Below are 70707 nucleotides of genomic sequence, written 5' to 3'. Positions count from 1 at the left end.
CAATTCAATTCAAATCACGCTCAAGTTAATTAGAATTTCTATTCTTTTCAAACTAATCCCACTAATTATTCAACCAATTCATTATAAACTTAATCCAATCGCAGGTTTTTGTCCAATCTAATCATACTGGGCAATTGATCGTCGAATTCTCCGAAATTTTCAGTACAAGCACCTAAATATGTTCATCCGGATGTTTTGAATAATGTATGGAATGTACTAGAGGCTCTATCTGCTAATCTTCGTACATATGTTCTCTAAACCCTACTTTCAAGAATTGTTAAATCTGTCTCTCACGGTTTAGGTAAAACTAAATGACCAGATGATCTAAGCTACTCCAGTTATTAACAAATAAGATCATATTAACAAGAATCGAGTATAGCCTCTATCAATTTCAAATATTTACGTATTAACCGCATTATGTTCCCAAAAAATAGTGCTAACCAAACCCACTGACAATTTATGTCCAAACTCATAACTCGTTTCTAACCAGAACAGAATCAACTTCCAAGACAGTAGTTTAAAAGTATCAAAAACATTATTTCAATTATCAAAGAAACGATTGATGACCAATTGGCAATGTTCCATAAAAGAGACATGAAAATGTTTATACATATAGCCTACAGATGTAGCCAGTGTACTATAAACATACCTAAAATTAAACATGAAAAAGGGCACAATAATAGCTATATGACAGCAATCTTGCCAACACATAACTGAAAGGAAAACTTAGCTAAATATAGGAAAATGTAAAGACAATACAAACAGGATCAGAGACACATATCACACTGCAAATTCATATATAGCTCTCAATGAAAAACAAGCATCCCCATTAAGCCAAAAAAAAATATAAAGAAATAGTTTACAAAGCTAAGAAAGTTGAGTCAAAAGTAGGGAAAGATTACTACTTTGCTAGAGCTGAAGGGCTTCATGCCAATAAAGGGAATGAAGGAAAGGAAATTTCAATTCAAAGCCAAAAGAAGCCTTTTCAATAGATCTGGAAAAACAGTGCAATAACAGACAAGTTTTGTTTTGTAAGGGTCAAGTAGCCCCAAGAAACTAGATAGAAAGCAAAATGTGAAAGGGACATTAATGAGAAGTTAAAATTGACCCATCAAAACCCAGTTGCTTTCAGAAATACACACACATTTCCTTGGAAGCAATTCTCAATGTTAACTACTACAATGTCTATCTGCATTTAGCTCCCCTCATCAAACTTGAAATTTAACCAATGAAGAACCCAGAAAAATATAAAGTTCTTAACTTTGGCAGATTCCATTGAAATTATAATTTCTCTCTGGCAGTATCAGCAATTTCATATATTCTTAACGACTAGACTAATATTTTGTCCATTTATGGCTTAAAAAATGAAGCTTCAGTTTGATTGCTCTCTATCATCATCTAAGCACGCAAAGAGACACCACCAATTCTGGGATATAACCGTTGTATACAAACCTCTCTCACAGACTAAACGTGGGAGAGACTAATCACTAACTTTCACATCATCATAGGCAATCAACCAACGCATTTCATGAAGACTACTGGCTGGTTTGAAGAATGTATTGAATTGTGATTGGATTGCATACCTGGAAGAGATTGGCGAGTGCGGCGGCGGCGGCGAGGCGGCCAATGTTGCGAGAAGCGGCAATGGCTACTTGGGCCGCGAGGGCTTCAAGGAAAGGCTCCGGCCAGACCTCACTGACGGCACGTCGTCTCGAAGATGATGGCCCTTCAAACTCCCTTCTTTGTCGTGCGGTGCTGGTACCAGCCGCATTGCGACTATCATTCTGAGATGTAGACGGCGATGATGATGATGATGATGTCGAAGAAGAAGAAGACATCAACGGAAAGAAAGTGATGGAGTGGACTATAAAGGGAGAAGGAAGGGAAGAAAAAAGAGAGGGAGACGAGAGAAACTTGAGGAAAAGGAACAAGGACAAAAAGGTTTAGAGAAAGACACACAGAGAGAGAGGGACCCAAGTTAATATATAAACTTCGACACTCTCTCACTCGACCTCTTCCATTGTTATCATTTTCTTCCTTTTAGTTTTTTGCTCTACTATGGGGAAATAGGTTATTCAGAACTGTAGGGTTTATGAGGAGGGAGCAGGGGGTTTGAATTCCCGCCCTGCAAAGACGGCGGAGGAGGAGAGATGGGGGAGGAAGTGAAATTGGGACCGCAGGACTTAAGAAAACACAGTGGATTTTTCAGGGGTTTTTTAGGACAAAGCTCTCTTTGGTCCTTTTGGACGTCTCATACCCTTTTTTATCCCTCTTTCTCTGTGTAAACGTATTTCTGATGATGTTGCAGATGATTATCAAGAAAATAGGCCTGCGCAGTTGAATCCAAAATGAAAGTGGGAGTAAATACCATCATATTTTGGAATTTATAGACAGATGGGCAATAATTATTGTTTTTGGTTTGGGAAATTTTGGTTAGGTGTGCAGGGTCGATCAGAAAGCAAACAGGAGGAGTGGGAATTTTGTTGAATTGTAAGTATCGGATTTGAAATCATTTTCTAGTGCATCCTTAGTAATATACTAGCGTTTATACACGCGTTATGCATCTGCGAAAAAATCACGATCATATTATAATTGACTTCTATAATTAACATGGTAATACAAACCCAAAGAGCATCTCCCACCATAATGTAAAATTGGTAAGGTATAAGTGATATATGGCTTACCACTTTAGCATATTCCTTAGCATTTTTTTTGCCTTTTGTTTTTAAACTCTCACTATAAGGTATAAATGCTAAGGTATACATAGGGTTTTTGGATGACAACGGCTATTATTTGAATCCTGATTGAAAAAACGACTACTATTTTTTTGTCAACATTTATAACGGCTAGTTAACGAACATTTTTGAAAATTCTATATAAACACATATTCACCACATCAAGAGGTGATGATAATCTTCAGGAGTACTAAATTCGGTGATTAGTGACTTTTTTTAATATTTATGTATTATTTAGTTATTTTACTTTTATGCATCAGTGTGTATAGTACTTTCTCCGAGCTCGGAGGTCATTCCCGAGAAGATTTTGAAGAGGCCGTTAATTATCGTTTATAAATCATAAGTAATTATTATACATTAAAATAATATAACTCGATCATATTCAATATTGGGCTCATATGAAAGAGCTTACTGCGAGGTTCGTGATGGTACAATAGTTATTTGTAAAAAATAAAAATAAGCATGGTATTTATGAAGAAAATTAATATGTAACTAAAATTAAAATGAATATAATTGGAATATTAGAAAAAGTATGAGGATAGATTAGGAAGAAAATGAAAAAAAAATATAACTCATTTACCTTACGGAATGGAATGCCATAGATAGCATTCCACTGTTCACATAAGGCAAAAATATTTTTGGGGAAATTGGGATACCTTATGGTGGGAGGTGGTATTAAGGTATATTGATGGTTTTAACTTATGGTGAGAGATGGTCTAAGAACACAGAGAAAAAGACATTTTCCAACCATAAATGCAAAGGAGAAAAACATTCATAAAAAACCTAAACCTACTCCCCCCATCCCATGGCAGCGATGGGAGGTCTACAACTTATTTGGCCATTAGCTCAGACAACACCCTACGTTGTTGTGCGTGGGGATCAACCTTTTGGATGTGCAGCCATGCCTCCATCTTCTTTGGCAAATGTACTCGAAGGACAACGGTGTGTGGCGTCGGAATGGCTAGTTGCCTTCGTTTTTCTTGGATCTTGGTTCGATTGGAGGATCTTGTTTTGGTTCTTTGATCGTCATAGTCAATGAGTTCGGATCCGAGATGCGCATTTCTTTGACAAGACCATAGCGGGCTCGATTTAAGGCCGAATAGGTTGAATTTGTGGATCGGGATTGCTTCTATGGTGTTGGATCGTGGTTGTTTTCCTTTCCAAAATTTGTTGGTGGTGTTATCCAATCCGGATTGACCGGTCTCTGGCCTCCGTCGACGATGGCATCAATTTGGCATAGGTGGAGGTTGGCTCCCTTTCTGGGTCAAATCTGGAGCCAGATCTAAGTTTAGGACCCGGGTGGACATTGGGCTTGGGTCCCGGCCTCAGTTCAATTTTTCATTTCATACCATTTTAGTTGGTTTTGGCAACTATTTTGGTTCTATTGCTGGTTGACGGAACCAGAACTTTGGTACATGTTCGTTAATGATTGTTTGTCTATATGGTCATGTTTGACATCACCCTTGGTCGGCTTCGATCCTTTAGATGTAAGATTACTCTCAATTTTACACTGGACTGACATGTGTCTGTTCCTGTGTAGGATCCATATGGGTAGTCATACCACCAACTACTCCTTTCACTATTCGGTTGCAATCCGTAGTGTACACTCAGGTCGGCGCTTAGGCATAACGACAATTGCAAATTTTATTTTTCATCGCCTTATATATTTCATATTTTTGTTTGTTATTTCTCTGATGCACTTTTGCATCATATCATTGTAACTGCTATATTCAATAAATAGTTGTCGTGTCGATTAAAAAAACATTAAATAATTCCCACTGACACACACTTAAGTAAAAATAAAATCCAAAAGATATCCAACTTTTTACTGCTCACAAATTGAAGTCAAATATCCCTAAAAAAAGGAAGTGATGCAGGATGAAATAACTGTCTCTTTATTTAATGATATGGGGGCCTATATATAGGCATTACAAAACCACAATCTCATAGAATTAAGAGTCCTAATCTATTACAGAGATGTTAATCTATCTCTTAACATGAAACCTATTAAGGTTAAGACACACATAAGGGTAGAATAGTAATTCTCCTGAAACACTCCCCCTTGTGTCGCATGCCTAGGTTGCATGGCGCACAACATTGCCTCGGTAAAAACCTTGTCAAGCAAAACAAAAAACTCTTGGGTAAAACAAAGCTTGATCAAAGGGGAAAAGAGCACAACGCACCAACTACTTAATGATCTTAACATAGGATGTAGACTCACCTTGAAGTCTACTAAACTCTAAAGTTTCGATAAACGACGCATGCCAATGCACTTCACATGTTTCACAAAAGTAGATTTAGGCAAAGACTTAGTTAACAAATATGCAACAATGGATTCTGACCTCACTTGATTGATCTGGACATTCAAAAACTTCTATGGTTGAACATTGTAAAAGAACTTGGGCGAAATATGCTTGTTGTTGTCTCCCTTGATGAAACCTAATTTTTTATGCTCTATGCAAGCAGCATTATCTTCATAAAATGCACGTAGGTTGATCAGTTGTTGAGACTAATCCACAAGAATCACGAATATGACGAACGAGGAATCGTAGTCAAACACATTCTTTAACTGCTTCACGGAGAGAAATGATCTCCGCGTGATTCGAAAAACTAGCAACAAGAGTTTGCTCTGTGGATCTCTAAGATATCGCCATGTCAGGACCAAAGAGGTACCCTATGTCGGCATAACCAACTAACAAGTTGTTTGGAGTCTTTGCATCGGGGGAAAGAGCAAGTCAGGACTCTACTCTGCTCTTGATACCGTGGTCTGCCGCCACGCCGTGGCTTCCGGCGGCGGCTCTGTCGCGTACAGTGGTGTTGCCTGCGGCGCCGATGTAAGGTGGCACGGCCATGGTGTTTTCTCTGTTGTAAGGATAAAACAATCTAATGTCAAGGGAACCTTTCAAGTACCGAAACAAATGCTTGATTCCATTCTAATGACGTAGTGTAGGCGCGGAGCTAAATCTAGCTAATAAGTTCATTGCGAAAGATATATCCAGTCTAGTGCATTGAGCAAGATACAATAGTGCCCCAATTGCACAAAGGTATGAAACTTCAGAACCAATAACTTTTTCATCATCCTCTTTAGGACGAAATGGATCCTTCTTGATATCTAAACTTCAGACGACCATGAGAGTAGACAATGGACTGCATAGATCCAGATTGAAACGTCGAAGCATCTTCTGCATGTAAATCGACTGTGAACTAAGATACCGTCAGCCCTATGCACAAGCTCAAGGCCGAGACATAGTTCATCATTCTTATAACCTCTCTCTTTCAAGTACTTGTACAACCAATTGTATCACATTCTTCTGGATTGCTTCAACCCGTACAACGAACAACGTAATCTGACTGCATTAGGATTCCGTGGTCTGGAGGCACTTAATGGAGGTAAAGGTAGTCCCTCATGAGCTTTCATGTATATCTATGCGCCAAGATCCTCATAGAGATAAGCTGTGACCACATCCATAAGCTGCATGTTTAGTCTTTCAGACACTACCAGACTAATGAGCTAGCGGAAGGTAATGATGTTCATAACGGGAGAATAAGTCTCTTCATAGTCAATGTCAGGTCGTTGTGAGAATCTTTGCGCCACGAGTCTTGCTTTATAATGCACAATCTCGTTCATCTCATTACGCTTATGAACAAAGATCCATTTATGTCCAACTGGTTTGACATCTCTTGGAGTCAATTCAACATTTCTGAAGACTTCTCTCTTCGCTAATGAGTCAAGTTCTACCTGGATTTCTTCCTTCCACTTCGGCCAATCTGCTCTGCATTCGCATTCAGCTATAGAGCGAGGTTCAACGTCGTCTTCAAATATGATCTCATGTGCGACGGAATAAGCGAAAACGTCATCAATGCATGTAGTGGCTCGGTTTCGGACCGATTGATCACTTGTGTAGTTCACTGAGATTTCGATGTTCTTTGGCATCAAACAAGGTTCCATAGCGTCTCACGGTAACACTTGAGTTGATTCATGGACATAGCTGTAATTAGAGACAACCTCATACGATGGAGATTCATTGTTGATGACGCGTTGTGCCTTGGTCATTTGCTTCTTTCTAGGCTTTGAATCCCTAGAGTTTATCGGTCTCCCCCTTTTCCTTTGAGGAGCCGAGGCCGAAGCTGGTCCATGCCGGTCCATCTCGGCATCGTCGCCACAAAGAGCGCCGGCTGTCGTCCCACTGTCAAGGATGGTGCCAACGTTGCTAAATCAAGGAACTTGTCTTCCACGCCCGTATTTATGGACATCCAACCCTGCCGGTACATTTGCAGCGGGTATGTTTGATCTCGTCACTTTAGCAATATTTACAAAGCCGTCGGGCATCGAATCCGCGACTTTCTAGTGGTCGATAATGCCTTGAACTTCTAACTCACTTTGAGCAGTGCGGGGATCGTATTGAGACATAGTGGGGACACACCACGTCAATTCCTGACGTTCATTTGGAATGATAACATTCCTTTCTCCCCCTAACGATGGGGTGCATGTCTCATTAAAGTGACAAACTGTAAATCTTGCAGTCAAGAGATCTCCGGTGGTTGGTTCTAAATAGCGAACAATCATTGGGGAATTATAGCCAACATAGATACCTAATCGTCTCTGAGGACCCATCTTAGTACGCAATGGAGGCGTAATAGGCAAATAGACGGCGCAAACAAAAATATGTAAGTGTGAAATAATGGGTTCGTAACCAGTTACCATCTATTACGCACTAAACGCTTGGTTAGCCACAGGTCTGAAACGAATAAGTGTCGTTGCATGCAACACTGCATATCCCCACGCAGAGACCAGCAGGTTAGTACCCATAACCATTTCCCGAGCAACAAGCTAAATACGCTTGATGGTAGCCTCTGCTAGACCGTTATGTGAATGAACATGAGGAACGAGATGTTCAACTACGATCCCAATAGACATGCAGTAATCGTCAAAACTTTTGGAGGTGAATTTGGATGTGAATTCTCCAACATTATCCAAACGAATGGATTTGATAGGATAGTCGGGGCGGTGAGCCCTAAGTTTGATGATCTTAGCTAATAACTTAGCAAATGCAGCATTCCTTATAGATAGCAAAGCGACGTGTGACCAACGCGTCGATGCATTAACCAATACCATAAAATATCTAAAAGGTCCACATTCTGGTTGAAAAGATCCACAAATGTCACTTTGGATACGTTGTAAGAATGAAATGTTCTCGGTTGAAGCCTTAGTAAAAGAAGGACTTACTTGAAATTTAGCAAGAGAACAAGCTTTGCAAAACGAGCGATGAGCATCAGAAATTGCCATAGAGGCATTAGAAAGCAAGGGAGGTATCACAAGCTCATGTGAAGGAGGGGATGCCACCACCGACATCATGAATGTCGTAGAGCTGTCGCGAGGGGTAGGCTCGGCCACACCGCGCAGTGCACGGGTAGGGACGGCCTCCCCGTGTGGACCACGGGTGAGATGATCCTTCAATCGCTTCCAGGACTTGAAAAATGGATGACCATATGAATTCTTAAGAATTCTGATCATTATATCACGTCCAAGGTGCCCGAGACGGGCATGCCAAAACATATAAGAGTCTGAATCACAAAAGTTGTGTTCAACTGCATATGTTTTAAAGATTCGAATGGAAGTAAGATACAAACCATTCCCGAGACTCTTTATCTTCTCTAAGATGCGACGCTTACATGCTTTCGCAAAGGTAACACAATGATATTCCTCTTCATTCTCAACTTAAGTATTGAGGTGAAAACCATTGGCACGTATGTCCTTAAAACTTAGCAAGGTGCGGGGAGACTTCGGCGCATAAAGAGCATCAACGACGTTGAGTGTCGTACAATTAGGAAACATAAAAGAAGCGGTGCTCTTCCTTGAATGATGGATTTCAAGCCAATCATTGTAGTCATCGAAGAAGTCGAAAACACTAGATTCGTGAACAACTGCTTGTACCGTAAAACAATGTGGGTGGTTCCACAATTAGCTTGACATTCGATTTCACCGCGGGACATCTACAAAATGAAAATTAATAGAGTCAGTGACAAGGGAACAACTCTATACAATACACCATAGAATATTGTAAGAAAGGGAATCAGAAAAAAGTGTGATCCCATCAAAAGTATAACATGACAATAGTACTACATTCTTCAACTAAAGAGTTGGAAAAAAACATGGTATTGAAGCAATGGAATACCAAACAGTAAACTAGGGTGGTAGAAACCATCCAAAAACGGTGTAAAACACACATAAAGAGTGTCGGTGAGTGAATATAATGGACTTGGAGAAAACCGGAAAATTAACCGGAAAACCATGTCAAAAGGACTCAAAACCGGGTGAAATTTGGACTGGGAAAACTAGTCAACAAGAACTACTGAAAATATGCCGGTTGTAGATGTGTTGAGTCTTTATCTGAGGGTCCTCATCCATATGATTCGATTCAGGTTGTAGAAACTTCTTGTAGGCGGAGTATGCCTTGATCATCTCTTTGCTAGCGATGAAATTGCAATTAAAGTGCTTGAAGAAGCCACATTTGAAGTATGGAGACTTGCCATTACCGGAAGTGGAGGCATGAGGAGGCACATGGCCTCCTTGAGGTTTAGGACGGGGACAGCCTCCTCCGGAGGGTGCGGCGCCGCCAGCATGTTGAGTCCATGTATTGGACTTGGGCCGAGAACGGCCATGTTGCCTCCAACCACGAGAGTTGTTGTTTTGGTACTGGTATGGAACATTCCTTGATTGATTCTTTTGCTTAGAAGCTTTCTCATAGTTAGACTATAGCGTATAAATCTTTTTTAGTGCCAACAAGTCTATTGTTATTGTTGAGGAGGATCTCAGAATGCCTGTATTTCTTTTCCAAGAGCGTCAATAAGTCGTCGAAAGACTGCATCTTCCATTCCTCTACATGAGTGCGGTACGTATGAGCTTGAACCTCATAGTTGATTGGAAACATGTCCAATGTTTTATTGAGAAGATCTAGGTCGGTCTTATGACACCAACGGTGCCAAGATCGGATTGCAGGCATAACGTATCATGTTTGAAGTCATCTACTCTCTTATAGTCCAATAGACGGATATTATCTCATCTAACGATCAATTCAGGGAGAAACTTATCATGAACGTTGTTGTATCCCAAGCGTAGTTTATCCCATGATTTTTTAGGATCTTTTACGTTTAAGTATTGCTTCTTGAGAGTGGCATGGATGCGACATCTCATGAAGAGGAGAGCTTGAGTTTTGGCCATAGATGGGAAACTAGCAGGAGGGTCGGCAAACATGCCTTCAATCCCTCGGCTCTCGAAAGCGAGCTCCATGTCGGAAACCAGCGGTGGTATTCCATGCCTTCTAGATCAAGAAGGCCAAATTCCGGTCAAGACGGTGATGACATCTACAAAAACGAATACGAAATCGATTAGATTCAAGTATAATAGGAATTAGAATGGGTGACGTATATGGTCACAAGAAAAATCGATGCAAACGGCGATACTCACGATCGCACCCAAAACAGTGGTGCACTCAGCTGACCACACGAAAATCGATTAACTTCCCTTTTCAAAACAATCGTGACTACCACAGGACCGTCACATAAAAAACATCGACCAAAAGGGTAATCATATCCCTCTTTTGTTTAATCGGCGTTACAAGAAACGCCGGAAAAAAGACATGAAGAATGCTAATATGGCCCGATATAATATATCTATACGTTTTCAAAAGCAAGAACATTAATGAAAAATTACATTTGAAGGTGTGGAGAAGACGAGAGTAGCTTCTCTTGTGCCAAGACTTTGCTTGTTAAGTTCGCGTTGCTTGCGTGAATATGCTGGAGAATCAATCTTGAATGCTTTGATGTGGGGTCTTGCGGGGCAAAAATTTGATTTTGCGGGGCGAATGTGGGGGAGACCCTGCGGAGCTGCGGGGATGCGTGCAGGGGCTGCAGGGATCAGCGGGGGCTGCATGGGAGGCTACAAGGGTCGGCAGGTAGGAGTTGCAAGGAGCGACAGGGGCTGTCGCCGACGAAGAGCGCCGACGGGAAGAGTGCCGGAGGCCGGAGACAATGGCGGCCGTCGGGGGAAAAACTTTCTAGAGCTCTAAAAATTTAGGGTTTTAGAGCAACGTGCCTGATAACGTGATGCATGATGAAATAATTGTCTCTTTATTGAATGATATGAGAGCCAATATATAGGAATTACAAAACCACAATCCCGTAGGATTCAGAGTCCTTATATATTACAGAGATATTGATTTATCTCTTAACAGAAAACTTGTTAAGGCTGAGACACACATAATGATATAATAATAATTCTGCCAGAACAGAAAGTTGTTTATTTCAATCTCGTTGCCATGTTCTAATATTTTCTCGTTTTGCTTTTATATAGCCACATTAATATGTCAATTACCATCTTATCCTTTAAATATTAGACGATTAATTTTCAGAGTTATATAAGAAAAGATTATTATAGGAATGAAGTGAATGACAGTTACATAAGCAATGTTTGCTTAATTAATATCGATAGCAGAAATAACTACCATATTATAAAGCGACTCATGTAGTCACATTTCACTTGTTAATAATCAACACAGAATGTGGACTGATTATTAGTGCACAACCGTGGTTAATGTCCATCATGTACTAGTTGATCATTCTCTAGCAAGAGACGAGATGTTTATTTTAAAAATTACATCAACATGATCTACAAAAAAAATCCGTAGTACTTTTACCAAATCAATCATCATATGATGTGAGTCCTTACAATTTTACATCTAGATTATGGAGAATTATCCTCCAACATCCATCTATGAAAGAAATTCGTGCCCTTCCTTTTGTTAATGGTAATCACCTTATGATTTGTTCATCCATAACTTTTTAGAAAAATAAAATCTTAACTTTCGAGTTGAGTTATGCATTAAAGGCGTCTATGATTTTTGAAATAACAGTTAAGGTTAAGCTATAAATTGAATATAATACTGAGATTGAAACACTTGAATTGCTCCTTTTTTTTTTAATGAGAGGGGTACACTTGAATTGTTCTTAAAAGATAGAAAGTATTGGAATTCAAAAACTAACCGTTAAATTGAGACTATCCACATTATGCTCCATTTAGTCAGTTATTTAACAGCTACATAAATAACATACCTTCGGAGTTTCATTTAGTTTATTTTGAAATGAGTTCTAATAATTTAAAGAAATTGACGTAATTAGTACGTTTGTAACCGCATAGTGGTTCTTGCTATATTTGGTGAGTGTTCCCAACCTTGGTATGAATAAGGAAAGTTGTCGTTAGGGGAGGGGCTATAAGATTAGAGTTGACTTATGCATTAGAGGCGTCTAAGATTTTTGAATCAACAGTTAAGTGTAAGCTATAAATTGAATATAATATTGAGATTGAAACAGTTGACCTGTTCTTAAATGATACAAAATATTGAAGTTCAGAAACTAACCATTAAATTGAGACTATCAACATTATGCTTCATTTTATCAGTTATCTAGCAACTACATGAAAACCATATAATCTAAGAAATTTTTTAAATGAGTTCCAATAATTTTATAAGTTAACGTAGCCGCAATAACTGGCCTAGTTCATGGGTAGGGCTGGGCATGGTAGCCGATCCAAAAAAACCAACCGAGATACCAGCCGAACCATCGTGATCGGTAGTCGACACTTCGGTAGCTGAACTCGTGGTACGGTATTATCGTACCGATATACTGTAGGTGGTATATTGAACGCATTAGAACCGGTACTCGATAGCTCGATTCCTTTTCTCTTCTCCTCTGGTAAGTTTTCTTTCATTGCTGGTCCTTACTCTTGAATCAAAATCAAATGAAAATGAATCTAATAGAAACTATGAATCATTGAATTGATATGCCTTTTAATTGTTTGAAATCGTATATGTATTGTTATCATGGAATTAGATTGATTGCTTATGAACTTATTTGTCTTAGTCTCTGTATATGATTGATTGTTTGATTTCTTTCTCAAATTCGTTTTTATTTTTTTATTTTTAGCTATGGATTCAAACTTTTCACACAGTGGAAATATGAATGCTAGTAGCTCAGCCCCATCTATCCCATCTGCACCAAATTTTGAAACATTAGCAGCCTTATATGAATCACCACATGTGCCTCCATTTAGTGCACCGTCAGTTGAACTCCAACCACAAAATCCAGAATATGAGCCTATTGTTGGGCAGAAAAAGAAACAACCTGCCAACAAAAGCCCTCTTTGGGATACTTTTACTAGATGTAAGCTCCAAAACTCTGAAACATTAGACCTAAGTTGGTGCACATGTAACTATTGTCATGAGAGAGTGTTGTGTTTAATCAAGAAAAATGGGACTAGTTCAATGTGGAATCATGCTAGGAAATGTATTTTACACCCCAATTATGTGAACATCGATCCCAAACAATCCAAGTTGCATACTGATAATGTGACTGGAGCAAAGAAATATCACAAGTATAACATAAAGAGGTGTGATGATAGGTGCATAGAAATGATTATCAAAGATGAGCTGTCATTTAGGTTTGTGGAGAAGGAAGGTTTTAGAGCATTTTGTCATGAATTAGAACCTGAATGGCCCATGTTGGATAGAAAGCAGGTTGCTAAGGGTGTGTGAGACAAGTTTAATGATGAAAAAACTCTTCTATTGAGTGGTTTAAAGGCCAATGATACTAGGATATCAATCACCACCGACACATGGACGTCAATACAAAACATTAATTACATGGTCTTAACAGCCCACTTTTTGGACAATGATTGGAAATTGCACAAAAGAATCATAAACTTTTGTACAATTACCAGTCACAAAGGAGAGGATATTGGTAGACTAGTGAAGCAGTGTTTGAGGCAGTGGGAGATCACTAAAGTCTTTACCATAACAGTAGACAATGCTAGTGCTAATGACGTTGATGTGGGTTATATAAAAAGAAGGTTGAGGAGTTACAAGACTTTGATGTTTGACGGGGATCATTTGCATTTAAGATGTGCCTGCCATATTATTAACTTGATAGTTAAGGATGGATTGAAGGAGTTAGAGGATGGGGTTGCAGCTATCTGGAATTGTGCTAAATATATTAGGAGTTCGGCGTCTAGGCTTGATAAGTTCAGGGAATTTGCTGTTTTGGAGCAATGCAAGGCTAATGCTAATGTTCCACTAGATGTGATAACTAGATGGAACAACACTTTTCTAATGCTTGAAGCTGCGCTGAAGTATGAAACTGTGTTTGCAAGGATGGCTGATGAAGATGCTGCGTTTAAGGCTTATTTCTAAGAGAAAGAAAAGAATGGAAACACTAAGGTTGGACCTCCAGAGTATAATGACTGGAGAAATGCAGAAGCTTTATGTTTGTTTTTGAAGAAATTTTATGAGTCAACTGTGAAGTTGAGTGCATGGAAATCAGTGACTGCAAACATATTGTTTGTGGAGATGATAACATTGCAAACTGAAATTGACAGAGCATGTCTTTCCAGAGATGAGGTGTTAAAGAGGGTTGCTACTTCAATGAAGGCCAAGTTCAACAAGTATTGGGGAAGCTTTGAGACTATGAAGAAGGTGATCATGATAGCTAATGTTCTTGACCCAAGGTACAAGCTACAATGGGCTACAGCAGCAATGCAAAAGGTCAAAGCAAGTCCTCAGACAATTTATTCAATAGAAGCTGATTTGAAGAAGATATTGTTGAAGATGTATGAAGAATATAAATGGTGTGAGACAAATGACACTACTGAGCCAACTACAACTGAAGTAGCATTAGAAGGAGAGGATTTGGAAGGTCTTGATGAAATCAGCAGGGAGATAGCAATGGAGAGAATGGTTGTGCAGTCTCAATGCATAAGGAATGAGGTTGATCAATATTTAAGTGATAGATATGTCAGTCTTGTCTGCAAGGACTCTGACTGAAATTCTTAAGTGGTGGAAAGGCAATGAGGCAACTTATCCAATTCTATCAAAGCTAGCAAATGATATATTTGCTATTCCATGCTCAATGGTGCCATCTGAGAATGCTTTCAGTTTAGGTTCAAGAGTGGTTGATCCTTTTAGAGCTTCATTGACACCAAAAATGGTGAAGGCTCTTGTTTGCACTAGTGATTGGTCAAGAGCTGATCCCATTGACTTTTACAAAGACCCCACTGAAGAAGAATTGAAGATTTACTATGAGTTGGAGGAACTTGAATGAGGTTGAGACTTGAGACTTGTACTTTTTTTTGTGTTCTTTTGCAGATTATATATGAATGGAAGATTTATGTGTTTTTAACATCTTTTTTTGTTCTTTCCCATAGAACTCGTTTAACCAAGGCTTGGAGGAAGCATATGCAACAATCAACACTGACAACTCCAACAAAACTATTGTTTAGGCAGTGTAGTAGCCCTGCAAGATATGCAGCAACTAACACTGGTTGTTGTTATTAGACTTCATTAGGAAACTCTTATGTTTATTTGTTGCTTGTACTATTATGGATGTTTACTTATGTTTCAAATTATGGACAAGCTGATTTGTAGTTGTACTTTTTATTTAGGACAAGCTGATTTGTAATTGAAATAGATGCTTGTGTTTCAAATTGTGCTTATGTAGATATATGTTGATACGAACTCATAACCAACTGTACCAACCGAATATGTTGGTATACCGAGAAGATGGTATACCGACTTCGGTGGGTGGTAATGGTAGCGAAAATCTCTAAACCAACCATAGTTGGTTGGTAGATGGTAATGCCAAAATATATGTGGTATTATACCGAATCCACCCCTATTCATGGGTGTCCCCAACCTTGGTTTGAATAAGGAAAGTTGTCATGAGGGGAGGGGTTGTAATGTTATTCTAGTTGTATGAGCTCACATCATTTTTGTAATTGAGTCTAGATTACCTTCGGATTAGTGCCCACCATCTAATTAATTATTCATGACAATTATTTGTTCACCATTCATGTTCAATTGCAGTGATACATACTTTGTCGTAACAACTAACGGAAATGAAAACATTAATTACTTGAAACGTGATTGTTGTCTACAATCACGTTTCAACTACAATGAATAATAAGATCCCATCAGATAGATGTGTATGTAGAGAAACGAAGAACGCGCATATAATAGTGATGATTACTGAAATGTTTTAATTAGTATTCTATAAGTCGAACTCCCAAATATCACTTAAGTTAAGAGATACTTTGTTGCTAGATTAAGTGGTACTGCGCCGATAATGTGAAGTTTAAAAGGAAGCTTCGACTAAAATGAATAACAAGATCTCATCGTGTTGATGTGTATGTATAGCAACGAATAACGAGTATATAATATTGATGATAACTGAAATGGTATAACTAATATTCTGTGAGTCGAGCTCTCAAATCTCACTTGCTTAAGAGAGGTATTGCTGCTAGACTAACGTTGTGTTTGGCGCCGAATTTAGCTTAGATTATGGGTTTAAATTCACGAACTTCGATATAATTTTTAGGTAAATTATGAAATTTATAAAATTGAGTTTTTAAAAATTGCTGTTGATTAAATCTGCAAATTCAGATTTTCGAATCTCAACTCGGAGCCAAACTGTCCTAAGTACTTTGAAATTTAAAGTATTAAATTTAATTTTTAATAAATTCATGGACGTAGATTTCTACCACAGAATTGAATCTATGGTCTGGAACAAAAAAAAAATGAATCTATGGTAAAAGTGTTTGAAATGTAACAATTTACAGCTTAGAAGCTGAGAGTTTTAACGTCAAGAGTGCAAAGACATACCATAAGCAGCTTGCATTTAACAGTTTTCGACTTCCGAATATAAATGCTTTGCAGTCCACAGAGTATCTAGCTAAATGAGTAGCTGGGCTGGCAACTGCAATATCATAAAGCGAGTGTAGAAAGCCAGGCGACAAGAGAGAGAGAGAGAGATTGATACATCGAATGCAGGAAGATTTAAAGAAAGGAAGAGGGATTAGATATATGCATGGGACCCCAAAGGAAGAAGAAAGACAACACAGAGAGAGTAGTCTGGATAGTGCTTTTTGACTAGAATGGCATGCTCATGTCTAATCAGCGATTGTCTTTCTCGATGGAATATAACTGAAAGATCTTTTATATCCCCGAAGCCGAAGCTCATGCAGACTGACTTGGATAGATTATAGATAGAAAGGTCTCTGGTCCTAGAGAGCCCTACTGCTACTCTACTAGTCTCTCCTACGTAGGTGTGGCATGCATACATACTCACAGGCTCATCTTCTCTCTTCCTGCTCCAGCTCTGCTCATCTCTCAGAGTCTCAGTCTGTAACTATCATTCACCAGTATCCCACACCACACAGACACCACTCACACCAGGGACAACCCCATCACTCCCTTCTTCCTTCTTCTTCTTCTTCTACACATCACAACTGCATTAATTCACTTCCTTCCTCCCTGTCATGGACCCACCTGGCTCTCAGCTTCTCATCATCATAAATCAAGTTTACGAGCCAACTCTTAAAAAGCAGGAGTTCATAACAAATTAGCACGGGAGGTAGTTCATCACATAAAAGAAACTGCCTCTAAGCGATATACGTACTGCCTAACTCACAGAAAAATGCTTGGCGCATGCCAATGATAGTGTCGGGAAGGTACATCTGAGCTGAAGCTAGAGGCTCTCGGATGTTTAAGTTAATAGTCGAGCTTAAGTTGATGAATTAAGGTTGGTGCAGCTCAGTCGAGCTCAAGAATGCTTAAGTTTAAATAAAGAGAAAATTAGAGTAAATCCAATAAAAGAGCACTTTTTTAATCTAAGCTCATACTTATTTATACACCCAAAATAGTTTATTATTATTAATTCTCATTTTTGTATAAGTCATATATTAAATAATTTTCCTAATTATAGGTTTTTAAATTCATTTTGAATGTGAATTCAAGTGTATCCATAATTATTTCATTGTATTTAATTCATATTGCTAACATCAATGTGTATATATATTCAACATAAAATTCAGTTTTGTAACTTCTTGTTATTCTTCTATCAATTTCATTTTGCAAAAGTTTATACTAATTCTTATCTTTCAAATAATAGAGCCAGTCATATGAAGATTATATGAGAAAATCATATGAAGATATATAAGGTATTAAACGATCTTGATTTAGTGTGTCTTTTATCGTGAGGTACACATCTTGTTTTTGTTGAATTTGTTTTCTTGATCGGTATATTGTCATAGTAATCCATTGTAAGAGGTATTATATAATTTTCTGGACAATAATCATAGGTATATACGTATACTATAACATCTAATAAAGATGTACATTAAACTTCCTTAGATATTTGTCTTCCTCAATAAAAGGTAGATTTCTATAGACAAGAATCATAGATATATATATTAGGAATTATAAGTGAACCTTATAAATAGATATGCTTCTCATTCTTAGGTTGTAATTAAAGAGATACCTATTAACTAGATTAAACACTTAAACTCCTACATACCTTTAATTTAGGTTATAAAGAGATGAATGAAACATAAAAAATTAGTGCAAAAAACTATGATAACAAGTTAACAACCTAACAATTTTCAAGTTTCACAAAATTTACTTTCAAGATAGATTTTTTAAATCACCAAAATATAAGTTTTACATTCATCATCTACCTTAATTTGAATATAATCTATTAGCAATAATGATGAGTTAAAAGGAAACTTGTAAAATCAAATCCAATATATATATATATACATATATAATTAAGGTAAAAAAAATTTAATACCAAAGTTGACTAATTAGAATTAAATAGTGGCAATATGTAATTTTTGTTAAAACGAAAGACAATATAGTATTTTATTTGATAATATTTTAATAAAAATTATAATTAAATAATAGATGTGTTTATTTTAAAAGCATGTACTAAAAATGGGTATAAAATAAAATACCCCTTAAATAAACTCGTGATACTTCTGCATATCATGTTTCTTCAAACATGACCCAGTTTCCATCATTTGTTATGTTGCCCAAAATTGTGGTGGCTACTGCTGTTTTTGACATAAATAACAGTTTAATTAAATTGGGCTTGAGGCCTGCCCAGTTGTGATGATACTACAACACTTGTATAGTTGTGTGGTCATCAGCTATTTCATTTCAATAATCAACTACTAAGTTATTGCTTTGCTGCCTTAATTTGCAAACAGTTTTATTGCACTTCCCCATGATAACAATTTCTAATGACAGTGCACCACAAATCATGATTAGAAACCAACATTCTCAGCAAGTACATTTGAATAAAAATTATCAACGGCGGAAATGGGAACAAGAACCAGTTGTAATCGTGCAGAACCTGAGAATTAAGAGATTCACACTTCATAGATCATCCTCTCCAAGATCTCCCCATCTAACATTGTGCTTTGCAGCAAGATAGTGGGGTCCTACTGGCCCTCTGCTACCATAGGGGTATAGCTCAGGAACAATCTTCTTCTGTTCGAGCTCATTCAACAACGGTGTGAATAGTGACCAAGCAGCATCGAGTTCATCACTCCTTATGAACAACCTTCGTTCCCCTTCAATTGCATCTAACAGTAGCCTCTCGTACGCATCTGGTATTTCTCTTGGATACCTTCACAATGTAAAATACAACAATAGATCATTATAAAGGCATAGAAAGTTCTCGTTTCATCTTAACTTATCAACCAGTCTACGCTTTTTGTCACGACCAAGCTTTAAAATGACTACTGTACCTATCCGAATAAAGCAAGTTTAGCTCACTTCGATCTAGTCTCATTCCCAGACCGGGGACTTTGTTGTTGATCTTCAAATGTATGGCTTCATCAGGTTGTACACGAAGCACAAGCTCATTTGTAGCCTTGTCTAAATCAGTCCCAAAATTTCGCTTGTACAGGTTACCCGGGACATGTCTGAATTGAACTCTGATCTCTGTTCTGAATTGTCAAAGCAACGGAAACAGGTCACTAAATTGTTTAAATCCTTACAATATGAAGGAAGAATAAGAGAGTTGATGCTAATGAAGATGAAACAATTCCACATACCGCTTAGTGTGGAGGGCCTTTCCTGCTTTCATCAGGAAAGGAACCCCATCCCACCTGGCATTATCAATAAAGAGAGCTGCTGCTGCAAATGTAGGGGTGAGACTGTCGTTTCGCACAGTTGGGTCATCTATATAAGCAGGAAATGTTTTGCCGCCCTTGTTGTGGCCCTTATATTGGCCAATAACTACATCTTCAAGCAGCAGTGGTCTCATTGATCTAAGAACCTTTACCTGAGTTCAGACCAACCCCACCAATCAAATATATAATCATCCACTCATGTTGGCATTGAGGACTTTTTTCAGTAAGAAATAGAAAACTTCTTTAGACCTTGAATTCTTGACATGAAGAACATCAAACGAACAACTACAATACCTTTTCATTCCTGATGTCCTCAGCATCTAAGCTAACAGGTGTTTCCATCGCAAACAGCGCTAGTATTTGCAGAAGATGATTTTGCATTATGTCCCGTATGATTCCATACTTATCAAAGTATCTGAAAACATGGAAACAGATGGTCAATTGATTGGAAGTGCTTAAATAGTTTTCAACAGTGTTGAGGAAGAAGCTCACCCTCCTCTTCCCTCTGTGCCAAAGTCTTCAGAAAAAATCAGTTGCACATTCCGAATGTAATTACGTGACCAGACAGGCTCAAAAACAAGATTCGAGAAGCGGAGCACTGACAGATTCTCGACAAGCTCCTTTCCCAAGTAATGGTCAATCCTGAAATTTTCTCAACACGATCAAACTTCTTCCTCAATATTTATAAATTTGACTAATGTAAGAAAAGAGAGCGAAAGTCACCTAAATATCTGGTCTTCAGCAAGGTACTGCTTTAAAGATCTGGTTAGCTCCGCAGAAGATTCAGAGTCACGACCAAACGGCTTCTCAACAATAACCCTAGTCCACCCATTTCCTGAAGAAGCTCTAAGGCTAGCACATCTCACCACGTCCACAAATATGTTTGGAGGTATTGATAAGTAAAACAGCCTATTTGACTTTTTTCCGGCCTGGAAACAAGAAACTTAAATGACTTAAACCATTACATTTTCATTATTTCTCTACGTATAAATATAATTTAGAGTAATAGCAGAAATATTTATCAGCAAGACGGTTTATCATGCACATACTACAACATCATTATATATTTTCAGATTGGTATCTGAGCCTACTTAACAAACCTTGAAGACATCACTAGCCATGAATCCCGTGATAGTTTAGATGAAATTAAAAGTTCAGTATATGTCGAGCTTCACTCTTGTGCATTTCCCAATAACATTCATGAACATGTTAAGGAAATTTGGAAATGATGTTGACCTTAACTCTTAACCCATGAACAACTGTAGAAACAATTAAGATTGCTATGCATATGCGGTATTCTTTGATATAATGCTAACAGCACTTTCCCATGTACTTTAAACACAGTAAAAGTTAGTGCATCTCGATACTTTTAATGTTTTGCTGCTGCAGCCAGGCTTGATATATGTTGTCATGCGGCTTGGGTGACCAATTTAAACAACTTAGCTACTACTATTGAATTTTTTTTTTTGAAAAGCAGAGTACCTAGTCCCGCCAGGTGCCTCGCCTAATATTATCACCAGGATTAATAAAAGACGAGAAAAAAAACTGATGATAATTATCATTTTCTGCATTAAAAAATATAGCCACACGGGAAAAAAAAACTGTCGTGGACACGTTACCTCCTTCTCTTTCAGCTTGATATCCAATTCTGCAAAATTCTCCTCCGAATTATACAGACCAGAGTGGTAGAAGCATCTTTTCAAGAAGTTATCCATTTTGTCCTCACAATTTGCCCTGTCAGTCATTACTGCATGTTAAATTATAGAATCGCGAAGGCTTATGCCACAGATGTTCACTTTAGCTTAGCAGAATGAAAAACCTCTTATCTATTCTGCAAGTCAAGGTTCTGCTAATCATGTTCCTTAGCTCTTCATCAGTCAATTTAGTTCGAGCAAAACCAAACACTATAAAATCCTACATGAAGACACAAACAGAATGTGATGAGCCATTCTGAGCATTAACATTGTAAAGTATGAGTTTGATATTAGAAATCAAGACCCGAACCTCGGGTAGACAATCTTCATAATAAAGAGCGAAAAGCGCTGGGAATATCTTCTTCTTGGCAAGGTCTCCAGAAGCACCAACAACAGTTATGCTCAACTTAGATTCCATGTTGTTCGAATCTAAGACAGGAATGGAACCCTCTTTGCCAGGAGACTCAAAATTTCCATCTGGAAACACCCAAATCCCCATTTAACGTTGATCAGTTATAAGCTAACCAAAGACAACTGACCAAGTGCATGACTAATTTTAGCTTTCACAAAACCAGATTGAGCACCAAATGTCAAAAAAGAGTAGTTTCAAACTTTGAACATCCAAAAACACCTGAAGCTTCCCAAGATTGTTACTTTACAGTCAATTATTGAGAAATCGTAAGGATATGCACTCAGGACTTGATTCTCTTAGTAATCATTGGAAAATGAACAATGTCTGATGATTAAAAATTGCTTCTTTATGAATTAATAACTCAACCATGAAATGCAATCTCTATCCAAACCTCTAAGCAATCAAATAATCAATAAAACTAAACAGTCGAGAACTAAGCAAATATAACAACAGAGTTATATAAACAAGAGAAGAATGAAGAACCAGACCGCCAGCAATAGCATTGAGTGGAAGCTCATTTGAGGATTTGAGCTGAAATTGATTTCTGGGGCGAATCTGAGAGAGAGAGTGAGAGACCCATCTTGGGGAATGACCTTGACCTTCTCTTAACAAAGTGATGAACTTGGTGAAGTGGGTAGTCTTGTTCTTGAATGAAGCGGGTGCTAATGAGGTTGAAGAAGACGAACAAGGACTGAGGTGAGCAGCCATGCAATAGGATCAGTCTGAGATGAAGCTCTCAACTTGAGACTTGAGAGACAAAACTTGTATCTAACAAATATCGGCAACACTGACTTGTGACTTGTACTCTATTTTTGTTAATTGGTTACTTGCTAAATAAAGAAGTAGAATATACTCTATTTCTGCCTCTTGTCAATGCCATCATTTGGCCGGCCTCTACCTTTGTTGAAGAGCCAAAATGCACTATTGGTAGGCACTTCGGTTGCTATTACTCGATGCCAAATTAGTTTGGTTCATAATGACCGGCTCAAATACTATCTAAGAGATTTCACTAAACAATATTATAACTATTAGTAATTCTAATATTTAGTACATCATATATATAAACTATCACATTAGTACCTCAAGTCTAAATTCTAACTCAATTTTAGTTCATTCTGTCAACTAACACTGTTAGTGGCTTTATCTCACACTAATTTTCAAGGACATTTTCGTCATTTCATTTCATAACAAAATAAATTAACATCCTACATGCATTTACCATAACTATTACAAACAAACTAATTAGTTGTTGAGATGTAATCTTATCGGCATCGTATCGGTTGAAGGGTAAAACGATATATCAGGGATATATTGGATTTATCGGATTTGCTTATTTTTAATTAAATTTATAATTTAGTCGGTACTAAATAAACTAAGAAAATAAATATAGTTGAATTTGTTGACAATATAAATATATGAAACGGTACCAAATAATAAAATAGGTGTCTAAAAATGATTAGTTGAGCTTAATATTCATCATAAACTCTTTTGTCATCGAATTCAAACTCAATATTAATATCATCCTTCTAATCTTCATCCTCATATTCCACTAGTTATATGGGCTATATTTCCCCAAACGATGTCATTTAATAAAAATTAATGAAAAATAAATAAAATATTTTTAAAAAAAAAGAGAAGAATTTTTTTTAATTGGGTCAATCCTATTTTGATACGATATATCGGAGTTTGATTGATATTTGACCTGATATATCGTAGTTTGATCGATATTTGACCTGATATATCGTAGTTTGATCGATATTTGACCATTAACCGATAAATTCAACCGATATAGGGATATTGTATCGATATCTAAATATCACCGATATATCCGATAGTTAGAACATTGGTTACAATAAAATGCTCAAAAGCTCTATCGTAAGCATTTAAATATTTCAAAAACAAAAGAAAATGTTAATTTTTTTTGTTATGAAATGATATGTATTAATCAACCTGTATTTTTTATTAATAAAAGTTGATATTAGAGGGAAATTATCATAGTGTTACAATGTGAAATGTAAATAAAAATAAAAATAATTTCTTTCTAGGCTCTTCACTCTATGCTCGTCTAATCAATTCCCGACTCTAGTCTCTCGAAATATGTGTTACCTCATACGCATTTGAACAAGGAATCTCTAGGAGTGAGCTTACGCTCAATAGGGCCAAACCTCTTTAGGTTATTCTTAATTATGTTACACAATCAAGTTATCAACCAATAACAAATAAACAACAACGATGCAATGTATGACTACAAAATGAACTTCTTCCGCTCAATTACTGGGCAATCTGATCATATAGCAAAACATTGAGTCTACACGTCTCATACTGTGAAGATATTATGTGATATGACCTAATGTATATAAACCAATAATATCTCAACACATATGCCTCATTTGCTAGTCATCTTGTTAATCTCATGATCTTCTAAACCCGAAACCCGATAAGATCATTTTATCGACTTTGCGTCAAATGAGCATACTTTTCCTACAGTTGTGCACGTTGGGTTGACCATAGATCTTGGCATGCCCCATGAGAAAATTCAAATACATAAAAGACATTTTTTTTTCTCTCAATCTCATTCTTCACAATCTCCTTTCTCAAATGCATAGTCATCGTATCTCACAATGCATGCCAATTGAACATCAATGCCCATATAAAAATATGACACATGTTCTTATGAAAAATGGTAACATCGATCATATAAATCATATCGATCACACATGCTTTTATATAAAGCGATAACAAACAAGAGTTAATCATACAAGATCAAGCATATCACATAATTCGAATATTTAATTATAATAATTAATTTTAAATATAAGAGATTTCCCGAGAGGCCATGTTTAAAATCCGAGTTAGCTCCAATGCTCGACGAACTGCTGGATCGTAAATCGAGACACTTAAACGAGCATTCTAAAAACCATTGTTGGATCTAGCCCAAACCTCTAGGATGAAAAAAGTATGCCGATAAGAATCTAACCTCTAAGATGAAAAAAGTATGCCGATAAGAATCTAAAACCACTCGCAAATTGCAAGTCGGAATTACAAATTAAAAGTTATAACTCGTCAAAATGAAAATGAGTGACTGAGATGAGAGAGAATCCCCACTCTCTAAAAATGCACAGCCAAAAGAGATGGGCCGGTTCCTATATATAGTTTTCTCAATTGACATGTGTCAGCAAAGTATTGGTCATGTATTGACACTTGTCAACGCTATAAGCAAGCACACAAACCTTATATCACATTGCGACACGTATCCTATGATTCTTGGGACTGAGTTGACACGGAGGACCGCTGAACTTGGTCACTAGGAAACCTCTTGATGAATAGAAAACTGACACGTCGCCATAAGCTGCTATTTCGGACAAACTTCAGAAAATCGCTAAAATTAATTCGTGATTTCGAAAAATTCACCGAAAAATATGGTGAACTCGTAATGATGTCTACTTTTTATTTTAAAAAAAATAAAAATAAAATTTGACATACTTCAAAATTCAGGATATTACAGAAATAAAAGTTGAAATCGGAGGAAAATAAATAACAAAAATGTCCTTGATAATTTGTGTGAGATGAAGCCACTAATGGTGTTACTTGACAAAATAAACTAAAATTGGGCTAACATGAAGACTTGAGGTACCAATGTGATAGTTTCTAAATATAAAGTACTAAAAGTTAGAATGACTGATAGTTATAGTATTGTTTAGTGAAATCTCCCATACTATAATGTGTTCATGGGTTTTGACTCGCATTTCATCGTTAGGTTTCAATTTTATGATCACTTTGATCCTTCATTTTCCCTATGGCTTAGCTGCCCTCGGTTTTCGACACAAGAGCGCTGCTCGATTAGTGAGTTATAGTACACTCATTCACAAATATTTGCCGCTATGTAAATTTAAGTCAAACGCCGTATGAGTATATATTTTTTTGTTTCAACCGTTAAAATTCGTATGAAACCTTAATGGAGTAGGCACTTGCTTGAAAACGCATGAAACTGATTATAACATAAGATACGTTTTTGGGTCAAAAAGCAAAGATCTAGAACTCGATGAACACTAAGCACACAAACTCAAACAGATAAAATTCAGTTGGTTTGGGTTAAGGTTATGAGAATGGACCCTGGTTAGACAAGCCCTGAAGCCCATATGGGCATGGAGAGGAAGAGGGTCTTCCAGGATCATGCAGTAGGGAAAGAATCCAAGAGTTGCTGGCAAAACTCTACAGTTTGAATCCTGGGATTTATTTTATGATGGTGTGAATCCTGGGTTTTGTTCAACACCCTGCCACACGTTTTCACATCTTCACATGGTGAGACGCATTCAATTTAGTATTCTCGTGTAGGAAAATTTGTACTAGCTTAGTACGTAGATCTTAACCTTGTTAGTCAATTATTATTAAACAAGTTGACCTTAAAGTTTATAATTCCTATGTATCCACAAAGTTTATAAGTCCTATCTACATAAGTATATATTTAAGCTGTTCCAAACCCTCTCACATTCTAGTGAATCTAGAACATGAGAATTGTTGAAATTTTGATACAATATATTTTTATATAGTTCTGTAACGACCTAAGAATGTAAGAGTCTAACACATAAAAAAAAAAATCTCTTTTAAGTTCAAAAGACTAATATTTACAATTGATTTTCGCATCAAGTAAAGTCTTTATTCGTCTATGGCTTTTAAAAATTTGAGACATGTGAGTGTATAGATTTGCTCTATGCTCACCCATTTCGATTGTTTCTTCAATTAGTGTCTACTAATATGAAATCTAACATTTTCTTCCCAGGTTAAGCTAAAGTGATAGACTTCATTGATAAATTCAACCATCCTCAATACTAACCCTTATAAATTACTCATCCTACCAATCCTTTTTCTTTTTCAGTTGAAGGTTCACCTTTATTTGAATGTTTCAACTGTAACATGAAACCGGGAAAGCTAACCACCTAAAAAGGAAGAAACCTTTCAAGTGAAAACTCAAAGACAGACCTAACCTTTAGCTTTGGCCTTGAAGAGCTAATTGTGCTAACTAATAAGACAGCTACAAGAACCAGCATAAATCCCTTTCAAGTTTCTTTGAACAACCATGACAGTAATTGCTTTTGTGTTTTTGGAAAGAACATAAATCATCTCAAGTCTTGGTCAGTTGGTCTTTAACAAAGAAAAATAAAAGAGGTAGTTGACTCCATTAGGGGTTCATTTCTAATTATTTCTCTTGCTAGAACGAGTGTAGCCAATAACATATTCATGCGCCAACCTTATATAAACCCCTACCGTGTTCATTGTTCACATCATAAGCCACACACTAAGCCAAGCTAGCTTCACTGAGCTTTCTGAGAATACCTTTCAAGAAAGCTTCTTTTATCTCAACTGCAAAATAGGAAGATGGAGTCTATCATTCATAGCAAAGTCATCAAGTTTTTTCTTTCAATCTCTGTCTTTTGGATCTTGTTCTCCCATTCTTCTCTAAGCTCTTTCCTTGTTCATTTCTCCAATGCCTTGATATCATCACCTTCTGTGAGACTGTTCAGCTACACTTTTGACAAGATTTACATGTTCCTGATTTGCAATGGACTGCTGGTGTTCATTGTGAAGAACTCTGGTCTTATTGGGACCTCTCCACAGGAGTCTAATCTCAACAATGATGAAGATCATGTGAAGATCAATGGCGAAACTCGGGAAGGAGGAGTGGTCGAGTTGACAAAAACAAAGGCAGAAGAGGCCAAGGAAGTTCAAGTTGTCAATGTAGAAATTGAACAAGAGCAAGAAGAGAAGAAGTTCTTGTTTACAGAAGATGAAGAAGAAGAAGAATGCAGAAATGAATTAGTCATTGTAGAAAATCATAATGAAATTGAAGGAGAAGAAGGAGAAGGAGTTGGGTTTCTCAGTACGGAAGAGTTGAACAAGAGATGTGATGAGTTTATAAGAAGGGTCAAAGCAGGAATTAAACTTGAACTCCAACAATCTATGATCATGGTATCATGCCACTGATCAAATTGAAGAGAAGTTTGTTACTAGAAGAGTAGAAGACTAGTTATTCTTTTTTTCCTTCTCTGGTCTGAATTCAAAGACTTACTGCTCTGTAACTTTATTAGTGTAACGAATTTTATAGAAATATTCTTCTTAGACAACAATTTTTACCTTAAATGTGTTGCAGGTAGGAGTAAACTTGGCAACTTTTTACTATAATGTAATTGAATGCCAAAAGTAATTCATTCTCTAGTTTTATTATGCATAAGAACTGGGGAGCACTATCGCACTAACACTATTTGTAAAAGCATCTAGGTCATCTCGGATCGTTATCCTCTTGCCATTTTAGACATTCTAAGATAGAATTCAAATAGTTTGCTCAACTCCAATCGTTTCAGACTAAATTACTGTGTTCCAAACAAGTGCATATGGTGATGGTCTTAATGTCCATTAGTGTTTTTGGACATTCGAATTTTTATTTTTCTGTGTTGTGTAATCAGTGACAAAACTCCTGAAATTAAAGCCTCAACTTATCACTGTGTTTGCTGAGATGCATTTAGAGAAAAAACAAATAAGATATGTTCCAGTTGAGGTACTAAATAAAATCTTTGATTTCACTTTTGTACCTGTACTCCATGTACAATGGATATGTTTGATTCTTCTTCTTGTTTCGTCTCTTTGCATGTTAATCTGTTAATCCATGATCTATCTATTGAAAAAAGACACCAAGAAATTTCTTACTTGACCTCTAGGCTGCACATAATCGGGTACGGGTACGTGGAAGCGAAATGTTTGGAAACGCGGAAGCGTGTTTTTTAAAAAATTTAGGAAGCGGGTACGTTTTGAAAACGTCGAAATAAAATAAAAATATATAAATTATACACAAAATAAATATAATAACAAATTTTTAGTTTAAGTAACTCAAAATCTCAAATAACTTAAATAACTTGGTGTTCAACATTCGAAATAATACAAATATAATGAAAGATCTAGGTATCAATAAGAGAGAAGGAGGGTTGGTGACTCGGTGGGAGGTCAAAAATAAGTAGAAATAAGTTATTTGACTTGACGAAGCTAGGTCTAGCCATTCATTTAAAAAATTAAAAAATTAAAAAAAAACATAAAAAACTTTTATTTTTTTGGAAACTCGCGTTTCCAATTCGTAAACTCGCGTTTCCACCGCATTTTCAAAACACATTTTTTCTGAAAACACGTTTCCGGTCGTTTTCGTCGCGTTTTTGGGCGTTTCCGGACGTTTTCATCGCGTTTCCGAACGTTTTCGTCGCGTTTCCGGAATGGTTCCGCTTCGGAAGCGGGAAACGTGAGTGAAAACATGTTTCCGTGCTTCCTAGCTTGACCCAAATCAATTCCAGGGTCTCTTCCAGGAAAGACAATTATACTGAAGCAATAATAGATTTTTAAGTACTAACAAAGAAGCAGGTCTTATTCACAGAATTCAAATTTGTCTGATCATATCACCAGACAATTCTTTTCTTATAAGAAAACCAGATCTATGTATGTAAATGTTGCATAATGAACTATCTATGTACTTATACAGCATATTCAGAGAGAGAGAAAATGTTTTCTTGTCGATATCTGCAATACTACATTATCCAGATCCCCAGCCGAACGGAATCAAAGCTTAGGATTGGTTCTTGACCGAAGTTGGTGTCATTTGATTACTATGCTTCATGGTGCTGTTTCAGCAAGCACAAAGGGACCACCTCCGACAATTGGAGACATTCAAGAACTTGATTAGTTTTCATTATGAGATGCATAACATTTTGTCTCTATATGTGACAAGGAACAGAGACAAATTTTTGCAAGACCAAATAATTATGCATCAACATTCAACACCAACAAAATCCATTTCAACACGATTTGCCTAAAACCAAAGTTTCATGATACATTTTGCATGCACTGTATGATTATAAATTTATAATAGAACACTCCCAGATACTAGAGTCCCACACTCTAGACATGAATATGTAATCGTGTTGCACCTGCCTCCCCAACCCCAATCAGACGTTTTCATCAGATTAGTTCGTTGATTATTATGAAAATAGACATTGACTTCTACTTATGGACCTACACAACCATGCATTCTCATTTACCACTGCTCTTACCCTTCAGTAGGGATGAAAGAAAGCAAGTCTCGGTTTCTTCATCGAAGACATGGAAGTAACTTCAAGCGATGAGATGAGATAAGAAAGAAAGTTTGAGGCACTGTAGGTGTGAATGTGATTGAGCAGTGTTTACAAGAAGCAGAGCAATTTACGTATGTTCTTGTTTGGCCCTCAATGAAGAAAAACCGAGCTTTTGTAACCGTAAACCCGATTTCAGTACCAGAATGAGAATGACAACGGAATAGATAGAAGTGCCAGCATTTACATACGTGCTTTCCCAGAAGAGTAAAATGCAGGATCATGAAATTGCTACAATTTAGATGAAGAAATGAACAGGTACACTGTAATAAAGAAGAAATTACACTGACCAAGATGAGCTCAATCTTCTGGTTCCATTAGTCATAAGAAAGTTTTCATCACATTGCAGAACAAAACTTCAAAAGGACTTTAAATTCTCAAGGTGTATGTTGTCAGGTAATTTGAACAAATAACACTACATTGATATCAGACTTTATCCAGAGAAAAGAAAACAGCATCGCCCAAATTTACATTTTGGATAAAGTACACTGCTAATTACAATTTACACTACAGAACTGAGAACAGTCTGAAAAATTGCCAACTTCTTTCTACCCGGCCTATTGCCAACATTTACTGATACCCAAAAGTGAATACACAATTTACCCACGAGGAAATATACAATTACCATAAGACATGTATATACACTGTAGAAATGACACCCATCCAGAACATCTGAGCTGGCTTGCCAGGGTTCATATGAGAAATCGTATTCCTGTATCCTTCTTTGCATATACAAGTTAATGGTTAATATATGATGCCTTCCACACCAACATACTTCATCCTCCAGAATCCCAGGGCAGCTTTTATGTTCAATGCTAAATAAAGATGCCTAAATATTACTGATGCTATTAACTGCCAAATGCACATACTCTTCAATTACTGGCATATTCCTAACATGCTCAAGAAGGCTCGAAAGTTCTGTATGAACATAATTAAATCTTTCCTTGGAGACTAAAGACTCTGTCAATAGACTAGCAGCGAGAGTGTTAATAGTCTGGGCACAATCACCAGCATTCAATTGAGCATTTTCATCAGCCAAAGAACGTAAGGAACTTTCTAGCCGCCAACGAAGCAGAAAATATTTTTCAGGGAGTTGAAAGTAGTTTTTAACCACAAGGACATGAAGGGAGTGCCTGCACAAAATACCAGAATGCTCAAACTCCTTACAGGAACAGTGGATTTGTTCATCGTCTGGCATCCAAATGACAAGACACTCTCTGTCCAATTTCTTGTAGTGCCGCACATGATATGATCCATTTGTCATTTCTGTTGTTGCATATTGCAGAGACAGAACAATTTCATGCTGTAAGATGCTGAAAGCATAAGGTGTAAGAATGTTACGCGCATGTTCTTCAATAGGCATGCCGGTCTTTACATTCATATACTTCATCCCTTCTCTGGCCTGGCTCCCAAAGTTGGCAGCAATACTGACCTTTAAGAATAAAAAATAATAAAAATAAAAAACTCAATTACCAACAATCCAAATTTGAAGAACACACATACACATAAAAGTTTAATCAACACACCTGCTCAAAGAATACTTGTAGGCATGTCTGCACATTCAAAATTCTTTTCAAGAATGACTCCAGGGCTAGTGAAAACTCAGCTGTCAGTGTACGAGCAAGAAAGTAGCCTCTAATGTAAGAAAGCGACCAGGATTCTCGAGATGAATACAATAAACCTATATGCTTATCGGACACAAGGCCATACTGAGCAACCAAAATGTTCCATTGATGTTCAAAGTCTTCTACACTTTCCAGATGAGACAACATATCAAATTCAGCTTTAAAATTTCCATACTGTGTTCCTAGAGGCAAAGAGAACCAACTGGAAATTTTGGATAGAATGTGCCATATAGATATAACATGTCTAGTATTGGGCAACTCCCTTGCTATAGCATCTCTAAGCCCTGAGTCTATATCAGTTAGAATAGTCTGTGGAGATCTTCCTCTCATAAATCCAATAAAAGCCTGTTCCAAATAAAAAAAATAAAAAGTCAATACACATAGACTGGAGCAGGTTGATCACAAGATTTTATATTCACTAACCTGCAGAGCCCAAGAAAATGAATGAGAACTTTCATCATGTAGCAGCACGCAACCTAAAAAAATTGCCTTGCCATGATTATCAATGCCAAACAACACTCCAAGGAGCAATCCATAAGTGATAGAACGATAGGTAGTGTCAAAAGCAACTACATCACCAAAAACAGTATATGCACGAACGGAGTCACCATATGACCATGCAATGTTTTCAACCTTTTCATAATCGTCTATGGTATAATCATAGACAAAACCTGGATCTCTCTCTGTCATAGACTTGCAGGTATCAAGAAGTTCTAGCATATCATTTTCTCTTTTCTCATTGAGCAAAGCATCACTATCTTGAACAGCTTTCTTACAAGTCCGGATAAAATTCCTGATATCTTTTTCTATAAAGGGCAACTGTCCAGGTTGAACTCCCTTCTCTAGCTCCAACACTTTCACTATCCGGTTCACAGGAAAGCCAGCTTTGGAAAGTAAGAGAATCCGTTCTTGATCTGCCTCTTGTATTTTACGATAAGCAGGAAGTAGGCGCACTTGGTCATCCTCCAATAACTCGTGATTATGAACATTACTAAACTGTGAAACATACCATTGACTAATGCCATCAACAGTTTCCTTCGTCAAATACAACTTGGCATCACATCCACACCGTACTGATTTTCTCTCCCTGGGATGCTCCACATTGGCCTTTTTTCTTGGTTGATTAAATCCGGACCGATAACAAACAAAATCTCGTCTGTATATCCCTAAATTTTGGCTTTCTGTAGAGCGTGCCTTTCTAATAGAAAATCCATTCTTCCGTGCAAAGTTGCTGTAGTATTTAAAAGCATCATCATCAGTTTTGAAAATTTGACCAACATAAGGGGTGAAGACAGCTTCTGATGAGGATGAAGATGAAATCATCTCATTTTTTACATGTAGTGAGCTTACGGAGGTTGAATCATCACCTTCATACTTAATATAACACTTCCAATCTCCACAAGGGCACTGTTGTCGCCTAATCCAGATGTTATTTGATGGCTTCATTTTTCATGGAACAATAGAAGTGTCCAACCTTACATATTCTTTTGTCACAGAAACAGCAAAAACAGGAAAAGGAAAAGGTTAATGAAACTTCAACTCACAGATACATTGCAGTTTAAACTTTTATATGCAAGATATACCAATTAGTATTTACTAACTCGACATAGAACTATTTACTCCAGTTTGGTAGCTTAAGATTAAAGTTGATTATCACGAGAACTAAACGACAACAAACACACGGTTACTATTTACTTCCATTTAATTTAATTCCTTCTAAGGCTCTCAAAAAAGTAGATGTATGAACCTATAAGAAAACAAACATGATGAATGTATGATATACACTTATACAGCAGTCCTGCTGCTTTGTCAAGCAACCAAAAAAAAACTTCAGTTCAAATATGTAACAGTTTTATAACTTCAGTGGGTTGCTATTTTTCAATTTCACAGCCCATTGAAGGGACAATATGTTCAAATGACTAACCGAAAAAGAAACTGATTGTGCATACATTTCGTTTTGACAGGTGAGGTTTCTACATTTAGCTCAAAAATATGTATATTCAAGCAAACTAGCCAAGTATTATTTCCTTGAACAGAAAATTCATAAACTGGTAGAAGTGCAAACATGCTAAACAATTCAACGGAACACAGCTTGGTGCTGAAGCAAAACAAACCACACTTCATGTCAATATGAAACCAAACTAAAATCAATAAGCACAGATATATCCATTTACATTGAAATTGGGTAGGGACTAACAACAAGTAAAAACACAAACATGATTGCAATATGGACAGAAGAAATGAGAAAAACAAAGTAGACCCAACACCAAGTAATGATTAAAGTTTGAGTTTCTGTATTCAAAACCCCAAAGACTTGAGCTTTTAGAGTGAAAGAAGCTAAACCCAGAAGCACGTACATAAACAATATGAACAATTAGAGAACATATGAACACCAAGTAGAGTGAGGTAAAAGAATTGAACTTTGAAACAGTAATGGATGAATTGGATGAGAAATTGCATACCCAAAAACAGAGAGAGAAATATAAAGCCCTTTTCTGTATTGGGTCCTTCTGCATCATCGTCTTTGCAAATCAAGAATACAAGAAGTGAAAATTTTCAGTCAATTAATTTTATATATTAAATTGAATAAATTCTATGGCCGCCTAGTCAGAATGGTTTCTGGGCCTGTTGTCAGCAATTTCGGCCCACTCAGCTTTGACATTAGGAAAATTTTCAATGAATATCAAAAAATTACGGCTGAGATAAAACTAAATGTTTGGTTAATCAGAGTGCTAGTTCACTCTAACAAACTTCAAAGGTTTCTTGCATATTTGTTTAGCTGGTATGAAGTAGAATTTATATGCTGCTGAATCTACTGATTTAGGTGTTATATGAACTTAAACATTGGATAATAAGGTACACTCCGGTTATTTTCATAGGCGATATTAGCCTAATTTATTTTACTAAACTAGCTAGGAGGAAATGAATATTGTTGCTGTAGTCAAAGCCATGAAAGACCGGCATCTTCATGTCATCATCCTTTGAGATGCTCTGTCGCCGCAGATTCATCAGAAGCACTCGGACTTGCACTAGGCAACAGGTTTGAAGAGGGAGCAAAAGAGATGGCTACCTTTTGGCCCTTGACGCAGTGCCCAGCGAAGCTGCAAGTGAAATAATATGTGCCGGAATTGGCAACTGAAAGTGCTACTGCATCCTTGTATTGAAATTCTCCTTCGTTACTACAATCACATCATTTTATCCTGCTTGGAAATCGAACTCTGCATAAACAACATCCAATTATAACTTCATTGTCACCAAAATGAAAATGTAATAGTTCAGTTTGATCAAAATTGAAATTGCATATAGTGAACTAGTTTTACCAACAAGATCCTTTTTAACTTCAAAGGTGTACTTTGAAGCCCATGTAGCATAAGTGGCAGCACCGCCGGGAGGAATAGTCCAACCCAGGTCACCTCCGACTATATTTCGTAGCTTCTATTCCAAGTAACATGGCTGCTGCCAATGCAATAACAAGGATCACGATGACCTGATTCACCTTCATAGCTCTATACTTTAGGTCTCTCCTTCTCCTTGAGGACTTGTGTTCTTGTAACACAGGGTAGGCACTTGTTAAGCGTTGTGGTGTGCTGAATTTATATAGGGAGGAGCTCTTGGATTTTAGGAAGGGCCTGCGTGAGTACTGCCAATTTTCTGACATGGAGAATTGGAGACCTTTGTATTGTGTTGACATCCAGCAGGAGATTGCAGGCTAGCTGCATAAGATAATTTAAACATAGAAATGTCAATATGAGCTTACCTTCGATAGAAATTAAGTCTTTAAAGCTAAATATAAATGGTCAACCATATATAGCTGAATTTCTTGTGAAAAAGCAACTGTTGGAGTTGATGATCTCCCAAATAAGTTGGACTTAGTAAGAGTAATTTTAAATGTTTGACCAAAAACAATAAAAATTAGGGACTGCAGACAGAATTTTCATTTGTATCCGAACTGTTTGTTCATGAATTAGGCAATGGCTATATCTCAGTGATATTTAGCTTCAGTTTGTTCACCAAAATTATAATTCACTGAACAACATAGGTTCACGGACTCACTTTGGTGTAGTTACGCACTGTTCAGCTGTTTCAGTGAAGTGTCGCATATCTTGCATCAATGCCTATGGCGTTATATACCATGATCAAACTCCCGCTCGATACAAAGTGATAACAATTCCGTTACCAGAAATCACCACAAGAACACTTGCCATCTGCAAAGTGATGAAATCTGCTTGAATCTCGCAATACTATTTTCCTGTCAACAATCTTTGATATGTATTTGAAGGCAGAGTGGCAGTCACCACAAACCCGAAGATTTTTCATAATCCTTATAGGCAACTGTGACTGGCGAGTAAGAACAAAAGCAACTGCAAGCTTTTCACTGTGAAAGCTCAGCAGTTCTTCCTTGTTTTCCAATTCAAGATCGTATAGTGCAAACTTCGTTTCAGGCACATATCCAGCATCCCTCATTTTCTTGTTAAGTTCCTTCAGTTTTTCATATATCAAATCCTTCTCTGGGTGTAATTTGTCTCCCGCTACAAAAACATGAACTCCATCTTTCATTGTGACCCAACTGCACCCAGCTTCCTTCTTCACTGCTGCCTTCCTCATAGTCATCCTAGCTTTGGCCACATCATCCCACTTCCCACCAGAGGCATACATGTTAGCAAGAAGCACGTAATTCACAGCATTTTCGGGTTCCAACTCCAAAAGCATTTCACCTGCCATCCTGCCTAGCTCTGTGTTACGGCCATTTGCTCGGCAACAAGCCCCTAAAACTGTTCTCCAAATAAGAACATTAGGCTTCATTGGCATCTTTTTGATGAAGTCCTCTATCATATTTTGTTTTCCTGCCCTTCCAAGAAGATCAACCATACATGAATAGTGCTCCATCCTGGGCGCCAATCCATGTACTTTACTCATAGAATTGAAACGCTGAAACCCTTCATCCACGAGCCCTGCATGGCTACAAGCTGATAGGACCCCAACAAAGGTAACATGATCTGGTGGCTGATCTTGTTGCTCCATTTGTGTGAAAATCCTCAGAGCATTCTGTCCATCTCCATTGCGAGCATATCCAGATATTAACGAATTCCAGGAATACACATTTCTTACTGGCATCAACTTGAAGAATCTTGAAGCATAATCAATCCTTCCACACTTTGAGTACATGTCGACTAGTGCACTCCCAACTACAACATCAGCTTCCAAACAAGATCTTATAGCACATGCATGAACTTCCATCCCACGCTCTAATGTTGCGACTGAGGCACAAGCACTCAGAACAGTAGCAAAAGTAAAAGAGTCTAATTTGTGACCCTTCTGCATCATAAACCAGACCAAATCCATGGCCTTAGGCAAGAGCTCATTATGAATGTATCCAGAAATCATGGAATTCCAACTTACTTCATCCCTTCTGTCAGGCATTCTAGAAAATATCTTCTCACAGTCATCTATATATCCGCACTTTCCATAGCAAGCAATAAGCGCATTCTCAATAGCACAGTCCTTGGCAGCATTGTATTTTAATACTACCGCATGAATCTGCTGTCCTAGCTCACGAAGTGAGAGAGATGCAACAGCTGAAAGAATGCTAATAAATGTTACTCTATTAAGTTCCCATCCAGATCGCATCATTTCCAATAAATATTCTACGGCTTCCGAACCTGAAGCCTCTGAACTAGCTAAAGCCCCAACTATAGAATTCCATGACACTTGGTCATACTCCGGCATCAAGAAAAAAACTTTCCGAGATTCATTAAGACACCCTGTGTTGGAATACAATGCAAGAAGAGCATTTGAAACTGAAACATCCAAATCAAGACCCAATTTTAGGGCTTCACAATGTATTTGCTGTCCCATCTTGATCCACTCCAAGCTTGAACATGAACTCAGAGCACTAATCAATGTAAAAATTGAAGGCATCAACTTCGATCTTCTCATTTCACAGAACTTGAGGACTGCATCTTCAAAACACTCGTTCTGGTCAAGACCAGAGATCAGAGTGTTCCACGAGATTAATTCTTTTTCTTTCATGACCCTGAAAACTGAACAAGCATCATTAATAGCACCACATTTGGCATACATATTAACAAGCCCATTCTCTACAGCAACCTTGCTGTGAATCAAGCCACTCACAATTACACATGCATGAACCTCTCTTCCCCTTCTTTTTCCTTCCTCTAACACAGAAAATTCAGCAAAAGAACTTAAAAGAACCACAAGCGAATCAGCATTCATTCCAACCAACTCCTGCATCTCCATAAAAACTCTAGCGGCTTCTTCTCCTCGCTTCTGCCTCACCAGTCCAACCATCAAACCATTCATTGAAACTACATTCCTCTCACCCATCTGCTCAAAAATCTTCCTTGCATAATCAATCAACCCAACCCTCGCAAACCCACTAACCAAAGCACTCCCCACATACAAATCCTGCAAAAATCCAGCTTTGCAGACCCTGCTCAGCATCTGCTGCAGCAAAACCAAACCAGAATCAACCAAATTACAACACGCAGGCACTAAGCTCCCGAAAGTATACTCATTCGGCCGCAAATCCAACCCCGCACCATCCTTCTGCATCTCCGAAAAAAGCTCATAAGCAGACACTGCATCCCCTCTCTGACAATAAACCGAAATAATCGAATTCCAAGACACTAAATTCCTAACCTTGGTCTCACAAAAAGCGCGGTAAGCATCATAAGCAGAACCCAAACACCTCCCATACATAGTCATCACCACATTACCTAACAACACATCAGAGTCGTGCGTTTTTGACAGCATTCCATGAACCTGCATCCCAAACTTGAGCCTGCCAGGACCCAACTCCTGGCAGGCCCTAAGAACACTCCCAAAAGCATACACACTCGGCACGAAACCTTCCCAAATCATCCGTTTAAACTGCCCGCAGGCCTCTTCCGACATTCCGCCGCGGGCGTACCCGGAAATGAGGCAGGCCCAGGTGACGGAGCTCTTGTGAGGCATTTCGTCGAACAGCTTGCGTGCATTGGAGAAAGAGTTGATTCTGACGTAGACGTTGATGAGGGTGTTGCATAAGAAGAGGTCTCGGGTGAAGCCGTGTTTGAGGATTTGTAAATGAAAGGTTTGGGCTTCGTTTTGGGAGAGGGAGTGATTGAAGTGATTGAGGAGATGGGCGTAGGTTGAAGTGGAATGTGGGGGTGGGGGTGGGGTTTGGATGTGGAGGTGAGATGGTTCGCTGTGGTGAGGTGAGGGAATGAGAGAAGAGAAAGCAGGGTGAGGAGGGCGGCGGGGTTTAGGTTTGGGAGTGAGGAGAGAGCGGAACATAGTGTTGTAGTGGAGAAGAGTGTGATTTGGTTGTTCCTTCATTCATATTTTGGTTTTCGCGGGATTTTTTTTAGTGACGACAACGGTTTTAAACAGAATTGTCGTCTGATACATTACAAGATATATGATCAACGCAGGGCGTGTTTTAAGATTTCAGAGAAAATACGAATGGAAATGTACAAAAAGCATTCCATATCATATAAGGTAGTCGATCTGTATGTAATTTCTGAGAGGAAAAAGTTACTACGAGTCAACAATTTGCTAATCACTCCAAGATCAAACTTCAAATTCAATCTAGATAGAGGGCACAAGTGCTTTCACACATAAATATATAATTGTGGCACTTATTATTTTCAACAAGAATTTAGCAAATGCTTCAAGGTGCAGGAAGAGGCGGTATGGTACCTCGCTTTATGGAGAAAAGCGGTGTGTTGGCTTGGTATTGTGGAGGAGACGATTGATTTCCTGATGTGGCTAACAATGCAGCCATGCTATCAAATTTGCGTCCCATATCATCTCGAATCTGAATAATCTGTTTAAGCCTCTTTTCAATAGTAGTGGATGTAGATGCACCCGTGACAAAATAAACGTTTGAACAGTTAAAATTATGTATTTGTATTCCTAAGTATGTAAATGAGTGAGAATTCGGACGCATGCGTACATTAATTGATGGAAAATTAAGTGATTTTTTTTATTATCAATTCATCCCTTTATTTCTTTCTTAAAAAATTCATAATTTCCAAGTTATAATGTCAAACCAAAGTAATTTATATTGAGACGTCATCATCTTCTCATTTCAATATTTTTCCTCGTCTACAAAAAACAAAGTCGATGATGAAGATTAGAATATATATATATAGATGCCCGATCAAGGACGGACGTCTGCAACTCTCCAAAAGTGCGGACGTCTTAGCTTTTTCAAACATCACATGCCAACGATAGAACTTCTGCTATTGGATGGTGTTCAAGCCTCTACTTTGAGCTTCTTATTGCAGGTGGAACCGCCGATAACTGGTTTTCTATCTATTCTGACGAACTTAAAATTTCAAGTGAGATTGCTGCCATGACCTTCAAGCCCAATCTCCTTGGGCCTTCATCTTCATGGTAACAACTCCTAAGATGCATATGTTGTTCATCCAACAACAATTAAATGTAAAAGATTAATAATAAATGCATATAATTATGAGATTAGATATGAATCTAGAAAATAATAAAAAAATTATTTTAATTGTATAATATTTTAGTATAATAATAAATATACCTATCTGCAAAATAGAGAATCTGTTAGAGTTAATGTTGAAAAATTATGAAAATTTTAAATTTTGGCTTTTCATAATAAAGAAATTATGAAGTTGTTGGAGATGCTTTGGTATAAAAAATAAATCAAGTAAAAGAAGGAAATTAAAATTGGAAATGAAAGTAGTACACTGTCACCTGTGGTATTGGAAGATGAGCAAGTACATCAATCATGAGAGAGATAGATAACCAAGGCACCCTCTCATGATTGCCTCTAATTTGGACTTGAGGTTTCGCACCAAATATGGCCTAGGTTTGGAGTCAAAGTAGGATTCGGTGTCGGTGTGGGAGTCTGGATTGTGGTTGATAGTCCGATGCCGATCGCGAGCTTGTGATACAATATATAATAGAATAGCATAATCAGTGAGCGATCGCAGCACAAGAAGTGTATTCCTGAGTTTTATGTCAACTCCAAGACACTTGTTTTCCTGATTGATGAATGGAATATAAAAGAAGAAAGGATCCAATGACACTGCAATACATGATATCACAAATATCTGCTCCCAACTCATGATCCCCTTCCCAAATATTACACGGGAAGTGAAACTGATGGGTAAGAGAATTATATGTGCCAGATATATTATAGAGGTACAAACACAACGTAGTCTAGTGGCTCTATGTGACTATGTCCTCGTCTTTAAGAATAAAATCATGTACTTCCCCAGCGGAACGACACACCATTTCCACCAACGGAAATTGTGTAATAATCCATGACCATAGTTGTCTGATTGAAGCTGTAGATTGTGACCTTGTCGACCCTGGAAGCCTGGTAAAAGAAAAGAAAGAAGATGCAACCATGAACCATCAACAGAAAAAGAAATAGGAAATATATATATATAGGTAATTCCACTAAGTGATTTTTTTTAGTATTTTAAAGGGATATCTCATTAACCAACTTTTGGACTACATTTAAACATCTATACCGTTCAACTTTTAGAGTCTAATGTGTAGATTTATTATGTAAAATTTCAATCAAAATAGTGATCGTTAAGATATCAAACTTGGCAAAAGTAATGGACGTACTAAATCTGTCAAACATGAACGGTTCATGCTTATAAGTTTAAATCACAGTTTTGAATGCCTTAAACACCTCTATTTTGACTGAAATTTTACATATATGATCTACACATTATACTCTAAATGTTGAACGGTGAAGATGCTGAAATGCGATCAAAAAATTGGTCAAATGACCTATTTTTTTTAGACCCCAAAAAAGGAATTTCTTAATGGAATGACCATGTATATATATATATATATATGCAGATAACACATTGTATTTATAGAAAAAATGTCCCAACCCGACCTCACAAGTGACAACCTCGCCTCACCAATTGACCGATCCACTCTCTCTCTCTCTCTCTCCAACATCACCTAGCTATACTCCCAAGTACGCACTATGAAATCCCACCACGACGTACCTAACTCCACAACTACCAAACCAAATTGGTAGTTGATCGACGACGTCGTAATGTATTGATGAACAATATGATCTGTAAATAATGAACACAAAAGTACTAACCTTTCGACGTCGTCGGTTTCGCCGGGTTGGATCTCCATTACTTTCACCTATCTATGATAGAAATGGCAGCTAGTAGCCTAGTATCAGTATCTGAACCGACTGAACGTTGGCCCTGAAATGTTATACTTCCATTTTTGGCAGAGTAGTTGATTTGAGCAACTATACAGCTTCAACTTGGTAGTTAATATTACGGCAACTGTGTGTATACATATCATAATTAATCTATCCATGATCAATTAAGACTTTGATCCTGCAATTTCCAAAAAAAAAAAAAAGGAAGACTAGATCCCGCTGCGAGCGTCCAGCTAAGGTGTGCACAAACCTCTATGCCCTTCGACTATAAGCAGGTGTAAACAAAGACAATTATAGAGTCAATGAGAGACAAATAAACATAGTTTATAAGTTATAACTCTATATATAGATCTGCCATGTAAATTATTATTTTGTATTCATTACCGCCCTCCCATGTCGTTGATTACTGGATCTCCACCTAATTGGATATGCTCAAACGATCAGCCAATAGTCGAATGAAACAGACTTGTTATACTGAAAACTCTACTTCATCACCATTGATAAGAATTGAAGCTACATAAACTCTAAATTCACTCGAGCAAGACGGTGAGACCGGAAAAAGACGGAATCCACAGCCTGAACGTGAAAATCGTATAATTAAATTTCTGCATTACGTTAATTTAATCAACCATATACAATGAACTACTGAAATGGATTACCAAAAAGAAAAGGCCATGAATAAAACATAATGTGTGGCTGCTGGGATTCGAGCCCAGGTCTCCACGGCCACAACGTGGAATTCTTACCACTAAACTACAGCCACAAGGTGATAACTATATTATATTAACTTTTAAGTTCCTTGACAAGTTTTTCAGACCAAACAACTTTATTAAAACAAATGATCAAAATGGTGGAACATCGTATCGGTATTGTAATCAAACACAATTTCGGGGAGGCCATCCATTAAACTTGATTTTTATTTGCAAATCTGCTATAAACATACTCGGGAGTGCTGGAATCTCTAGTAGATAGTATCCCAGTTTCCCAATTTAAGCAGTGAAAAACCAGTATCATGTAGCACTTTGTTATAGATCATGCCGTTGAGGTTAAGTGAGGAGTGCAGCTAGTGTCGTCATTCTCCGTGAAGATATATATATCAGCTGTTAAGGTGGTGAACCAGTGGAAAGTCAATGAGGATTCTAAAGGATGATGTGTCTTCTCCTCTGTGATATTGTACAGTGCCATTCATGACCTTCACCAGATTTTGGCTGAGATGTAAGCCCAGCCCTTCCCTTGAGACGCGATGGCTGTCGTGAAACATCTCTTGAATCAAATGATCCGGCATTCCTGGTGCTGGATGAGTGATTCTGCAAGGTCAATCATTATATAGGCAGCTTATATTAGCAGAGCAGAAATACCAATGATACATGGGTAAAGACAAACGAGACTCACCGAAACTCTAGATGAACAATTTGCATTTTAGTCCCTACACGTTCCTTTGTTGGAATTGCTGTGAGAACAACAGTTGATCCATCAAAAGCAGGGGTGAAATGGATTGCGTTGGCCAAGAAATCTGAGACAATTTGTTGTAGCCTCAAATTATCTCCATACAAGATCATGGATGACACCTCAGCTGGTGAATCTTGGATGACCTGCACCTGCCGCTCCTGACTCAAGATCATAACTTGATTCATGACAACTTCCATAGCTTCACCGAGGTTAAATTCAACAGAATTCATCTCCATGTAGCTGCAGGTATGTACTCCGAAAATTAAAGGCTGTTTGTAAGGTATTCAGAAAATTTATTTTTCGACAACCTGAACCGCACAACTATTATGAAGCGAAAAAAAGAACAAGAAACCAATTGACACTGAACACTGATCTCGTGAAATTCTTTTTTGCAAGTCAAAGTATCAAATTAGTGGTTACCAGCAGATATGATACTGAAACAAGTGGACTTCGTGCTTGACATGTATGCAATATCTATTGGAAAGACAAACTGTAAAAGAACATACCATTCCTCCATGCTTTCAAGATCAGTGTCATCAACAATCTCAGTCAATTGTTCCCGACACAATGTGCTCTTCTTATGTAGCTGCTTCTGCTCTTTGCTTAAGTCAGAGGATCCCATGAGATTTTGCATTAACATAATCCCACTTAGAGGCCTTTTGATTTCTTCACGGATGTAGGCTACTTTCCTAAGACTATCAGCTGCAGCCTGCTCAGCTATTTTTTGCACCTGCGTAGCATACTGAAGCTCTGGACTCGCAACATGTATAAAGCACAGCACCCCAGTAATCCTTCCATTTTCATCACTTCTTTTGTTAGCAGAAAGTATTGCTTCAATGTAATTACCCTGCAGATCAAAAAACCCGAACACCAATTTACAGGCATCTTGGCCTGCAAGCACCCCGTTCAGCAATATCCTAAGCTTGGTTAATGTGTCAGGATCTTTAACACGACAGCCAAAACTGCTACTTGTGAAGACTTCCCCGAGGAGTGCTCGACCAACAGCTTCTTCCTTTCGCAAACCAGACAAATTTTGCATAGCATCATTCCATTCTGAGCAAAGACAATTTTCATCGGTCATAAATATAGGAGGAATTAGTGCAGAAGGCGTTTGCACTATTCCAACATAATCACCTAGTAAACGAGTGTATTTGTCCTTAACAATCTTTTCTCCTGTAAGATCTTGAGCAACAAAGCAAACCCCAACCACATCTTCCTTTATATCTCGGCTACAACATGCATTGACCACCAAGATTGTAAGACTGCCATTTTCTTGATGACCAAATGTTTTCAGTTTGATTTCAACATTTTGCCTCTCTACACCTGCCATCAATGTTTTCACAATTGCTTCAGATGGGGATAAAAAAAAAATATAAATCACATAATAAAATCAATCAAATGAAAAAAAATTGCAGAGGAGACAGTATATGGAACTCAAAGAAATGAGCGAGGTTGGCGTGTGTCAGATAAATGAAAAGCAAACTTCTACGATATGATATACGTGTCTTTTTCTTTTTTCTTTTTTTTGAAACTTTGTACTCATTGATTATAAATAAATATATATTAAAACATATCCAAGGAAAGAAGAGTAGCATCACCTTGCAATGCAAATGAGAGCATGTTCTTCACCTCTTCAATTGAATCAGTTCCCACAATATCTATTAGTGGTGTGCCAATAGCTTGCTCAACAGCTAATCCAGTTAGTTCGGCTGCCTTTTTATTCCACCCATTAATATTACCAGTAGCATCAACAGCGAAAATAGGAACTGCAGCTGTCTCAATAAGCCGAACCATTTCAGTTGTGGCAACTTGCAATTCATCCACTCTCTCCATCCTGTCATCAACTGATGGACCAGTCACAATCATTTTGGAATCAACTACAGCAGTTTCTTGCAATGATTCTCTTAATATCAGCTGTAAAGAATGGATGACATCCATTTCAATATCTTCCCATGGTGTGCTCCGACGCTTAACTACCTCCAAAAAAGCCTTGAATGATGACCTGGGGTGCATCTTTCTTCCATCATCCTTCTCATCAGGATCATGCTTTGCACCACTCCACTTGATTTCCTTTGCAGTGTGGGATCGAAACCAAAAGAGGAAGTCCCTTGAAGTAATTCTAATCGCAGCCATTCCGCAAACTTCATCCCCAAGATCTGAAGCACCTGGATAGCCAGCTTCCATAAGACTATCAGTACTTAGGCCTGTGCTCTCATTATGGTATTCAAGAAGCCATGCAGCAATATCTCCAACTTGTGCCTCAGATGGGGTGACCCCAATTAACCAGAATTTCTTCCCGTAATACAGTACAGCTCCATCACACTTAACTAGATCCATCACATTAGGTGATTGAGTAACAATACCTAGAGGGGCATCCCTAAGGAGCATGTCACAAAGCAGAGACTGGGTTTGCATTATGTGTTTCTCCCTTGACTGAGCAGCCAACTTCACTTCTTTGTGGATCTGTACACCAAAGACTTGAATCAAAAATTCACATGCATACCTTAACGGAAATGGAGTAAATCTAGGTCTTGTGTGATGGCAAACCACTAAACCCCACAATTTTCTTTCCCTCTGCTGATCATGATCCATGTCATCATCCTCACCATTGATTGTCACAGACATTACAAGCGATGCTACAGAACCCATGTTTGCCATATACTGTGCGTGACAATCATGAGGAGATCTCAATGCTGATCCACAAAGACTCAACGGCTGAGCTAATGTTTTATCCTGAACGACTTTAACTGAAGAGGCAAAACAATCACATATCATCCTAACCTTGTTCTTCATAAAAAGAAATCTTGAAGCCTGAGGTATATCAGTGGCTGGGTAGTGCAAACCCAGATAAGGTTCCAGGTCAGGTCTATGGCACTCAGCAACAACTTCCCCATGTTCATCTTCATGAAATTTATACACCATCGTGCGATCATACCCCGTCAAATCACTAACTTCCTTCACTATAGCATCACATAACAATGATACATCCCCACTTGGCAAGGACTGCAATCTTGAGATGGCTTTGGCTGCAAGCTTATAAGATCTCAATTGGCCCGCAGCAGTGATAGGAACATCATCTAGAACTGGTTCTAAATCTATTACTAAGCCAACATCGACTCGATGAAGAATTGCATAAAAGGGCTTACCCGAAGTGTTACAATGCACCAAAATGGGATTGAGAAGACTAACTTCCTCATAATTAACTGCTTTCTGCAATGCAGCAGCACCTGGAGACTGAAAGAGTGTGCGAGCATCTGTTCCAATAGACAAAGCTTCTCGCTGCTGTATATTAGGAACAGTATGGGGGGCCAAGTCCAACATTTCTGGGGCATTTTCACTGTAGGCAAGAACACTAAAGTTTTGTTCATCAATAGCAATCAAGCAACCAAATGATTGAATCAGCCCGCCTCTCTGCATCTTCCGGAGGTAAGCTGAAACAGTGGCTGAGGGGACATTGCTAGTTGAACTTGAGATATTACAGTCAATTGAGGTGGAGTAATCGAAACGCTGTTCAGATTCCCTAAAGTCGACATCTAGCTTTGCATCAATGGGTGTCTGGGAAACCACACGATCCCCATGTTTTGATCTAGAAGAGCTACTTCTAGGAGTTCTAGAACTGCTTGTCTTGTTCAAAGACACTGATGACATCTCTCAACACTCCTTATGCTACAATTATTCTTCCTTCCTCCCCCAAACCAGCTTAGTTGCTTAGTTCAATCAATCCAACACATGTGCACCCCAGAATTCAAATTCTCAACTGATCAACTTCTAATACTCTTGGTTACTGTAAACTACCGGACACAGGAATAACCATGAACCAGGAACACACATAATCCAACTACAACTGAATGCCAGAAAGGCAAACCCTTTTTGCAATCACCAAGAAACCAAGAAAAGCTTGACAAGAAAGAATATTCAATTCACTTGGCCTCCTTGAATCATGATTCTACATTCAACCAAAATACCACCGGCAAAAGAAACAGACCATCACAAACAAATTCCCAACTTCCACACTTCAGAAAGCAGAAATCAGCTAAAACCCCACAAAGTTCCCAACTTTCTCACTAACCCAGATACACAAACTCAATTACAAAGCTTAAACTCATCCAACTTCTTCAGAAAGATGAAAAATTGAACAACCCCTTTTTGTAACACTCTACCTAATTGACATTCCAGTCTCTTCCCACAAATTTCAAATCCCCAAACCAATATTGCACACAGAATTCAAGGAGAACAAAAATCCAAAAACACATAAATAACCAGATAAACTTATGTAGAAGAGGGATGGGTATGACTGACCATCAAAGCTTGCGGTTGCAGGGTATGGATGACACAGACACGATCAAACCGACCAGAATTCTAGGGACTCCGGACTCCTCAATTCCCCAAGTTCACAAACAAACACGAAATAAAGTAAGCAAGAAACACTGGCTGCTTCTAGCCTTCTACTACATGGGCCCTTTACTTCATTTTACCGGGGTCAGTTCCTTTTGCTGTAATTCACAACCTGAAAGAAAGTTCATTTTTTGTTACTGCTGCTGAGGTCAGAGTAAGTAAATATTGGGAAAACAGAAAATGACTCGAATTTCAACTATAACACAAACATAAATTAGCTTGTGGGCTTACTTGTTGATCAACATTGACTCTATGTAAGCAAAACCATTATGTATCATCATCAAATTGCAAACATTATTCCTCTGTTTATGCTTTATATGTATTTGGGATGATATCGCACCAGTACCAAATTTGGCAAATTATGAATCTTTAGTGGGAAAAAAAAATTACTGGAGATGATTCTTTGAGAGAACTGGATCTCAATAATGAATGGAAAAAGAGAAGGCCCATGTGGGTAGAGGCAGAGTTGCTCCAAAAATGTTGAGGTGGGTGGAGGGTGATCCTTATCCATGGCCAACATGCAGAAATGAGCACGTGATTTTGGCACTTGCTAGTTGCTGCACTCTGGTCAAATGTATATCGAAGTCCACCATTTTGCCAAACAAAATTTAGAACTTCCGTAGGGGCCACCGTCGCACATATGCCGACGCCCAAGAACAAGAAGAAAAAGGAAAAAAGAACACTGTTTTTATTTGGTCCTCTGAACAAATTTGCTGGTCACAATTATACCAGAAATGGCATGCAGAAAATATCTCCTTCCGGAATTTCTCTGTTCATAACTTAATCACATAGCAGCTATGTTAGGCTAAAACCAATGAAGATTAAATGAACTCTATGCCTTCCTCTAAATGTCCTTTGGATTTTGATTCTGTTTAGCATACAGTAGATTGCTCAAAGACCAGTGTGTTTGGATACTGTGATTTGAGTTTCTATAGAAATTATAAAATCATGAGAATTATAATTCAATAGATTTCAATTATACCATGAACTTTATTGTTTGGACTACAAAATGAAGAACTTTTAAAATAACAAAAATTAACGCTATATGGAAGGAATAAAAAAAACACCTGGAATTTAAGTGGGGAATCTCCAACTTAAATTCCATGATTTGTTTTTCAGGTGAATTGTAATTTTCACATAATTTTAATTCAAACAGAAAATTTTGAGAAAATGAATCCTCAAATACTAATTTTTATTTAAATTCTAGGAAATTTGAGACTATCCAAATACACTGTATGACTTCTCAGGATATTTTCCTTTTCCGAAAAAGGAAACTATTGCATCGAGCACTTCAGACTTCAGTCATAGTTACCACTGAAATCAAAAGCCCTCTTTACTTTTATTTTCTTATGAATCACAAGTTCTATCACCTGGTAGAAGAAAACAACACGGTCTTAACCAAGACGAAACTAATTAGAAAACAGTATGGACACAACAAGATGCTTGAGACTATAGATCCCAAGAGCAAATTCTATATGAAAAGAAGTAAAATGTGATTTCTCTTGGCAAAATTATGAAGAAACTAAAGATAAACCAAAGTGCAGATTCAAGATGAAGCGTGTATATGATTGTAACATTATGGAGCAACAAAGGTAATACAAACACCTAACAGCTACTCATGCCATTGATTAATCACTCCACAAAAAGAAATCCAGATTTTCTACCCATTACAACAGTCAGGGGCAAAAAGATAGAGAAGAATTGATGTTTATATTATCTATAAATGATACATCTGAGCAAAATTCAAGCACAACTGATGGTCTCTCTTGTCACCCCAACCTCCCCAACCCTTGAACCCAGCTTTATACCCCGGCTGATTCTCAAAGACTCGCACTTCCCAGTCTGGATTGATGTTTGCAACCTTGTCTGCATCTTCCACATGAAAGTTCAACACGCCGTTATCAACGCATGCTTTCTCACCCTCCTGGCCCTGGTGCAAACCACACTTTCCAAAGTGCACTGCACTCGTCCTAGGCCCTCGTAATGTGAAAACAGCATTACCGAATGAGGGATAAACTGTCGCCCACATTGTAATATCCCAATTGTAATCATCAAAATAGCAGAACTTGCTGGTCTTCTTATGGATCTTCCTCCAAATAGTCCGGTTAAATGCATAACCCACATTTCCCATTCTCTCTGCAATCAAACTATCCCATCCTTCTCCCCTGGCATTCACATCACAAGGTGCCAAATTCGCAGCATAGCAGTGAGGGCATTTTTTAGGCTTCAGCTCAGTCAATATCTTCAAGTTCTGATATGCATTGGGATAAAGAAAGTGGTCTTCCTCTATGAAAAGAATATGACCATTGTGTTCCTTAGTCTCACTCAATCCATCCCACACCGTGTTCATCATCCACCACCAATGATGCTTCAAGGACACAATCTTTGGCGACCTGTGGTTCCCATACTGATCAGGAGTCCCTTTGCAGTGCTTCTCTGCAGCATTATCCTTCTCCTTACAATCCGCAGGTGACACTCCCGGAAAGCCACTGGGAAAGACATGGGGCGAGAAAGGAGCAAATATCTGCTTCACTTGGCAAAACCTAATACCCTCAATAATCTTATTCATTTCCTCAAAGTACCCATCATGACTAACTATCAGTAAAGTCTCATTGATTCCTATAACCTGAGATATACTATTAACAACTACTTTCAGATATTGCGGTCGGTTGTGTACATATAGAACAACAGTTATATGATCCTTAGCTAGACTCGGATACAGATCTAAGTTTCTAGGAGGCATCTGATTTCTCTTCTCCAACTCAATTGACAAATCATTCTGCTTGGGAAGGTTAAGTCTTCGGCTAATAAGTGATCGATTATAACTCCTAGGCAACACCTCATCAAACTCATCCGAAAAGGGCACCCCAAAATTCGAACTTGAATTCATTCTTAACAGGAAAACCAGCAGAAAAACTGCCAAGCATGTAATCGAAACAAGTGACACGAATCGCCGGAAAGAGGCATAGTCTTTCAGACGCTGCTTCTTACCAGCACTACTACTATAAGCCATGGGATCAACAACAGACGGCAGTAAAACACGTTTCAGTCTTACTAGTATATTCATAGCTATATATTACAGAGCGAACACAAAAACCCAGATGAAGGCAAAGATCAAAACTTTGAGTTCAAACTTGAAAAACAAGACCAACCCGATTGAGAAGAGACCAGACTAGCAAAAGGGTAAGTAGCAAAAACCTCCAAGGCAGACTCTGCGTACTGAGATTGAACCAACCCAGAACTTGATGTAATAAAAATCAAAGCTTTGACGAGGAAAGTGAATATATGGGTTGATTGGGTTTCTTAATTGAGAAATGGGGAGATGGGCAGGCGTAAAGGTCCAATCTTTGAGCACACAAATTGGTGGAAGTGGTGAGATGGACGGTTTGGATTGCAGAGTTGACTGACTCAGGGAGCAGGGGGCGACTAGAAAGGAAGCTTTGATAAGTAGAAAACTTGTCTGCGTAGAATGAGGTAAAAAGGGTTAATATATAGTTTGGTTTGGGGTTACGATCAAATAGAATGCCGGTGACTTCAAGGCATGGCTTTGATTGCCCACCACGAATTTGGAAGCGGAGGCTCAAAGCAATGACCTCTTCTACTTTATGAGTTTGGCAAAAACGGGTTTAGACTTTAGAGCGGGTTTTAGTCAAACGGGTTTAGATCATATTTTTGTTGATTATGAAGATCTCTCCTTTCAACTATTTCATAGTAGTGATGGTACAAATTTGTATTGACCAGCGGAGGTATAGTTTTTTTTTTCTACTTTTTATTTTTACCACTTATTGTCCTCTCATTTTTCTCCATTAAATTGGAACTTCAAATCATAAATGGATGCCATGGAGAGGAAACACCGGCCATCAACATACAATTTTCAGAAGACTTTGTAGGATAAGGTAATGAGTGTCGAAATCAAAATAACAAAGGCGCCCGTATCCTACATCAAAAATTTAATGGGTTGTAGTGCTGGACTTCTACGTATATCTATGTATACCACACATGTTTTGTTAGTCAAAAGGTGTGTGAAGTTACATCTATATCTTTGCATGAGATATCATTTGAAAATATTATTCATGGATAAGAAGATGAAAGGTAAAATCAAAATAGAATTAAAAAATAACATGGTGTGTTTTAGTCTAGTGTTAATGATCATGATAAAAAGAAACGAACCAATCCACATTAATAAAGGAGGTTGGTAATATTTACCACGGGTCAAAATTTTAGATTGATAGTGTATGAGCATGATTCAGTTAAGTTTACTGAAATTTCAATTGAAAGTCGATTCAACGAGTGTTTAAAGTACCACTTCAGAGCCTAAAATTCTAAACTTTAGAAATCATATTCTGAAAAGAAACAGGTTACTTGACTCTCAGAGTGACCCTTTGGTCATATGTGGCTTAGATAAGGTTTTTGTATCCAACTATCCATAGCTTAATATCTGTTTCCACTGTGACCACATCAGCATATCCAAAACCAATGACATATATGTGAAGCTCAAGAGATGGGCAAAGAAGATCACACTTCTCAGAAAAAATGGCAGCCAGGTTGGCTCTCTTCTCTCCCACCACAACATTTCTTGCACCCTCAGGCCAATCACCACTATCTTCTCTTTCTTTCACTTCCATTTCACCAAAGAGGAGAACAAACAGTTTCAAGATTCAAGCAGATTTAGGTATAATAATCTTTGTTTTTTTTTTAATGTTAATGCTTGAGTGGTTCTTGAGCTTTCTATGCTAATGCTTGTCCAAATGAGGCTGAGATGAATATGTTTAATGTTTGTAGGGGGTGGAGATGCAGAAGCAAATAAAGGAGGAAAGAAAAAGTTTATAACTAGAGAACAAGAGCCAGAGCAGTAAGCTTTACACTTTTCACCATTTACAATTTACCATGGTCACTTCCAGTAACATACCTTAGAATTAGAGAGTGATTCAAGTTCTTTAAAGTTTATAAGGGATTTACTGTTGGCAAACTTACAGGTACTGGCAAACAGCAGGAGAAAGGGAAGGGGAAAATCCCATGATGACCCCTCTTCCTTACATTATCATATTTGGCATGTCCACACCTTTTGTCATCTTAGCCATTGCTTTTGCTAATGGTTGGATTAAGGTACCAGTTCGATGATCCACTACCGGATTTTTCTTCCCTAGAAACCATCGGTTGCATACAACCATGTGTTTGCATATCTCTTCTGGGGGAAGATCTACTCTTCACTGTCATTACAGCTCATAGTGAAGCAGTAACAACACAGGAGCTTCTAATATTGTTTAGTTATATATTACACCTTCCGATTTACAATTTGAGTTTTTTTCAAATACAATTAGAGTTTCTTCCCTTATATATTTGGTGATGTTATGACTTCTGAGTTTCTCATACGAAATTAAGTCGGATTATTCCACTGTAATTGCTTACATTAAACAAGTTTTTGACACTGTCAGAGCTAGCAAACTCAGTTAGATACTTAGTTCAGAAGTTTACAAATTCAATAGAAATGACAGAAGGGTACGGTAAATATCATATCCAAAATGAAGTACACATGGTATATTTTGCACACCATGTTGCTCTTACAGATTGACCTATATGAGCTGCCATTTCAACTACTGAATCACATGAATTCCAAGTGATATACTCGTATTACAAATCTACACATTATATTCTAGTTCCCATAATGAATATAAAAATTATGAATTTTCTCTGTTCAATCGCTTGTATAACACCATTGTAACTAATTTTTGACGAAACCTATGTGTAGAACTGAGTGCGAAAGACTCGCCACCAATTTGGTTCTGGATGTACAAATGGTTCAATTGTGAATAATAAGGCATTGATAATGGCTCGTCGCCAACATTTGAAGAGGAGGATTGCCTGTCTAAAAATGGGACTTGTAGTTGTGGTGGTACTTCTGGTGGAGGTTTACTGAAATCATCTTCTCTCAAGTGTTTGTTATCATAGCTTGAAGGTGGGGATGGCGAAGATTCGAACTTTAACAGGCGCTGAGGCAATTCCAAACCATACTCCTGCATTATGTATTTTGGCAGTGAAACAGGTTGCAGCAGTGTTAGACTAAGTACTAACAGATACACTTGGCAATTTCAAAACTGCAAACATCAGCAATTACTCCAACTATATGTTCTTCAACAACTGTTGTAAATTGAACAAGATGGAAAATCCTAAGATTTATCACCTCCAGCAATCACGTTAATTATATTCTTAACTGTGGAAAATCTACTTGTCAGACAGTAGTGTGCAAAACTTATATTTGTAGCAATTTATGTTCAAGAGATTGAGGTCTTGAATTATAAAAAGGTGAAGAAAAAAAATTATACTCATCAAATTTCATCCTCTACAGGTATAAAACAGAACCATGATATACTATACATTAGAAGTGTGCGGACACTCCTATATAACTCAGAATAAGATCAAACAGTTTAGTGGCTAAATGCAGAAAACCTGGTTATTGGCAACAAGTATTGACAATACACTGAGAAGTAATAAGAAATTGGATCCGGAACATCTGATTGACAGGTACTGTGCAATTTGTTCCTAGTACTCATATGCAGATGTAAAGGTCTATGAACTTTTTGGCCATAAAGCTCCAATTGATAATACTTAGAATAAAGCAGTGATTGAATACAAGTTCAAATATTGTCCAAAACCAGAATTTGTGTTGGTCCTTTTAAATTAGCTCATCCTGTTTTCTTATTGGTCAAGTGATGCTATCCAATGAAATCAGAAATGGGGTTCTCAGAAATGACCCACTGTAAATGATTTTCATGCTATTACGAAAAACTTTAAATATTTGAACGTCCAATCTTTTGTGAGAATCAACATATGACTCTTCAGTAAGCTTGAAGCTTAAATAAGAGAGATTTTCACCATAGGATATTTCTCTCTCCTTAATCATTTGACAGCCATGGCCTGTGGCTTTACTTGATCAAGAACTGCCACTCCACAACCTTCGGCAAGCCACAAGTTGCAAACTGTGGATCCTATATTTCAAAGCATTTAGCTTCATCACCTTCATGTACAAGAGTGAGTGTCACTAGGAATTGAATTGCCATATGCTGGAGGGTAAGACATGGTGTTCTATACTCTTATGACATATGCTGAAGTGTAAGATGTGGTGTTCTATGTTCCTGTGACATATCCATATGCAGTCTCAGCTCTACGAAACTCAAGTAAGCCTTTTGTCCCAATATACGTACTTAACTACTTAAGCGAAAGATAAAGACCCTTAAGGCCTAGCACTAGGGATAAGCCATAACTGAGAACAAGAAATTACCACATTATAAATCATAAAATTACCTGCAAATCTAAAACATTGTAGGCAGTCCCTGTATCATCATAGATCCAAGGCAAGTCTGGAGCACACCTCCAACACCCATCAACAATGAAGCGGTACTGATAGAGACCCGATGGAAGCAACTTTATGACAATGAATTCGTTACCTGTATCCTGTAGCAGCTCCCTGTATAAGACACGAAATAGATCATATCAGTGATGGTGCTAAGAATAAAAGTATATTGTTGTTAAGCAATGAAACCCCTAGAAAAATCAGTACCTGGTCTCCCAATTATCCCATGATCCAGTGATAGCAACCTGCCTACCACCATGAGTCCATGAGATCTTCATGCGCCTCAAGCTCTGATTTTGTACATTATCATTATATTCTGTATTTTGCAATAACACATGAGTTTGAGTCTGAAGTGCCTCATCCGCCCTTGTTAATGTGTTCCCCAGATTCTGAAGTAGAAATGCAGATAAATTATAAGGACTATCATCACTATGAGACAGATTTTTACAATACCTTTGTGCACAACAGACAAACGTGATGGCATTTTCTGCAACCAACATAAATCACAAGTGAAGGTATTACTATACCTTGTTTGAGGAAGAAACATATTATACAAGGTTTACCAACAAATCTTTGCATCAGGATTTTTATCAATTAAGTTGTGACCAGATTAATGTTACAAGCTTAGGGTGAAATGTCAATAGATATTGCAATTCTTACTTATTCTTCTTGTACTGAATAGTGAAGTAGTGACTTGCAATACTAAAGCAAAGAACTTTGAACCTGTTCTATACTCAACTCACAAATTTAAATTTAATAAACAATCTAAAAAGGAACCTATATGTTTGGGAAGCTCTTCCTAAAAGTTTTAATCTTGAGGGACAAAAATCAAAGCATACATACACAAATGAAATTTTGAAAAATGAAAAGCAGAAAATAACTCACTTGTGAAGTGAAGTAGGGGTTATGGGGAGGTGAGTGAGCCATGGATTCATCATTCTCTTGAAAGTTGTTTACTCCAGAAGAAGAGCCTTCTCCTTCCTCTCTACCACTGGCATTCCCCATTAGTACTGAAAACAAAGGAAACCCATTCATCTTCAACATAAACACTAATAAGGAACCCAGTTATCAGAAAAATCCAAAAGAAAGATAAATAAAACAGAGGCAATCATATTCTATGCTGAGAACTGGAAAAAGCAGAAAAGGAAACAAGAACAAACCCAAAAACAGAAAAGCAAAAGAAGAGGACCCAAGTGACTGGTAGAGAGATTTGGGGTTTGATGACATACCCATCTCTGTAAGCAGATTGCAGAAGAAACCGAATCAAAAATTGACTGATGAACAAGGAAAGTTTGCATTATTTTCTTCAGCTTTAGTATTGTGTTGCAGAGTTTCTCATGTCCAAACAAATTGACGGCACAGTTTGTGCTCTATTTCTTTCTTCTTTCTTTTTTTCCTTATTTGAGTGTTGAAAAAGGCAAACTGCAGTGAATTAGATTCTCCAACGAATTGGGAAGATCCTACGGTAGAGACTAGTGATGTTGTTTGTTTCAAAGGGGAACTACGTTGCCTTGTGGTGTGGGCCTTCTTTGTGCTTGTTTCCTCAGTTGCCTGTGCGGTCTATACAACTCGATGCAGCTATCCAATCAAATGTAGAAAACTCAGAAGCAACCGTCCAATTACAGCTCTATGCTAATTCACTCCAGAGAGGGTTGAGAACCATTTCTCTTAACGTTTTAACCTTCTGAGATTATGAAACTTTTGGCTGAATGTAAATATTAGTTTCGAATAGTAATTTAGTTTTTCATTCCAGCAAGAATTACAGAAATTACGATAGTTTGGAAGAATATAAAAATTATGATAACTAGTTTTTGGCTTGTAATCCCTTTTATAATTTTACCTATGTCCTAATTACAGTGTGGTAACATGGAAAAATTATTATATATACCCGGTACATGATTCATGTAGCGTACTTTTTTAATGTCATTGGTATATTTTTTACTGTGTTTATTTATGATTGGTTACTCATATTTAAATAATTTTTTTCTTTCACCGCGTGCATATTTACCACACCATAGAGTAATATGATTAGCTGGACACACCACATGGCAGCGCCACGTGGTGTTTCAGGTACACATAATAATTACTCGGTAACATGACTTTATGGATCTTCTTGTGGAAGGTGATTCTAGAGTTCTTATTGACATTAGTAATGGTTTTACTGACCAACCGTGACAAGTGGCAGATCCAGCCCAAGACTTGTTTGGACTGGAGTCCATGCCACAATTTTCACCCCAAATTTTTATATATATTAGTGCTAATAACAATATATATAGTAATTCTTAGTACGTATTTCTTCTACATGACGGTATTCTTTTTCTTAATCTCATAAAAATCCTCGAGTATAACTCTTCTAATAGTTTTGTTACTCTATATATTGAATATGAAATTGTAAGTATGAGTTATTAAGTTTTAATCTAATTAATTTGTGAAAAAAAATTGTTGAAGTATTTTAATTTGTCATTGATTTTTAAAATATTCTTCTATATTTATTGACACTTATTTATTTTTTAAAGACTTATTGAGTTATTTATGTTTACAGTTTATATGGTTACATATTGTACTGACAAATTTTTTTTGGTCCTTCGGCCAATTTCAATCTCACCCTATGATCGAATCCTAAATCTGCCACTACAAATGGCAACTCTCAACTCTCCTGCATGATATTCTACAACTTTCTTCAAGACTACGAGTTCGTTTCTTCTCTTTGGTAAACCGAGAAGAATAAAATTGTGGCCGATGCAACGGCAAAAAAAAAAAAAAACAGGTTTTGAAGTTGGTCTGCGAGTTTGGCATCACTCATTGCCACTCTCAACCTCTTCGGCTTTTTTCTTTGATACAATATGTAGTGGTTGAAAAAAAAATCTAGTGTGAGGAGATGTAGTCTTCATGCTTTTCTTTTATTATCGAACATCGAAATGAAAAATGAGACTTATAGGTATTCGTTCACCGTGTTGAAAGTTCCTAGTCTTTTTTTTAAGAGATTGAAAGTTCATAGCTAATGACGAATACAACAGGAAAATGTGATTACAAAGTCAAAACTGTTCCGGGAGAATTACTATTCTACCATTTTATGTGTCTTAGCCTAATAGGTTTCCTGTTAGGAGATATATTAGCATCTCCGTAATAGATTAGGACTCTGAATCCTACGGGATTGTGATTTTGTAATGCCTATATATAGGCCCCCATATCATTCAATAATACAGAATTTTTTTCATCCTGAAACACGTTATCAGCACGTTGCTCTAAAACCCTGAACTTTTAGAGCCCTAGAAGTTTTTTCTCTTATCCACCGCCGGCCACCGTCGTCTCCGGCCTCCGACATCTTCCCGTCGACGTTCCTCGTCGGCGCAGCCCCTGCATGCTGCCACTGCAGCCCCTGCATGCTGCCCCTGCACCCCCGCGCGCAGTCCCTGCATGCTGCCCCCGCAGCCCCGCGCGCAGCCCCTGCATGCTGCCCCCGCAGCCCCGCGCGCAGCCCCTGCATGCTGCCCCCGCAGCCCCGCACGCTGCCCTACCCTGCAGCCCTGCACGCACCCCTGCTGCCCCCGCATCGCAGCCCCGCACGCAGATTCTGCCCTGCGGCCCTTGCTGCCCTGCAGCCCCTGCGACCCCCCTGCTGCCCCTGCACGCAGCCTCCGCAGCCCCGCAGGGAAAAGTGACCACTCGTCGTACTATGGTGATGACATTCATGCCGAGATGGACGATACTTTTGTCATCTACATATGATTTTGATCGTATCCTCCCAAGATTTTTATGTCATCGAACGAAGATCGAAAAGAAATTCAACAAGCAACTTCATGCATGACGATCGATTTGCAGAGCAATTTACTTATATGCGGCCTATTTGGCAGACCAACAAGTATGTTTTTCTTAAAGTTGCTGCTTTTGAAGATATATATAAAAATTATCGGGCGATATTAGCCTTTTTCATGTCTTCTTTTCCGGCCTTTCTTATAACGCCGATGAGACCAAAGAGGGATATGATTCCCCTCTTGGTCGACGTTTTTCGTGTGATGGTCCTGGGGGAGTCACGTTATTATTTAAAAAAGGAAGATATCGATTTCGTGTGGTCGCCTGAGTGCACCGCTGTTTTGGGTGCGATCATGAGAATCGCCGATATGCATCGATTATTTTGTGACCATATACATCACAACCTTCTAATTCCGGTTACATACTTGAATAGTTTCGATTATTTGAAACCTATACAACCCTCGTTTCTTATGGATGCGTCGCCATCGCGACTGTTATTTGAATGTTTGAGTTTTCCTAAACTCATGTCTATAAACGATAATCTCAAGGTCTACGTACTCATTTATTTGAGTTGATTCATTACTCTGATGCAGCACTATTTGCTGACAAAAGATCCCAAAAATAAAGAATTCTATGGGACACACTTAAAGTGATTTAATGAACGTCTATGACGTTGTATTATCAGAGTTGACCTTGATGCATACTCCACATCCAAGAAACGCATGCCATTTTTGGCACCTGTATCTATTTCTTGAGGGAATTTTGGAGATGGAAAAGTAACATTCTTCCATTCTCAAGTAAGCAAACATTTTTGAGCCTCAGGCTAAGGCTCCGCCCGATCCGATATGCAAGATTTTGTTGCTACGGACTTTTGATTAGTCAGTCTATTTTGACTATGTTTTCTGCTTACTATTTTTCAAGTGTGACGTTGGCATTGCCATGTTTCTTGTTCGACTTTAGCTTAAGTCGTCTATTGGAATTGGAAGTTTTGTTGTGTTGTATTAAATATTGGCATATTCTATAAAATTTCTCGTCTTTCTTGGACTCGTGAGAATTTTATTTGCCTTGGCTTAGCATGCATGGTCAACGTTTGCAACTCACGTGGTTTTTAAATTGGCCGCTTTTGGGTTACATGGGACCCCAATAGCACTACATTGTGATTTTGGACTTTGAAATTTGGAAAACGGACCTCGGAACGTCAAAATTGACGTCGTTTTTCCCGGTTACTGTTCTGGCATTTCCGGAACGTTTTTTGACGTTTTACCGGCGTATTCGCCGCCTTCCGGCCATATTTCGGCATTTCTGGCACCGCCATCCGGTTCCGGACGGCGTTCCCTGTCGGACCTGAAGTTATGGCCTCCATACCGGCCGGATTTCCGGCAATCGGTGCCGCCGGCTTACGACGAGTTTTTCCGACGTTTTTTTTTCGTCGTTTCTCGTCATTTTTCCGACATATCTCAGCAGTTCTTGCTGTCATGTTTTCCTAGTCCAAAATTCACCCGGTTTTGAGTTAATTTGACATGGTTTTCCGGTTAATTTTCCAGTTTTTTCCAAGTCGTTTCATAGCTCAAATGATTTTATTATTATTGGTGACCACCCGCACCAATTGGATGGTTTTTACCACCCAAATTGTTTGGTATTCAACTGCTCCAATACCATGTTTTTCCAACTCTTGAGTTGAAGAATGTAGTTCTATTGCCATGTGATACATTCGATGGGATTGCCATTTGTTTCAATCCCCTCTCTTACAATATCCTACGGCGTATTGTGTAGAGAAGTTCACCGCGTTGTTGACTCTCTTAATCTTCATTTTGATAATGTCCCGTCGTGAAATCGAGTGTCTTGCTAATCGCGTAACCACCCACACTGTCCTACGGCGCAGGTAGTTGTTTTACGGATCTCGTGCGGAGATTGTATTGTATATCTCCGTGCCTTGCTAAGTTTTAAAGGCCATACATGCCAATGATGGATTTTCATCTTGATATTTGTGTTAAGAATGGAGAGGAATAAATCTGTCAGATTTCATTGACAGTATCTTTTTCAAGCTTCGACAATAGCTTTGTTAGCCTGCAGACATCGTTTTGCTTGCCAGCAGCAGTAGCTTTATGTAACTCAAGATTCTTTGAATCATGGGTTCGGTTTTACTGTCTTCTCAGTTTTGACATGATCGTTTTTTGGTCATTTCGAACAAGATATGATGATTCGAGTTCTTTGAAATTCACATTATCATCTATTTTTCATGCTCACGAAGCGATTGGAGGACCACCTCACCCATGCTCCACACGGTGAGGCCGAGCCTGCCTATTTCGGCGGCTCCATGGCATTAAGGCCGTCGGTGGCGGCATCCCCTCCTTCACAGGAGCTTGTGATGCCTCCTGTGTCTTCTAATGCCTCCATGAAAATCTCTGATGCAAATCGCTCATTTTGCAAAGCTTGTTCTTTTGCTAGATTTTAAGGAAGTCCTTATTTGCTAAGGCTCCAACCGAGAACATTCCATTCTTACAAAGTATTTAAGGTGACATTAATGGACCCTATCCAACCGAATACAGACATTTTTCGGTATTTTTATGGTATAGGTTAAGAGCATCGACGCGTTGGTCACACGTCGCTTTGCTTTCCACAAGAAACGCTGCATTCGCTAAAGTTTTTAGCTATGATCATCATACTAAGGGCTCACCACCCTTCCGATCCTCTCAAATCTATTTGATTGGATACCGTTGGAGAGTTCACCTCCACGACTTTGATGATTTCGTTTTGCATATCTACTGGGATCGTCGTTGAACATAGTATTCCTCATGTTCATTCACTGCACGATCTAGCAGAGCTCAGACTTGGTTATGGGTACTAACCTGCCGATTTTTGCATGGAGATATGTAATGATGTTGCATGCAGCGACACATTCGTTTTAGACCCACAACTTGCCAAGCGTTTAGTGCATACCAGATGGTTACTGGATACGATCCCAACGTTCTTTTCCTTAAACGCCTATTTGGTTAAAGTTGTTTATGTGCCTCTATTGTAGTTATCTCAATGGGTCTACTTGAAACGATTAAGTATTCTGGTTGGTTATGATTTATGAATCACCAACACTTGTCCGCTATTTCCAATCTACAACCGTTGATCTCTATCCTGCGATATTAGCAGACGGTCACTTTGATGAGACATACTTCCCGTCGTTAGGGGGAGATATGGAATGCTCCCATTCTGGTTTTAACGCCAGGAATTGACGTGGTGTGGCACTATGTCTCATTAAGATCCCGCACTACTCAAAGTGAGCAAATGTACAACGCATTATCGACCTCCAGAAAGTCAAATATTCGATACTCAATGACTTTACCGATATTGCGAAAGTGACGAGATCACACATAAATGCTGTGATGTTCCGGTAAGGTTGGAACTCTCAGAATATGAGAGAATTTCATATGACCTGGTCCTAGCACCGTTGGCACCATCTCTGACAGTGGGAAGGAAGCCGGCGATGGCACCATCGTACGCTGTGGTGTTGTCGGCGCCCGTGGTATTGCACCACAAAACAAGGGCGGCAAACGCAAAGATGGACTAGTAATGGTCATAGCTTCGGTCTTGGCTCCTGCCTAGATGAGGGGGAGACCATTATTCTCTGGAATTAAAACCAGAAAGAAGCGAGATGCGTAGGCACAAGTATTTCGCCCATCATCAAGAGATATTCTCTAAACATGTGTATCAACTAAGTTTCTGTGGGACGCTACAGACTCCTTTTGTTGATGTTAGAGAAGAATAGAAATCTCACGAATTGATCGTATACAGCGCGCGCGCGTGTTTAATGGATTGATCTCCCATGATTGATGATGTATTCGCTTATGCTCTTATTCCGTTGTAAAGCATCAACGATGAGCAACTTGACCGAAGTGGAAAGAATCAATACAGGTTGAACTAGACTTGTTATGTTGGTCGTTGTTCGTAAGTGTAATGAGAAAGATGAAGTCATGCAATATATGCAGGACTTATGGCGCAAAGATTGTCTCATTATCCTAGTATTGAGTACGATGAGTTATATTCTCTTTTATGGACATAATTGCTTTCCGCTACTTGATCAGTAGTAGTTTCCATGAAAACTGATTTGCAGCATATGATAGTGGTCATTGCATATCTGTAAAGGGATCTTGACGCAGATATGAGAGTGCCCGAGAGACTTTAAATGCCTCCAGACCACGGAGAGATTATGTAATCAGATTGCGACGTTCGAGAGAACGTAGTACAATCGGTTGCAAGAACTCATACCCATATGTGTTCATATGAAGCTAATTCTTGATTCTCTATTCCGTCTAAGTATAGACGATGAAGAGATTCAATGAGCTATATATTCATACATGCTAGTGTTGTTGGGACACTATTGCTTTCATTATGACGTGATTAACTATGCGCCAATGCATTGTCATTGGACTTGCATTGCTTCTTTGACATGGGTTTAGTTCTACACTTAGTGAACCAACACAAATCATATCCACACTAACGCCGCCAGCAGCTCCAGCAACATCAACGTACGCCTTGGTGTAGCAGTCGACACTGGTAACGTAGAGGATGCGTACGGTTCCGTCTTGGACCAAAATCAGTCCTTCATTGGTCCATTCCCCCATTCGTTTCGCGAAAGACACATTAAATGTGAAAAATCAGAATCTGTCCAGTTTCGTATGTCAACTTCAACGAGACCTACAGGACATCTCGCTCGATGAAATATGGTGAAATTGGTACCGTTGGAAAGGTCTATGTGTATACTTTCAAGGGACATCAATCTTTCATTCATAGCTATCATATTGAGTGAGTTATGGCCGTTTTAGCAAAGTAGGACAGTCATGTCCGGAAATTTGCAAGTCAGTCAACTTCGACAGAGCATTGTGAACTGCTCCGATCGGATAAGGTTGTGAACCTTATGTCACTGGAAAGCCACGGGTGTCTACTTTTCAGAACATTTTACGGTTCGCTGATACCTATTTTGACGAAGAAGTTATGACTGTTTAAGTGAGTGAAGGTCATTCTATCCGAGAATCTGATTTTCATTGCAAACTCTTGTTTTGAGTTGTTATGCAATCTTGTTTCCTAAGATCTAAATTTGGCTAAGTATAGCATGTATGATCTAAGGATGTGTGGCTAGATTAATGATTAATCATTAGCCCAAGACTACGTTTGAGAAGCATGTAATGAATGTTGTATACGTTGTTCTTTGTACTCCATGATTATGGCACTAATCAGGAGGAGTTGTTTCGTAGACTTCAGGAGGAGTCTACCTCACATGATGCTATCAAATGTAGACGGTGCGTTGTGCTCTTTTTCGCTTCGATCAAGCTTTTGTTTTTACCCAAGAGGTTTTTATTTTGCTTGACAAGGTTTTTACCGAGGCAACGATGTGTGCACCATGCAACCTAGGCATGCGACACAAGGGGGAGTGTTCCAGGAGAATTACTATTCTACCCTTGTATGTGTCTTAGCCTAATAGGTTTCCTGTTATGAGATATATTAGCATCTCCGTAATAGATTAGGACTCTGAATCCTACGGGATTGTGGTTTTGTAATGCCTATATATAGGCCCCCATATCATTCAATAATACAGAATTTTTTTCATCCTGAAACAAAAACCAAGTATTTTAGCCAACAAAAGAAACCATCTCTTTCAATATGACCAATAATGTTCTAACCATTCATGTTGTATAATTCCTGTATTGTATTAGAAAAATAATTAACATGGAGGACAAGTATTGAGAATACATTCTTTCCTATTCTTTTGAAATGTTAATTTCGATCTGCTTTATTCTTGAGAGTGACATCGACACCCTACCTAAGCATGTTTTAGTACCAAGACAAACCTAAACCCTTTAATTAACAAAGTGAGGCCAAGTACCCTTTAACACAAACCAGATACATTGTCCAAGCCTTATTTTTCATCTCCACTGACTTATCTAGATGAGGCCATTAAGAACACCCCATACCATCATTATATAGTCGATATGCGATGATCAACAATTCATCTTAAGCCAAAAACATGTTTATTTCTTTTCACCTCTGAGCTTAGTTATTTCGTCAATAATGTTTATTTTTGGTGGTGACATCATAATACAACATTCATCGAAGAATTTGAATATGCCCACTATAAGTGCTAGATGAGCATGTTAGGGGTATCTTCAAATGCCAATATAGCTTATAAGCAAGACTGCAAGAGGAGAAAAAAGTATATGAGATCATATAATAGAAGGCCATAGTAGGGCATCTATTTTGTTCATCCACTCAAAACACAACAACGCGGAAATGTAAGTATGTAGGTTAGAGAAACTCCAACATTTTTTCCATATTAATTTTTCTTTCACTCGAATGTTGTGAAAAATATGTTATATATATTCGTATACGTTAGGATCATTCATTTATAAATACGAAAGACGTTTAACCATATATACTGTATATTACATACTCAAAAGGGCATGCACAAATTTGTCAATGCTAAAAATCTCTCGAGATGCCGACCATGGACCATTCATCATTATTCATAAGTGTAGGCACTTTTCCATGGTGATGTACAAAAATTTCGGGAGCTTAGGACAAGGAGAGAATTGACATGTATTAGTTTACACTACTATATATAAAGGAGAAATATACTAATGTGTTGGTGGTTAACAGGTTAAGTGTTCGCATCACAAAGGGTGGAAAAGTGACGAAGGAGGAGAATATGTTTGCTGGGTCTGTGACTCAGTGTCATGGGATAGCAACAGGCATGTATTCTGCCTAAAAATATCTCATATTTCGTGTCCAGCTTGTTCAAATTGTATGATTCATATGAGTACAAGACACCCATTGATATATAGTTTGATACGACGTTCTGCTGAACTTGGCTGATGATCGATCATTAGTCAAACCAAACCACATTATATAGGTTGAGATTTCACCAAAGTAATTAAATATCTAATCAATCAATTAAATTACGAGTTGGTCGTTAGGGTTAAAGGATTAGGGTTTATTATATATTATAGTTTCAATTTACCAGGGACTGGTGATTCTGCCTTGTAGATCTACGTTTTCTTGATCATCAACAATTTGATGTTATAATATGGTACGATTGGCATGGCTAGTAGTATACTCGCTGCTAGCTAGTTGACACTTTGGCATTGCTTTTCAAGCAAAATCGAACAATTAACATTTATAAACGAAGGATTTGTAACCTGAGGATTAAACTAGTAAGAAAGGTAGGTGTTCCTAATATCTTAGCTCCAGATTTTAAGAAAAATTATGCCATCCATAAAACTTCACAGTTCGATTAAACATCCATAGAGACTGAGATATGGTCCCCTCCCATTTCCTTCTTCTCGATCTCACAGCTCAAACAATATTCATCGATCGAGTTTACATGGATATTAGAGTGTTTTCTTTCATTCAAGAGAGAAAAATCTCAGAACTCCAAAACAGTGGTCATATAATTAAGGAATTATATCTACTTAGGTTGTTCTCAATGTCTTGTAATTAGGGTTGATATATTTGTGACACAACTTTATTGTGCAGCAAGCATGAGCAAATGGGCGACAAGTGGCATCATCCTCGTTGATCGACTTTATCTTTCTGTTTCTGATGCCAGTCGATCTCGAGACCTCATGGTCTCTGCAATTAAAGCATAGCCAATAGACCACTGAGTGACCAGCTTGATCGACTTTATCTTTGACAACTCAATTAGGGTTTTCACTTCAATTTTTTTAAACATCGATATTTCTTCTTCAGTTCGTATCCCACTTCTGCATAATTTGAAATCCATGAGGGGTTCTAGGAAAACTTTGGGGTGAAAAATATGAAGTGGTCCACGGTGAAAAATGAATAGGAAAAATGTGTAAGGTTTCATGTGTAGCACAAATCGAGACGAGGAAAACGAATAGTTCACGGTTATAAAAATCAGTTAACATAAGCTTATGTCCGGCCATAATCAGCTCATCCTAAAACTAACTTAGTAGTGCATAAACAGAAATAGAGCGTATCGATCACCGCCAATTTAGTAACAAAAGCTCCCATGAGTCTCGGCAAGCCACTGCTCACATATATCAGCCAACCTAGCATGGACCAGTAGTCTAGTATCAGTGAATCCACAACGTTAGCAAAACCAAGGGTAGCTAGCAAATTAGCTCTCTAAGAGATATTACGAAAACGAGAAATGAGACGTGAAAATATGAATGACTGACGAAGGTTGCAATTTGGATCATCTGTTTTGTTCCTAGATTCTTTTGTTCTTTGGTGAACATTGGAAAACCGCAAACACTCAACTTCGAATAGGTCGACTTTGAAGTTGGAAAGAGCAACAATATGCTGGTCTGTGGAACGTCTAAGGCGATGAAGATGTTTCCTCAAGTATATATAGATCCCAACTGATGACGATGCACTATGAGCACCATCATTCGTGATATCGATTGCTTTTGCAACAATATACTCAGTATAGAGTTAATTTCCGTTGTACAAACAAACAGAGGCAAATAATGTCAGCTCATAGCTTAACGCGTAGTATGCATTAGCACAATACTATTGCAGCACTGTTCTGAATTTAAAAGGGATTCTATTCCTTCGGAACGGATTGTAAACTGTAAGATAAAATGGAGTATGTTATCAATCTTACAATGTCAGATAAAATAAATACTGTAAGTAGTAACACAATAGACAGACATACTTGCAGGGTGGAACCACTTGACGGATTGGTAGGGCTATAGCCTAACCGAAAATTGTGCTACTCTTATTAAAGTTTGAATTGTTAGAGTTAGCTAAATGTTAAGTATAATTATCTTTAGATATGGCTGGTTGTGGGTTAGATTCTCACATTCATCTTTTTGTTTTTTTTTTCATCCATGATTTTTTCTCCTAATTCCTAATTCTTTCTTTTTTCAATCTTTTTTTTCTCTTTTTTCATCCCTAATTTTTTCTTCTCCTTCCCAGTTCTTTTATTTTTCAAATTTTTTCTCTATTTTTTACTTTACATTTATGTCTACTATTTTTTTTATTAGTAAATCTATATTTATTTATATTCTCTCATCTTTTTGTTTTTCTCCTTTTTCATCCATGTTTTTTTTCTCCTCCTTCCCAATTTTTTCCTTTTTGTTTCAGGATGAAATAATTGTGTATTATTGAATGATATGATGGCCTATATATAGGCATTACAAAACCACAATCTCGTAGGATTCGAAGTCCTAATCTATTACGGAGATGCTAATCTATCTCCTAACAGGAAACCTATTAGGCTAAGACACACACAAGGGTAGAATAGTAATTCTCCCGGAACACTCCCCCATGTGTCGCATGCCTAGGTTGCATGGTGCACACATCGTTGCCTCGGTAAAAACCTTGTCAAGTAAAATAAAAACCTCTTGGGTAAAAACAAAAGCTTGATCGAAGGACAAAATAGCACAACGCACCATCTACATTTAATAACATCATGTGAGATAGACTCCCCCTGAAGTCTACGAAATAACTCCCCCTGATTAGTGTCATAATCATAGAGAACAACGTATACAATGTTCATTACATGCTTTTCAAACGTAGTGTTGGGCTAATGATTAATCATTAATCTAGCCACACATCCTTAGATCATACATGCTTAACTTAGCCAAACTTAGATCTTAGGAAACAAGATTGCATAACAACTCAAAATAAGAGTTTGTAATGAAAATCAGATTCTCGGGTAGAATGACATTCACTCACTTAAACGGCAATAACTTCTTCGTCAAAATAGGTATCAGCGAACCGTAAAATGTTCTGGAAAGTAGACACCCGTGGATTTCGAATGACATAAAGTTCACAACCTAATCCGATCGGAGCAGTTCACAGTGCTCTGTCGAAGTTGACTAACTTGCAAATTTCCGGACAAAACTGTCATACTTTGCTAAAACGGCCATAACTCACTCAATACGATAGCTATGAACAAATGGTTGGTGTTCCTGAAAAGTAGACACATAGACCTTTCCAACGGTACCAATTTCACCATAATTCATTAAGTGAGCTATCTTGGAGGTCTCGTTGAAGTTGACCTATGAAACTGGACAGATTCTGATTTGTCACATTCAATGTGTCTTTCGCAAAAAGAATGGAGAAATGGACCAATGAAGGACTAATATTGGTCTGAAGATGAACTGTACGTATCCTTTATGCTACAAGTGTCGACTGTTGCACCAAGGCGTATGTTGATGTTGCTGGAGCTGCTGGCGGCGTTGGTGTGGATAGGATTTGTGTTGGTTCACTAAGTGTAGAACTAAATCCATGTCAAAGGAACAATGTAAGTCCAATAACGATGCATAGGCACAGAGGTAATCATGTCATAATGAAAGCAATAGTGTCAAAACAAACTTACATATATGAATCTATAGCTCATTGAATCTCTTCATCATCTTTACTTAGACGGAATAGAGAATCAAGAATTAACTTTCATATGAACACACATGGGTATGAGTTCTTGCAATCGATTGTACTACGTTCTCTCGAACGTCACAATCTGATTACATAAGCTCTTCGTGGTCTGGAGGCATTTAAAGTCCCTCGGGCACTCTCATATCTGCGTCAAGATCCATTTATAGATATTCTATGACCACTATCATATACTGTAAATCAGTTTTCATGGACACTACTACTGATCAAGTAGAGGAAATCAATTATGTCCATAACGAGAGAATATAACTCATCGTAGTCAATACTAGGATAATGAGACAATCTTTGCGCCATAAGTCCTGCATATATCGCATGACTTCATCTTTCTCATTACACTTATGAACAACGACCAACATAACAAGTCTAGTTCAGCTTGTATTGATTCTTTCCACTTCGGTCAAGTTGCTCATCGTTGATGCTTTACAACGGAATAAGAGCATAAACAAATACATCATCAATCATGGGAGATCAATCCATTAAACACACGCGCGCGATGTATACGATAAATTTGTGAGATTTCTATTCTTCTCTAACATCAACAAAAGGAGTTTGTAGCGTCCCACAGAAACTTAGTTGATACACATGTTTAGAGAATATCTCTTGATGATGGGCGAAATACTTGTGCCTACGCACTTCGCTTCTTTTTTGTTTTAATTCCAGAGAATAATGGTCTCCCCCTCATCTAGGTAGGAGCCAAGACCAAAGCTATGACCCTTACTAGTCCATCTTTGCGTTTGCCGCTCTTGTTTTGTGGTGCAATACCACGGGCGCCGACAACACCACAGTGTACGATGGTGTCATCGTCGACTTCCTTCCTACTGTCAGGGATGGTGCCAATGGTGCTAGGACCATGTCATATAAAATTCTCCCATATTCTGAGAGTTTCAACCTTACCGGCACATCACAGCATTTATGTGCGATCTCGTCACTTTCGCAATATCGGTAAAGTCATTGAGCATCAAATCTTTGACTTTCTGGAGGTAGATAATGCGTTGCACATTTGCTCATTTTGAGTAGTGCGGGATCTTAATGAGACATAGTGCCACACCACGTCAATTCTTGGCGTTAAAACCGGAATGAGAGCATTCCATATCTCCCCCTAACGACGGGAAGTATGTCTCATCAAAGTGACCGTCTGCTAATATCGCAGGATAGAGATCAACGATTGTAGATTGGAAATAGCGGACAAGTGTTGGTGATTCATAAATCATAAACAACCCGAATATTTAATCGTTTCAAGTAGATCCATTGAGATAACTACAATAGAGGCACATAACCAACTTTAACCAAATAGGCGTTTAATGAAAAGAACGTTGGGATCGTATCCAGTAACCATCTGGTATGCACTAAACGCTTGGCAAGTTGTGGGTCTAAAACGAATAAGTGTCGCTGCATGCAACATCATTACATATCCTCATGCAAAAATCAGCAGGTTAGTACCCATAACTAAGTCCGAGCTCTGCTAGATCGTGCAGTGAATGAACATGAGGAATAATATGTTCAACGACGATCCCA

The 70707-nt window shown here is 38.0% G+C and overlaps 9 protein-coding genes, 1 non-coding gene and 1 pseudogene across 10 annotated transcripts in view; 2 read left to right on the top strand and 9 right to left on the bottom strand.

The window, feature by feature from the left end:
* The window catches only part of LOC126800204 (transcriptional regulator STERILE APETALA), a 5167-nt gene extending 3329 nt beyond the window's left edge, over positions 1–1838 (bottom strand). The window contains exon 1 of the mRNA XM_050527520.1: positions 1584–1838. Within this exon, the coding sequence (XP_050383477.1) occupies positions 1584–1838 (255 nt within the window). The remainder of the gene's footprint in view (positions 1–1583) is intronic.
* Positions 1839–18750: 16912 nt separating this feature from the next.
* LOC126801081 (glucose-6-phosphate 1-dehydrogenase, chloroplastic-like) lies at positions 18751–22651 on the bottom strand. Its single transcript, XM_050528533.1, has 10 exons — positions 22350–22651; positions 21760–21926; positions 21575–21669; positions 21375–21489; positions 20479–20684; positions 20248–20397; positions 20050–20170; positions 19678–19907; positions 19369–19569; positions 18751–19247 (listed from the first exon to the last, which is right to left on the bottom strand). The coding sequence occupies exons 1-10, from the start codon at positions 22567–22569 to the stop codon at positions 18995–18997; spliced, it is 1758 nt and encodes a 585-aa protein (XP_050384490.1). The 5' UTR covers positions 22570–22651; the 3' UTR covers positions 18751–18994.
* A 4566-nt stretch (positions 22652–27217) lies between these two features.
* On the top strand, positions 27218–27843 carry LOC126797272 (uncharacterized). The gene is made up of 2 exons (XM_050523924.1): positions 27218–27614; positions 27669–27843. The coding sequence occupies exons 1-2, from the start codon at positions 27238–27240 to the stop codon at positions 27841–27843; spliced, it is 552 nt and encodes a 183-aa protein (XP_050379881.1). The 5' UTR covers positions 27218–27237.
* Positions 27844–30321: 2478 nt separating this feature from the next.
* On the bottom strand, positions 30322–34255 carry LOC126798994 (putative protein FAR1-RELATED SEQUENCE 10). The gene is made up of 4 exons (XM_050526095.1): positions 34114–34255; positions 32075–33135; positions 31553–31996; positions 30322–31458 (listed from the first exon to the last, which is right to left on the bottom strand). Exons 2-4 carry the CDS (start codon positions 33095–33097, stop codon positions 30856–30858), a joined length of 2070 nt encoding a protein of 689 aa, XP_050382052.1. The 5' UTR covers positions 33098–33135; positions 34114–34255; the 3' UTR covers positions 30322–30855.
* A 207-nt stretch (positions 34256–34462) lies between these two features.
* Positions 34463–35342, bottom strand: LOC126797271 (blue copper protein-like; annotated as a pseudogene).
* LOC126797270 (putative pentatricopeptide repeat-containing protein At5g09950) lies at positions 35219–38947 on the bottom strand. Its single transcript, XM_050523923.1, has 2 exons — positions 35705–38947; positions 35219–35364 (listed from the first exon to the last, which is right to left on the bottom strand). The coding sequence occupies exon 1, from the start codon at positions 38945–38947 to the stop codon at positions 35825–35827; it is 3123 nt and encodes a 1040-aa protein (XP_050379880.1). The 3' UTR covers positions 35219–35364; positions 35705–35824.
* A 3578-nt stretch (positions 38948–42525) lies between these two features.
* On the bottom strand, positions 42526–42597 carry TRNAH-GUG (transfer RNA histidin (anticodon GUG)). Its single transcript has one exon. It is a non-coding gene; the product is annotated as a tRNA-His (tRNA).
* A 75-nt stretch (positions 42598–42672) lies between these two features.
* Positions 42673–47927, bottom strand: LOC126801182 (phytochrome C). The gene is made up of 5 exons (XM_050528650.1): positions 47910–47927; positions 44882–47790; positions 43790–44606; positions 43227–43523; positions 42673–43141 (listed from the first exon to the last, which is right to left on the bottom strand). The coding sequence occupies exons 2-5, from the start codon at positions 46929–46931 to the stop codon at positions 42931–42933; spliced, it is 3375 nt and encodes a 1124-aa protein (XP_050384607.1). The 5' UTR covers positions 46932–47790; positions 47910–47927; the 3' UTR covers positions 42673–42930.
* A 1296-nt stretch (positions 47928–49223) lies between these two features.
* Positions 49224–51120, bottom strand: LOC126798900 (alpha-1,6-mannosyl-glycoprotein 2-beta-N-acetylglucosaminyltransferase). Its single transcript, XM_050525982.1, has one exon. It carries the CDS (start codon positions 50743–50745, stop codon positions 49396–49398), a length of 1350 nt encoding a protein of 449 aa, XP_050381939.1. The 5' UTR covers positions 50746–51120; the 3' UTR covers positions 49224–49395.
* A 1060-nt stretch (positions 51121–52180) lies between these two features.
* Positions 52181–53011, top strand: LOC126800108 (uncharacterized). The gene is made up of 3 exons (XM_050527399.1): positions 52181–52350; positions 52461–52530; positions 52655–53011. Exons 1-3 carry the CDS (start codon positions 52212–52214, stop codon positions 52797–52799), a joined length of 354 nt encoding a protein of 117 aa, XP_050383356.1. The 5' UTR covers positions 52181–52211; the 3' UTR covers positions 52800–53011.
* Positions 53012–53152: 141 nt separating this feature from the next.
* LOC126799603 (SNF1-related protein kinase regulatory subunit beta-2-like) lies at positions 53153–56387 on the bottom strand. Its single transcript, XM_050526842.1, has 5 exons — positions 56259–56387; positions 55915–56039; positions 55237–55418; positions 54981–55143; positions 53153–53692 (listed from the first exon to the last, which is right to left on the bottom strand). Exons 1-5 carry the CDS (start codon positions 56260–56262, stop codon positions 53357–53359), a joined length of 810 nt encoding a protein of 269 aa, XP_050382799.1. The 5' UTR covers positions 56263–56387; the 3' UTR covers positions 53153–53356.
* Between the last annotated feature and the right edge of the window lie 14320 nt (positions 56388–70707).

This window comes from Argentina anserina, chromosome 6 (assembly GCF_933775445.1).
Source record: "Argentina anserina chromosome 6, drPotAnse1.1, whole genome shotgun sequence".
Lineage (NCBI taxonomy): Eukaryota > Viridiplantae > Streptophyta > Magnoliopsida > Rosales > Rosaceae > Argentina > Argentina anserina.
This window is presented reverse-complemented; position numbering and strand designations above follow the sequence as displayed.

Bases quoted from the DNA above. Each gene is read 5' to 3' on its own strand.
- LOC126800108 (XM_050527399.1), top strand. From the start codon at position 52,212: ATGGCAGCCAGGTTGGCTCTCTTCTCTCCCACCACAACATTTCTTGCA. The intron at 52,351-52,460 runs GTATAATAATCT...TAATGTTTGTAG, and splicing joins CAAGATTCAAGCAGATTTAG to GGGGTGGAGATGCAGAAGCA. The intron at 52,531-52,654 runs GTAAGCTTTACA...GCAAACTTACAG, and splicing joins AGAGAACAAGAGCCAGAGCA to GTACTGGCAAACAGCAGGAG.
- LOC126801182 (XM_050528650.1), bottom strand. From the start codon at position 46,931: ATGTCATCAGTGTCTTTGAACAAGACAAGCAGTTCTAGAACTCCTAGA. The intron at 43,524-43,789 runs GTATGTTCTTTT...ACATACCTGCAG, and splicing joins CTTGAAAGCATGGAGGAATG to CTACATGGAGATGAATTCTG. The intron at 43,142-43,226 runs GTGAGTCTCGTT...TTGACCTTGCAG, and splicing joins ATTGTTCATCTAGAGTTTCG to AATCACTCATCCAGCACCAG.
- LOC126798994 (XM_050526095.1), bottom strand. From the start codon at position 33,097: ATGAAGCCATCAAATAACATCTGGATTAGGCGACAACAGTGCCCTTGT. The intron at 31,997-32,074 runs GTTAGTGAATAT...TATTTGGAACAG, and splicing joins CATTTTCTTGGGCTCTGCAG to GCTTTTATTGGATTTATGAG. The intron at 31,459-31,552 runs GTGTGTTGATTA...TTATTCTTAAAG, and splicing joins TACAAGTATTCTTTGAGCAG to GTCAGTATTGCTGCCAACTT.
- LOC126798900 (XM_050525982.1), bottom strand. From the start codon at position 50,745: ATGAATATACTAGTAAGACTGAAACGTGTTTTACTGCCGTCTGTTGTT.
- LOC126797272 (XM_050523924.1), top strand. From the start codon at position 27,238: ATGGAGTCTATCATTCATAGCAAAGTCATCAAGTTTTTTCTTTCAATC. The intron at 27,615-27,668 runs GCAAGAAGAGAA...AGAAGAATGCAG, and splicing joins AATGTAGAAATTGAACAAGA to AAATGAATTAGTCATTGTAG.
- LOC126799603 (XM_050526842.1), bottom strand. The intron at 55,419-55,914 runs GTGAGTTATTTT...TTTCTACTTCAG, and splicing joins ACCCCTACTTCACTTCACAA to AATCTGGGGAACACATTAAC. The intron at 55,144-55,236 runs GTACTGATTTTT...TGTCTTATACAG, and splicing joins TGGGATAATTGGGAGACCAG to GGAGCTGCTACAGGATACAG.
- LOC126801081 (XM_050528533.1), bottom strand. From the start codon at position 22,569: ATGGCTGCTCACCTCAGTCCTTGTTCGTCTTCTTCAACCTCATTAGCA. The intron at 21,927-22,349 runs GTCTGGTTCTTC...GGGTGTTTCCAG, and splicing joins ACTCAATGCTATTGCTGGCG to ATGGAAATTTTGAGTCTCCT. The intron at 19,908-20,049 runs GTATTGTAGTTG...GTCTGAACTCAG, and splicing joins AGGACATCAGGAATGAAAAG to GTAAAGGTTCTTAGATCAAT.
- LOC126797270 (XM_050523923.1), bottom strand. From the start codon at position 38,947: ATGTTCCGCTCTCTCCTCACTCCCAAACCTAAACCCCGCCGCCCTCCT.